Source organism: Battus philenor, unplaced genomic scaffold (assembly GCF_028537555.1).
Source record: "Battus philenor isolate CCGP_79_NKW_IND1 unplaced genomic scaffold, ilBatPhil1.0.hap1 SCAF_8, whole genome shotgun sequence".
NCBI classification, from domain to species: domain Eukaryota; kingdom Metazoa; phylum Arthropoda; class Insecta; order Lepidoptera; family Papilionidae; genus Battus; species Battus philenor.
This window is the reverse complement of record NW_027181748.1, coordinates 8,112,913-8,173,860: the sequence shown is the minus strand read 5'-3', so window position 1 is coordinate 8,173,860 and position 60,948 is coordinate 8,112,913. Positions and strand designations below refer to the sequence as shown.

Below are 60,948 nucleotides of genomic sequence, written 5' to 3'. Positions count from 1 at the left end.
TTAAGATAACGAAAATGTAAATAAAATCAAAGTTTACTAGATTGTTTGATATTAAGTCCAATGGGTGAGGATCCATTGTCCGTACATAATTCTTTTTAATGGCCCCGTTATTGTGGACCTCTCGTAGTCCCTATCTTGTTGTAGGACAGGGTTTGAAATTCTTTAATGATTTTTTCACTTTCTTTTACTTTTATTTCCGTAGTCTTCTATCATTCCTCGTATGATCTGTCTTTCCTCTTTTTTCATTATATAATTTTCAATCATTCTTATACATATTTATTTACGTTCATTCATTGTCTCACTACCTTCGCCTCGTTCCTCAAATATCACATATCCGGGTTATATGACATTTCATTATGTTAATTTATATTTATTTTGTGCTATTTGACATTGTTATTTAATATGTTAATTTATTACGAATTATCACAACTTATTCAGTTTCCAGTTACTTAATTAACCTAACATTATTTTAGGTTTTTATTGTTTCTTCCTACTTTTTTAAATTCTAGTTTTATTTTTCTTTTCTCTACCTTCTGTTTATTTGGTTGCTTGACCGACCTGTATCAGTTTTATTTCTTTTTATTGCGTCCTCCACTATCTTCCTGCAGCATTTGAGGAACGCTGGCCTGTTATTGTCATCTTTCATTAGTGAGGCGATGCTGTCCTCGTTAATCTTTTTGCCCAACCGGTATTCAAAGGCAAACCCGGCTCCTCCGAATGCGGGACAGTCGGCTTTCAGATGCACCACGGACTGCTCCACATCCGTACATTAATTTAACCTTACCTACAAAATGGTGCAGAAACTTTTCGAGGCAAAAAGCGACGCATCTGTGTAGATTATTTTTTAAAAATACCCGAGCTCTAATGAATTAACTAAAGCGGAAGGTTCTAGCAAGAAATTAAAACAGTGGGAAAATCAAATGGCAGTATAATAGTAAAGGTTGAACTAAAAAACGTCATCTGTAATTATGTAAGCTCTCAATAAATAAGCCTATTTAATTATTGGGTAATAGACCTTGATAGAAGGAAGCTGCAACAGTAATGTGCATTATGAAAAGTATGTATTTCAAGATTTAATATTATATTACAATCATTCTGAAAGTTTTTAGAATGAAGTTTAAAATAACATCAATAAATTACATTGAAATCAAAAACAGAACTCCAAAGTAATCCTCACGAACTATCAGAAGAGAAATGTATGTACATTTCTCTTCTCTTCTTTTTTGTCTTTTGTTTTCACAAATCCGCGGCAACTTAAAATTGTGTTTCAATATCATTATGGATTAAACTTATAGAATTCCAGCCTTCTAGCAAAACTACCTTAAATTTTTCTAAGTAACTGAAGATGAGCGTGGTCTCTTGTTTTATCACAATAAAAGATTATACTCCTTCTGTCTAGCTTAGGCCGTTTAGTTCCAAATCCTCATTTTAATGTGGTCACTTGTTGGCAGTAGAGTTCCAAATCAGTGGATTAACTTAGCAGTAAAATCTGATGTTATACAATACTTCTCTAATTCCACCATACATACAGCATCAACCTTACGGCGAATTAATCCGTATTTAGCCACAGTCTGTAAAGCCTGACCTATCTTCAACCACGACCTTTTCGCGGAGCCTTGTCGTACGTCTACTTTTCATTACCTATCACCAATCTCTATAGAAATAGTTCGGTGTCATTACGATTGAATATAGAATCAGAAATTAGAACACGGTTCGTTAGAATTTTTTTTAGTGAGCTCCTGTGTTACCCAAATATCGAGATTTTTGGATACTCAGATTCATTCAAATAGGTCTCATTTTTATTGATATCAATTTTAAATTTTTTAGCTACGTCATAATTACTGATATGCCGGTGTTGATCCACTTTGACATAAAAATTGTCGGATTGAAAATATGTTATTGTTCATTATTGCTACTATGCAGGTATTGACTCCATATACATATAGATACTTAAACATATACATACAAATATTAATATAAGCTACAATATAAATTAAATAATTGTGACACAAAAAAAGATGAGTAATAATAAAACATTCGGATAATCCACAATTTTAATACATTTTAAACATTATCAAGTAAGATGAATATTTTACGCATATAGGGTAATAATTAATTATATTTATGATGTATACAACAAAGTTAAATAAGAAAATAAATGAGATTATCAACACTTGTCGTACGGACGACTGCAATCGCCGATGCTGCACTGGAGGGAATTGCTTGTGCCTTCAGATGTTTTGTACGGTGTTTGTCCTAAGTAGTTTCCACTGAAAATAACAATTTGGGTTTAAATTTAAATATTTTACATGCCCGGCCCATTACAAACAAAATTATGAACAGAACATGAAACAAAACAGCTAAGGAACGATTTGGAAATATACTTATATTTTCCTTACATTTCAGCCATAACTGAACTTTAATTATATTTATCTAATGTGCGTATTTATAAAAGTGTTAAACAAATAATCAATAATGAATTCAAAAATAAAGGGAATAGAAAAATTGATAATGACTATATAGGACTTGCTTGTTTTATATTTTTTTAGGCCTTTGCCTTGCAGTGAGTGTGTATCGGCTGACAAGATGATGATGAAGATGGTTAATAATGCTCCTTGCCCATAACAATATGGTGCTGGCCAAGCAAAAAAAAATCCCGCGCAAAAAAAAATCCCGTTAAAAATTTTTAAAAACAAAATCCCGCGCAGCATTTGTGCTCGTCATCTTAAAACATCATCATTTGTGCGTTTTTGCAAAGTTATTTCTCTCACTATGATGCCTGTAAACTGCCGTAAATTAGTGATATTATTTCCTATCTTCAATTCAGCAATATCTTTCACTATCTGAAAGCGTCGCGTTGGAACCTACCTAAACGGTCCATCCCTAAAAGTAAACCAGTCAGTAAAACCTGTTTACTTATACGCTACGTCTAATTAAATACATTTACATATATAAAAGATCCATGTTAATCATGTAATTTTTCTTCTTTTATCAAACACTTACGGGGGCCCGTAATTGCAGACAACAAGGAAATTTTTCATATTGTCCTTCCAGTACTCTGAAATTCCACAACCAATGTACGTTGTATCAGCCCACGCCATCTAAAACCAATAACATAATATCTAGTAGTTAAAGGCATTAAAGCAAATATAAGTGAAGCAGGTAATTTAAAGTTTTGTAATGAAAATAATTTAATTAAAATATGAATCAAGAAATTTAAATATTGTCTTATTAAATGCTTCGAACTTTTATAATCACCGTTTCGCGTTCTAAATGTTGTAACGAAGATATAATAAAAATAAGATATCACTAATTATTCAGAATACCGTGCTGGTAATAGCTGACTCACCGGCCGATTTTATAATGTTAAAAATAATTGAAGATTCAAAAGTGCATGTAAATACTAACACACTAACTACTACTAACACTAACAATATCTTTGTTAAATAATTTTCTGAATTTATTAAACAAACTAAATACATTAATTGCTACATGTATCTACAACGCTTAACATGAATCTCTATGAATAAACCTCATATAATAAAAAAATACAAGTTTGGGTGAAAAGTGAATTTGTTGCTAGAAATATTCGCCACGATTCTTTATTGTGTATTTGAGATTAGCGTATACTCTATTTTGAAAACATGTGGCCGTTAAGATATGCAAAAAAATTATTTTTTTAAACAAAAACTTTGTTACCTGCGTATAATGTCCAATTTGATGCTTGGAAGACCCGTCGAACTGGCTACTTGTTATAGGACCATAAGTAAAGTGTTTATATTCATCAAACCAGGCGTCAAGACAGCTGTTAATATTTATTTTGCTATTAGAATCGGTCGAAGCAGTCCAACATATGTTCTCGCCAGTGCGGAATCGACCAGAGCCTAAAAATAAAATCACATTCACGTAAACGACGGTACCCATTTGATTAATATTTCCATGTTAATATGAGATGCATATAAACTCATTTTAAAATAGCTACTGCTTTTAATAAATTGGGACAATTTTGTATGTCAATGTGGGAAAAATTTAAAATAAAACGCCTTAAAAATAAACACAAAGTAACATAGTTTTGTCCTTATGATTATTATATGAATGAATTATATTATAATTGTGCATTATTTGTTAAAATTACGTGTCATACTAGTTATCCCCGGACCGCTTCGCATGGCGTGAAATATAAAAGCTAGTTTGAAAACATACGTTTTTTAATTAATATAATCCAACAATTATTGTAATGAAAGAAGCCAAACCCTTTTGCGAGCGAAATTTCGTAAAATCGGTTTGTTGAATTCTACTCGGCGAAAGAAATTTTCTTAACAACTCTCTAGGCCCCATGGTTCTAGAGATAATATATATATTTATATATATATATATGTATATATATATATATGTATGTATGTATGTATATATACATATATATATATATATATATATATTATATCTAGAACAAAAAAGGATAAAGGTTTATTAGTGGAAAAAACGAATTTACGCGATAATACGCTACGGGTCAATTTTGTGCGAGCTCCATACATACATACAGCCATCTACATATACAAACCTGCATGCGTACATATATGGTTAAAAATGATTAATATCTGATATACGAGCTTACTACCATTAAGAGACGTATTTTTAGCATTAAAAAGGTTAACAGCAATAATAGAGCTTTTAATCCATTAAACTTTAATTAAGCTGACCAGTGTACTAACAGTAATTCAAAATTAATAACGAATTAATACTTTTAGTAATCATAATTTAATAAAGTGAGCGATTAGTCAATTACTGCAGGTGATAACGATAATACTTCCATTAGTGGCATGCATAGTAGCTCTATAATTTTTTAAATTTCCCAACTTTAGTGGCAGAAATTAATCAAAGAGTATAGAAAATGATTAATCACCAATAGTTTTATCCGGATTATGAGCCAATTCATTTCTCGTAGCCCATTTTGCCGCCTTTGCAGCCAATTCACTGTCCCAAACCTAATGGAATAAAAAGAACAATATTATGGGCATATCTAAACTGTAAGGAGATTTGGTTTCCATTAATTTAGTAATTATTATAACCAATATGATAATATTTAAACTTAAGAATTTTACTATGGAAGCAACAGTATTCCGTAATCGGTATATTGCATAGAATGAAGCTTATATTCTCTTAATGCTGTTTGAGGCGTACAATTTTCAATGGTTTTCAATAGTGTCAAAAAATAGCCAAATATTTTTACTGCCCAACTGTCAACAATAACTAACGTTTATTATTTGTTTAATATAATAAAAGTTTAATTTCATACTGTTAACACGTTTTTTAAAAGAGGATTTATTTCTTCATGTTAATAATTGTGATATTTAAGGTTTCGATGTTAATTTTGAAGGTATTGAATAGATAACAATCATAGGCAGAAAAATATATAGGTACCATAAATTTCATATTCGAAGCAGCGGGTTGTCCTTCCACCTTTCCTTGTGCTAACTGCAATCTCCGGGAATTATGTCCATCGACAAATGCACGAATTTGATTGCATGATAAATTCACCACTGAAATTTTCATAATTATTCAATTTACAAAAATCTATATGAAATGTGTTTAAACTGTATCAAATATACATACATTTTGATTGAACCAAAGCACATGACGCTAAAATAAGAATAAGTTTAAAATGCATTGTTACGTTATCTAATGAACGCCGGTAAAGCAAAGCGACGACTGACTTTTGTACGCTCGATGCTCATAATTAAGTACTCACCGTTTATATATTAGCTGATAGGCTTTTGAAGAAAAACAAAACGTCTGCGCGTGACCTATGACAAATTCATAAAAGGTCTTTAAAATCTAGAGAGAGTATTCAATGATATTTATTACGACATTCCTTCATTTAAAGCATATGAATATCCGTAGCCATTTAAAGTGTGAACTATTAGTTTTAAAAGGGTAAAATTTAAAATATAAAACTGATTACTATAAATTTTAATTTTTAAACAAAATTCAATGCGTAATGAGAGTTGTCTAATTAAACACCTTGAAATTGGTATTTGAAGGTTCATCAGCTTTTTATTTTTTTATAGGGTACACAAAAGGGTACAAAGCCAAAGTAGTCAGTATCAAATAGTTTTTTTTACGATAAGATATGTTTCTAGAACGCACTCGCAACTATTTATAAACAGCAAAACAAAGGAAAAACTCAAGTTAATAATTTTGTACAACGCACTAATGTTAAAGAATTAAAATCTAATTTAATTTATCTTATAAAGACATCAAGATTATTATTACAAATATCTACAACAATACAGTCCTAATATAGTCTTTATTGTGTAAACTCCATGTCCTTATTACAGGATAGTAAAAAGATCTATCATCTTGTTGCGAATCTAAGAAAGAGTGGATTATTTTAGTGAGATTTTAATAACTATATATATGCATATGCTTTCATTCATTATTCATAATATTATTTTAATACTTGCGGACTTTCATGCAGTTGGCGAAAAACTCATTTATTGATTTTAATTAATTAATAAGGATAATTTGCACTAAATTTCAAGTTCTCTGAAAGTTAATCATCGTTACTTATTTTACTGTATAAATAACACTCGTAACTATCAATGTACATTTTTCTTTTCCTGATTTCTTCCCACAAGCTTTCTCCTGCACCTAAAAAAAGAGTTACATTTATATTACTGATTTAATTTCAATACTGAAAGTTTTTAAAGAATCAAAAATAAAAAAATATTTCCTTATAAACATTTTTTTTAAATAATTGCATTGACAATCTTTGCTTCGTTACATCCCATAAAACCCTATTGAGAAGCATTTGGCCCATTTTCATTTAACGGCATTTTCGAACGTAAATGTTGCGTTAAATGAAAGTTTTTCTTTTGAAAATAAATAAAACTGTAAGGAAGATGCCTCAATATTTCCACATCTGCCACTTAACCGTTCATTTGGCAGAGTGCTGACGTGGTATCCTGATAAAGGAAGACACCACTGCATGGATCAAGTTCTCGAATTTTTTCAGACAAACAAATGCTAGTGTAGCACGTACTAGATAACGTTGTTTTATAATAGCTTGTTCGAATAAAGTACGTGACTATAATCTTTTTCCTCACCCTACTCCCGTCTTAATTGGTACAAGCTATTTTTCTAAAGGAAACATCCACTATGAAGATTGACACTTGGTCGCAGGGTCATAAAAATAGATCCAAGTTTTGTCGTTTATAATGTGAATCGATAGCTGAAAAGCTGTTTCTAATTTGCCGGGAATTTGTTAAAATAAATGTCAGAAATGATGACAAGAGAATTTTAAAATTACTTTTTAATATTTTGTTTAAAGTGGCCAGTCTAAAAACTTTCAGTGTCACCAACTTACAGGTTTCTTTATTTCCCACTCACGCGATGATTAGTGTAGATTTATTAGTATAGAAGTTAATTAGCACCTGTTATGATTTCAAATATTATATATTCTTCAAACGAAATGATTTTATGAAAATTTATATATTTATGTACTGAAAGGAATTAAGAACAAAATGCGGAGCAATAAAATAGAAACATGTCAGCTGATAATTTTCAACAACAAGACATAATGTGTAAAATTTATTAAGTAATAACATAACTAATATTTAATTTAAAAATTTAAAGAAAGTCTTTTATCGCAAGTTTAATGTTAGATGACGCACTGTGCCCACTAACACTTCTGTCATCAATAATGACAGGAGTGTTACTGGAATTCCCACCGTAACTTCCCCTAGCGGGCAGGCTCTCCAACGAGATAGACATTTTACCAGTAAAAATTCTTTCAAATATCTTGTAAAAAGAATACTATCCAACTCAGATTTACGTGTTTCAAGTGCACCCGATACCGTTTTTTTTATCGAGGCCCTTTGTCACACTTTGGCAAACAAAGCAACTAAGGGGTCAGCGGCCTTCCAATCAGGTGGAGATATATATATACACATATATATATATACATACATATATATACATATATTTATACATATGTATATAAATGTGTGTGTGTGTATGTATACGTGTTCATATATATGTATTTATATATATACATAAGTAAGAGAGAACAAAAGTAACTCAATATCTGTACGTTTAATGTCAGATCCTTGAAAACAGAAAAAAGATATGTAAAAAATAAAGCCACAGAAATTAAAATAGCGAGCAAGGAATCTAGAGAGACGAAGAATAGAGAAGTTTAGAGGCCCAGTACGGGTTTCCAATGACTCCTAAGAAAGGCAATTTTAAGACCAAAACGTGTTTTAAGTTATTACAAATAAAAGCTTGTTATTATTCGCGTAAATGGAAGAAGTAAACCCTTAATTTACACGTCATGTATTTAAGAATGAAAAGTTAAATGGGCTTATTGCGTCAAAGTATTATGCACATTTTCCTCCCTAAGTGTAAAAAGCCAATATTCTAAATAACATAAGGACTGTCAGACTGGAGATAGACAGCATAAAGAATCGCTTTAACGTCTCGAACGTGCTCGGAGTAAAATCGTTGTATCTTCAAAGCATGTTTTTCTTGTTTTGTTTTATGAAATCAATGTCATGCTCAATACTATCAATGTTACTTTGAAGCAATCGATGACAAATTGTTCAGTTCAATGATGATTGATCGGCGGGCTACAGAAAATGTGGCATGTGCTTTCCTTTTAATTCATTACTAATATGATAGCACGACACCGTTTTGGTAAATGTACAAATGAATAATATTTACCAGTGTATTATAATACAAATAATAACTGCGAGCTCTTATGCTGTTCAATTTTATCTTTTTTATTTTATTTTTCAGGTTTTAAAAAAATAATTCGTAAAAAATAATTACAAGTTGACATTGCAATTACTTTTAAATACGGTATAAAAAATGTGTGTCGTAAATCTAAATCAGCATGTATTACGTATAAAATAAATAGACAGCAAATATAAATGTTTAAGAACTTAAAAATTTAAAAAAAAATTTAAAAGTACGTATACTCGTATATCCAAATGAAATGAAAACATGAAAGTTTGTCCGTTTCACTAGTCCATTTGCATTTCAAAATTTTTTCGATGATTTCGAAAAGGGCGTTCCGTAATAAACAAACACTAAAACGTTAGGTAAACATGCGTTCGTTAATCCGTTTTCCGATGTTAACAATAACAAGTGTGCAATAATTTATTTATTTTCTCTTTATTATATTTATTTATTTATTGTAATATACATCAACATAGGATATAAAAAGTAATCAGATGGTTTTATCGAACACGGCTGTTTCTTCCAGACAATTGTTGAATCGCCTGGGTTTGCATATATAAATAGAGCAGACGGTTATGAAGTGATGCATGGCATAGGAAATGACTATACATATAATACAGGTCAAATTAATTAAATATGTATAATATATATATATATATATATATATATATATATATATATATATATATATATATATATATATATTTATACGAACGCGCTACCTCCGCGCGGTTTTACGGAGTTTACATATTAAACATTTTTATTAGAATAAATAATCAATATAACTGACGTTTCAATTTCATAATTAAAAAAATACTTAAAAGTAAACAGCAGAAATTCATACTTTTTTAATTTTACATTATTTTAATATTCATCATATAAATAAAGTTTTCTAAATTAATAGGTGTTATTTTAGTGTGGCCCGCCAAAATAATTAAAAATTGAAATTGTCCTTTAATTAAAAAGATTGCTATCCCCTGATCTAAGATATGTTCTGAAACTTTATCATATTTGCGTACACTAAGGTCAATAAAGGATTTGTTCACTTTGTCAAGACGAATTTTAGGCTTTACGATTTTTTTAATTTCTAGTATATGTTTGTCACAATTTTTGTACGTATTCTGTTGTCGATAGCAAATTAATTGTTACTCCAGACTTAGCAATGTTTTAGCCATTTCATCGCGCTTCGACCTTTTTTTCGATTGATATTCTAGTATGTAAACTGCTTTTATACCCAGTCATCATAAGCAAAAATTGATTATGTTAAGCTTTAGAGATCTTAAAATTTTACAATTGAACTGCGTAGTAACAACTTATGACAAACTTACATGACTACAATAAATTTTTATAACTTATATTGGACGTGATTTCCAGGACAAAGGAAATTTACCACACCACAAAATAAACCACAAAACCGTCTTGAATGCAAATATAATGTTGACTAACGTTGGAACGTGGAAGTTACTCCCCAAGTCGGAACGTTCGTGTAGTCACGGTGGCCCACCGACCATTCCCAACGTTCTTGGAATTTCAATACATAGCCACAATTTTTTTGTCACTACTAGAAAGTGTTGATGAGCTTTTTATACTTTATTCTATTTTATTCTGAATGAAACAAATCTTAATATTGCAGTCTTGAGTAGTAATACACTAGGTCTAGGAATCACCATCATTTCATTAATGGGACGTCCACGGCTGGATACAGACAGGCCTACCGTACAGATTTCAATTAGGGCTTTTAGCGACTTCCGACGACTTTAAGATCATCTATCTACCTTGTCCGTCCACCAGACGAACTAAGCTGCGCTCTCCGATCACAAGTTTCCACTCCAGAACCTCGAGGTCCTAACATCCATCTGTTCGGAGCGTAGGTCTAGGAATACACGAAATAAAAAAATACTATTACTTTGACATGATTTAATAATTCTTTTACATTTCCGCTAAATTTATTTTTTCGTTTTTATTTAAATACCGGATGTCTTTCAACGACAATAGTAATGACTGATCAACACAATGTTCGTTTGTGAACAAATGTATTTTTAGGTACCTAAAGAAAATTGTTAAATTTTCCGAATAATTTTGTACGCACAAATTATAACCTATATTTATCTAACACAGAAAACAAATTGTTTTACAATACCGTTCGTCTTAGTCTTTGAGGAAACAGTGAATCGTGACCTGTAATCATCAATGGCCTCAAAGGAGCGTGTTTAATAAGACATTGACATACACCGTGTGGTCGGAGAAGACCGTATGAATTTAACGATAAAAGATCAGGGAATGACCACGCTCTCATATAAGATAGTCTGTGCATAATATATAATTATTCGTTATATGCGTTTTTAAAAAAATACTACAGAAACTAGTTTTTGATATTATAATCAACCTAAAAAATATAATCATACTTTATGTATTCTCCCTAAAATTCACATATAATTAATATTTATTAGTTTGCCGTAAGTCTTTCGAGTAGCACAGAATGCAGTCAATTTAATCACCAAAATTCTTTCAAAAAAATAGTAATTAATTTGTCGAGAATATTTTTAACATAAAATTTTAAAACATGTTAAAAACAAGTGCATTTACGTCAGATAATGCTTTAGTTTTCAATAATTAAAAAAACTAAGTATTTAGGATGAAAAACATGAATATATGATATGTCTACAATACTCGATAAAAATAGTAAATAGGATTGTTGTGTAGGTACAAAGAACAAAATTATAAGCATTTCCAAAGTTTAAATAATTTCGTATAAAATATAGAAATGGAATGATTAATGTCATGTACTAAAATATCATGCCAATGGCAAATTGCTACTTATAATGCCACTATGTAATGCCTGTGCATGTTCGTTATAAAATGAAACTAATATTATAACACAATTATTCATTTGTTCATTATGTATTTTTAATGATGAATATAAAATAACAAGTATCGTTATATATAACACACTTTTTTGGTTTACTATTTCTTTCTGGACACTATTCTTCATCTTATCAGCGGAGAAACGCCCACTGCAAGCCATAGGCCTCTCAGAGATCGCCACAATGACGATTTTGAACTGTCCGAATACAAGGACTTCTCGCATTCTTAATTAGGGAGGGATTTACTCTCGCCCTGGACACTATACCATCTTAACTAAAAGGAAATCACATATGATATGATACACTTACTTCTCCCTATTATTTATTGCGCTAATTACAATGCTTTTAACCAATATGGCTTACAGATTTTTGTTTAACCTGACACTACATTCTAAATCATTGATAACTAAAACATTAAAAAAATCAATTCACCAATTAATGAAATAGTACCACAGTTATCATTGAAAATATAAATAATCGAATAAAAAAATTCTAAGCACAAATACTTATCGTCATTTATGTAAAGTAAAAAACATCAAAATTGTAATAAACATAGTCTCAAAAGGATATCATAATAGATAAAGGATTTGTGATCTACAGTACAAATAATCAACTGTGCCTTTGTAAGATAACGTTTGATATCAAACATCAAATAACCCTTCTGTAAATGTAAAACTGGGGCTTTTTTACTTCACAGTAATTTTTTCTTCCAATTGTTCTAACCTTAATACTTTCTACTTTTTACTACGACTTCTCTTTGACAGTTCCTTCATTTATTATTTCCTTTTGGATCGAAGACCTCCGTTGGCTTTAAATGACAATATATGTAGTCAGGGAATTAGGCTAGGGCCACTTGAACCCGGGCCCAGGGCCGCAAACTTTAAAGGTCATTTAATTTTTGGGGGAAAAATCGACCTTTCCAAAGCGAATACTAACCTAACCTAACGCTAGGCTGTTCCTAGCGATCACCAACTGATGTCTCGTTCTTTCCCACTTCCCCACTGGATGGAAGGAAACGGTGATCGTTGCGGAAGAAGGACAACTACGCACACCTGAAGACCTGAAGGCCTATCGGACTCTTGCCCATTCTGGGCAAAGTCCTTGAAGAGATAATTATCTGTAGGATCCGGTGGTACACTGCGCCTTATACCAATCGCCATTAATACGGCTTTATGCCGCAGAGGTGTACCGAAGCCTCCCTGTATGACCTTTTCCAGCATCTGCGAACTCGGCTGAAGGAGAAGGAGAACGTAGTGCTGATATCAGTGGACATAGAGGGAGCCCTTGATAACACCTGGTGGCCTGCTATAATGTGCAGACTAACATAGACTCGCTGCCTCGCGAATCCGAGGCGTCTTGTCGATAGCTATTTTAGCAATCGCAAGGTGTCCGTACGGTACGCGGGGGCAGTGAGTCAGAGAGAACATCGAGGGGTGTGTGCAGGAATCCGTGGACGGCCCAATGTTTTGGACCCAACGGCTTCGACAACGCGGATATTTTTCCCGAGCGTCACGCAAACCTATTGTGTACTTAGCCAAAAGCAGATGGACACAGTACTGGTCCAAATGTTCACGGGACACGGGGGATTCTCAGAGTACTTTCATCGATTTAAGTTCAAGAAGAGTCCCTCGTGCTTCTATGAACGAGGGGTGGACCAGGCCCTGCTGCACCTGGTCATTGGCTGTCCCGCATTCAGAAGATATAAAATTGAATGTGAGCAGGAAATACAGTGGAAGCATTGCCACTTCCCCTTTTGGGCGACAATGATTGCTGCCCACCATTTCAGAAGTATTCAAGAATAGATAAAAAAGTATTAAAGATAAAGGATAATAAATTAGTAGTCGAATATAATAAAATGTAAGTAAACTGGAGGAACCAGTTAGCCTCTTGAGACTACCATACCCTTCTAGTTAAGTTGGGTAGTTGCTGCACCGTGTACCAGGCAGAGTTGCTGGCCCTAGCGGAAGCGACTGGGGACGTGGCGAAGGAGTCGGCACATTCGTGTACTATTTTAAGCGACTCACGAGAGGGCGGACCGGTTGACCGAGTACGCGGCCACGAAGAGCAAAAGAAGACCGGAATAAGTAAGATGCTGGTTTCTTTGTCAAGCGACAGCTTTAGCTGGACACTCTTGGCGAATGGAATAAGAGGTATACGGAATGAAGGACGGCATCCATAACGAAGCAATTCTTCCCGGACGCCGTATCAGCCTACCGCGTACTACAGAAAGTTTAACTGGTGTCTAGTAATCTAGATGCTTACGGGGCTTGGGGGATTCCCTGAGTACCTCTACAGGTACAGCTCTAAGAGAGTCCCTCGTGCATCTGTGGCCCAGACCGTAGTGCACATTATCCGACTGTCCTGTGTTTGGAGGACTCCGCCTTGATCTCGAGGTGGAAATAGGTAAGGAAATAGAGGAAGAAAGTGTTGCCTCCCTCATGGGTGACGATAAATGTCGCCCTGCATTTATCAGATTTTGTAAGCAAGTAGTGCGCAACGGACAATCAAAAGGAATAAAAATTAATAAAGAAAGAAAACAAAACGAGATAAAAAATCTAAATAACAATCGATGTAATTAAATAAAGAATTAAAAGTAAAGGTACAAATAAATGTTGTAAATTAAAATCGTTAAAAAAGAAAACCAGAAAAATGCGATGTCTAAAAGATCAGAACGAGATGAATGAAAGAAAATGTGAAGGATGTAAGGAATAAATATACAAAACCAACGTACCTACCCCACGCAAAGCAGGGGGAAAGAAAGGATCCCAAAAACGACAGTCATTATCAGGCTAGATTTGTATTCCCTTTTTTGTTTATAAGTTAAGTGGTTTTAAATTGAGTAAAAAATATTCATTTCTGAAGGGGGCGGAGAAATACTCTGGGCTTACGGGAGGCAAATTTGTTAATCCAGCTGTTACACACAGAGTACTAACTTAACCTCTACAAGTTTTTTCTTGTGTTGTTAAGTGAGTGGCGAAAAATTTTGTAAACCAGAATCTTTAATATTAAGAAAATTATTGCTTATCCATTTTAACACTTGACAAATGTACATGGCAATTAATCTTAATATGTAACAACTATTTGCCATTACGTTTACAGTATTAAATCACATTGATCAATAATCCCCTAAAATTACTGTCTACGTTAAATCGTAATTTCTATAGATTTTAAATAGCAGTTGTAGAAAAATGTTGTTAATGTCATGGAAGCTATTTTTATTGCTTTACAAAGCTATGACATAGCCTATATAGCTATTTAGTTCGGGACTTTTAATATTTAGTTTTTCTCCAATAAAATAATGCCTATTTAGCACAGTCACAAACTTTGGAAGTGGCACAGTTAGATTACTCGTATGATACAGTAAACCCGCATCTGTTTCCATATTACTAGTTTTATTCTACTGAATAAATTATTTAGCTTAACTTAACACCAATACTATTAAGACTAAACAAAACTTCGTCAAATTGAAATCTACTTAAGGTTAAATCTATAAAAGTCTACAAATGAAACCATTTGTAGAATAAAAAAATAACAGGAAAATGTTTTCCAATTTGAATATCACTTAAACTTGTTTCTCAAACTATAAGCCTTTGTAGAGCCATGAAAGTAATATAATATATACATAACTTAAGTACTATACCATATGTTAATTAATATTAATACAAAAAAATGTTAATCATATATAAGCTTTGATGTAATTAAATATATTTTCCAAATATTTTGGAATTTAAACTTCAAGGAATTAACAATTTACATGTTTTTGAAATACACCTTTGTCATATCCTAAATATTCACATTTAAAAACTCTGATAGTTTTAATAGCAAACAATGCTTAAGAAAATGTTGCAATTGTTCTGGCTCATCCTTATAACTAAAAAATTTTCATGACAGTATTTATAGAACCAATCTACTAGTGTCTTTCATTAGATCATTTTAATTTATATATATGTAGAATTAAATTAGACGATAAGTATTTATAGAATATTAAGAACCTACAAGCTTCAGTTTGAGAAACATCAAATATAAATTATTGTTAAAATGTCCTAATTAGTGCTTGGACTGTCTGTCCCACTGCCGCTGTTTTCTGCATTGCTCAATACAGACTTTGTATTCTTATTATTTTTTTTTGCAGATTTGCTGAGAGTTGCAACCTCTTTCAACAAATTCTGGATTTTTGTATTCATCAGAGTGAATTTAGTCTCATTCATTCGTTCTTTGTTCTTCATTTCATTCCGAAGATCTGTAGTGTTATTATGATGTTGAGCTTTCAGTTCTGTTATCTAGAATAAACATTGTTACAGAATTAGATTAAGAGAACAAATGGATAAAATTAATATAAAGACAGATAGATTATATACTGATCTCTCTAATTAGATGGATAAACCTTGGATTATATAAGTACTGATAATCATTTTAGAGGGAGAAAAGTCTTAAGAAAAATACAATTTTATGTATCATGAACATCTGGTGAATATTTGTTTATATGAAAAATTTTTGGATACTGACAAATCAGTTCAAGCAAATTGAAGATTAAAGTCGAATTGAAATATATGTGATATCATGCTCGAATTATGGTTATCAAATAATGCCGCGCCGCTTTAATATAAGCGAGGATTAATAACATTGTTTTTTCTTGAATATTGTCAAGTACAAAAAATTTCAAATTTTTCAGTGCCTTACTTCATATTATATGCTATGAAGCAACACTTATTTATTCAATAATATTTTATCAGTTGTTTTTGCATTATCATTCCATAATTATGATTAATCAAAATAATTTGTTCAATTTAACTAAATCATTACATAGAACTATTTTTCTGCTTCAGCAGATCATCAACATGTATGTTTTGCTATTTTTTTGAAATATAATGTAGGTACCAGCAAACTTTACCTTAACAGCAATATAAAAAACATAACATTGATAATAATAAAATATAATTTACCAATTTGTCTTTAGAGAGTAGTTCCATTTCTTTTTGTTGTACTTTTTTCTGTAAACTAGCAATTGTCTCCTTAAGTTGCGTCATTGCAACAACATGGTCGGAACTATTAGGATCCAATTCACCTGACAAGCAACAAATATGTTATTAATAGTTTTTATATTATATATGATATGCAGACACAGTCTACTATTATGTGGATGCCTAGGGGCAACATAATAAGTGAAAGAGGCAGACTCTACAGACAGTAGTCTGATCACTTAAAAAGGGTTGTAGGACCATTGTAGACATGCTTGGCTTGAGACAGGGGCAGATGAAAGCTTTTTGTGGATGTCTATGTGATTGCAAATTACGCTACACAAAAAAAATTAATATGAAACTATGCATTTGTAATAATAATGTATAGCAATATAGTTTAAATAAATAAATAAACCCATTGGCTATCATTTTAATAACAATGCTTTATATTATCTTCTATTTAGTAATAGAAGATAATATACAAATAATTAGATTATATATGAAAAAGGAAAGACATTGATAACAAAGACTTACCTTGCAATGGGTTCAACTTGGATTTCTTCTCCATTGGTTGAGATTCGTTAAGTGATGAGTCACCAGCATTCATAGACTTTATCATATCAGACTTGCGTTTCTCTTTATGACTGCTTTTTAACCTGTTAGTTGAAAGCAAACTTAACTCTTTCCAAAAGTAAACAAAATTAATATATGTTAATGGTTTATAAAAAAACATATTTAAAAAATGCAGGTTGATATTAAATTAGTTTTAATAATAATATCCTTATTAAATACATGTAATTTATAATTACAGCATGTACAATAGTAGTCAACTTTATTCAAACAAACTAATATAAAATTGAAAGAATGATATGGATATCAATGTCTAGGGTCCTAAATGCATTAAATATGAAAGAGAAGCTAAAATAAAAGATTCTATACAATAAACGAACCATACTAGTCATATATATTGAATAATACGTTTTTATATCTCCCATGCATATTGTGATGTTCTGTGTCATTCAAAATTAGTTGACATCACTAAAATAGAAAGTTAAGATAAGTTACCATTTCATAAGAACAACTATGAAGAGTTGTTCATTTAGCATTTCAAACTTTTTAAATTAAACAAATAAGAATAGACACACAATAACGATACGAAACTGATGTGTTTATAATAATCAAAGTTGCTTTTGCAAAATAACATAATGGTTAAGCAACCAAATACAAAGCTTTATAAATGACACAATTAGAAATTTTGTACAGAGGTGATATGTAGTTGGAAAACATAATTGGGTATGTAAATATAACTTAAATAACGTCAACTGACTTGTGAGAGCGATGTTTATGTTTATCAACAGATGATAAATGCTGCTTAGTCCTCGCCAGTGCCCTTTTTAAAGACTGGGTGCAAAGCCAACATAGTAACTTTCCATCTACCTGCAATAAGTACAAAGATTCAATTATAATAGGACTAGTATAAATTATATTGAAGACGAAAATATTGATTATATCCAATCTATATTAATTTGTTAAAACATAATATTACTTTTACAAATTTATAAATAACATTGGAAAAATGGGAATTGAAACTTATAATTGACTTGATGAAAAAATGTTTTTAGCTTTCTTTATTTAATGATAAATAGAAATTAAAGCTTTAAATAGGATCTTTTTGCTTCCTTGTACAGCTTTTCCTATGTGGACTGAGGTTTCACACAAGTGTAGTAATATTATTTTAAATTTTATTTTAATTAAGTTAAGGAGCTTATTATTGAGCTAAAATATTAACATAAAAGGAGTATACAAGTTGAATTCATAGGAGTCAACTTGTATAAGTGTTCATTCTAAAAATATACCTTTTTGCTGTCATCATGTCTATCAAAAGCGCAGCGTTGTTTACATTGTTCACATGTTACAGCAGGTCCATACTTGCGTTCTGAATTGGCACAGCGTTGGCATTTGTTACCTAAAACACCGATAACTAATTTTTAGCTATGAGGTCTTAATATTATTTCACCAATTGAAATACCATCTTACCAATAAATGCAGCAATAATATTACAATATTCACATGCTGTAGGCTTCCCATATGCTTTAACATTAGCTTCACATTTTTTACAGATGGATGAAGTGTTGGATTTACTGTAAAATATTAATAAAATTATTATAACTTGGTACTTAAACCTGTCATTAGTAATGTTAAATTCAAATTTAGTTATTCTGGTTTTAACTACTCAGTATAATTCTATAATTACATGGTGAAACGATTTGAATACATATTTACTTCAAAGTAGATGAAGATATATTCATTAGGATACCAATAGATAATTTCACAAAGGGAACAAGTTTTATAATTACATGTTTGTACATATGCTATAGAGTTATGAATCCCTTGTACCCATTTGTTTACCAAGATATTATCAATACATAAGTACTTTCCATAATAATCCAAAACTTCAACATTAGAAACTATACTTAGGAATATTTGACCTCTAATAAAATAAATGTAATGTTAAAAGCTGGCAATCTATATAGACTATGGCAAAAACATCCTCATCATTTCAGCCGTAATATGTCCACAGCTGGTTATAAGCCTCCTTTATAAATTACTCGGGATAGGACTGGTAGGAAGTAGCATGTATGCAACAAAGACAGATATGCTCAATGTTAATATGATATTTACAATTATATACATTAAACCTAAACATTTATTTAGTACTCTTAGGATTTTGGCATACGTATATCATTTAAGAACACAATGTATTTAATATTTTACATACATACAATTTATTTTTTAAAATATTTATGGCGAAATATAATATTGACAGTACATCAGTAGGTTCTTTTGACAACAATAAACTAACAATATATTTAACTATGTATTCATTTGAATACACAGAAAATTATTTACTTGAATATAAAAGATGATTTTGTAAACCATATTCATAATAAAATTAATACTTTTATTTATACACCAATGTGTATATGACCGTCTTCATAATATGTAAACTTATAGACAATCACATCAATAAGACAATGAAAATTAACTTTCCATCCCATTTCTAATTAATTAATTTAAGTCAGTACTGGGGATAACTACATAGATTATATGTAATGAAAATAAATGTTGCGAAAAAGAAAACTTTAGATAACTGTTTATCACATAACAAGCAACAACTATTTCCTGGCCGTGGCTCAGAATTTATCACTGACCTTGTTTGTTGAAACTCAGAACGGCAATAGGTGCACTTGACAACAGGAAAAGATCCGCGACATTCCTGAAAAATCAAGAGAAGTTTTCGTCCTATGACGTCAAATAACAACATAACACAAACACACAGCAGCTTTTAACAAGAAATATAGATCTTATAGAGAAATCATAATATTTTCATAAACGCGTTTAAAATATACCTTGCAAAGTTGTTCACCAGGTGATAATTCTTCGAACGGATGCCTCGAGAAACAACGAGAACATGCAAAAAGCGGAGTTGAAGCTGAGGTACTCATTTTAACCAAAAACTATACGTTTACACTAATCGATTAAATATAAATAATAATTATAAAGAGATTTAATTTAAATCTTCACAATTCAATTTAACAATAAATTAAAGATTTGACGAGCTTAAACGCCATTAAAAAGTGAATGAATGAATGATAGATACGTCCTCATGTATGAACTAAGCATCCAATGAATTTTGCCATTGCTACAAATTGAATGGTTCCAAATAAAGAGATTTTACAAATTCTTGTCCCAGGATAAAGAAATAATTCCTTTTCATGACATAATTTTTATACGTCAACAAAAATTTGCAAAAATAGCAATGACAATGAGAATAATATATATAATTAATTATTGAATTGAATTTTTTCGTTACCAACGACTATAATTAAAAAAATGTTTTACTGTGATACTGCATACACTTTTGGAATTTATAATCCTAGACAAAGTTATATTTTTAAAGGAAGTATTTACTTTGGGTTAATAAAACATAGTAAAATTAACTTTACAAACGAATAAAAAAGCATTTTCAAAATTCATCATACATCTTTAGAAATTAAGTTGATATAAATGTATGTACGTATAGATTTAATAATCGTGACCAAGTGTTTTGAAAATTGAAATAAAATATTTCAAAGTTCAACTTAGTAATTTAGATAATAGCTTTTAATCCTTTTATATTTCCATTGATAAAGATTCGACAGCAGCTTGACAAGTTAATACTAATGCCAATATATATAATAGATACAAGAATTTTACTAGCACCGTTCATTTGTAAAGATAAGATTAAAATAAGGACGTTATAAGAGTACAAGATATTCGGGGGACTACGGTATCTTTTTCTATTACCAATAACATTATATACATTATAAACATCATATTATGCACGATGACAAATGTAAATTCGAAGCTGCGATAAATTTCACGTCTAAAGTTAGCATATGTTACTTTCATGTTAATTATAGATTTTTAATCATTTGTTGTATAAAAGTTATAAATAAATGAAATAAAATGAGTACTTTAAAGAAAGAAAGAGAGAACTATTTCTAATTTAATAACTATTTTAAGACGTTCCAAGAATTATTTCATTATGTATTCTGTGTACATTTCATAGAGTATTGTTTCTCATATGTCAGTGTTGTTCGTTGTGCGTTCTTTTAGATTGTTTGTATAATGTTTAAAATGATTTAAAATAGAGTGTGTCTGTTATGGATTTCTATTTTATTTCCTTTAAGAGCAAAATAAAAAATGGTAATTCCACCTTTTCCTTCGCAGGATTTGGCGAAGCTTGTTCTAGGTAAGTTTTAATTTGGCGGGAGTAAGTATTGACGCATCTACAACGGATTTTTAATGTCTGAAGTGTAAAATACCATTCCTTCGTTTGTCCAGGGTACCTGGCGGAGGAGCAGCTTATGACTGCTTACGACGAGTTTTTGCAGGCTAGTCCCTATTTAGATGCTCTAAGAAATGAATATGACAGGATATTTATGACATCGCTTAAAAATATTCTGGCCGAATATAGAGCAGTTAAGATCTATGGTGATTTTAATAATTTAATTATTACTATTTTTTAGTGTAAATACATTGTTCACATACAATGACTTAACCAAAACGAGTATTTGTAATCGTGTGTAACGAAAACAATATTTTTGTTTCAGTGGAAACATGTAAACCTTTTGTTTTAAGGAAAAAATTGCTTCAGTGTTCTAATTTACTGGAAATAGTAAAGTTTCTTGTACAAAACACAGATATAAATAAATTGAATGCCCAAGATGTTAATATTGACAAAACAAGGTATTTTGTATAAGTTTTTAATATTTCGTTATTTAAAACATTTTCTACAAATGTACACTGTAAGTACAACTGATTAATTCTTTATATTGGTGTATGTGTAATTACCTGCATTATTATACATATTGCTTGTCTATTTTACAAATTATTTAAACCTCTAAATTTATCAATATTTTACATTTTATCGTTTTAGTGGCTTTTTTATAGAACAATGTTATTTATTATTTACCCCGATGTACTTTTAGGTTATTACTACATCCAATTTTCCATGACATCAATGAAATTAATTACTGTTTATCTAAATTATTGATAGTGAATAAATCAAGTATAATTTCAGTGAATTCAATTTTATGCAACTTTAATTTTTTTTATGTAATTTGCTATGATAATGCTAAATTATTATTCGATTTTACATACAGCTTAGTTTTAATTTTAGTTTTTCTAAGAACACACTTGTGACATCCAGTAATACAATGCAACCAAATCTGTACTCTATGAACCAAATTGAGACTACTGCATTAGAAAGTTCTGTTGAAACTACATCTCTAGAGGATTTACCAGGTAAGAATCTTGTATATAGCATAAGTTCATGGGAAAATCTTAGAAAACTTTAATTTTAACAGTTTAAATGCTTTTTGTGTAATGTCAGCTTTAAACAAAGGTATATTTTTAATGTCAATTATGTTTAAGTTTGTGCATTGAGTTGGTAATGTATTAACATCTAAATGAACATGATTCTATTGCTAATTTTACTTGTTTTATCAATGTAGAAAATAATTTTGGTATTACTTGATTCCTAATAAATTTTAAACAATTACTTGATTGTCAATAACATTTATTCACATTTATCCAGTGTATATTTTGATTAATTTGTTTATAAAAAAACAATGTTTAGTATTGTATATTATAAAATTGAAAAATATTTCGCTTAGTGTATAATATCTTTTGATGGTGTATTTACAGGAAATGTGACCACTACAAAGAAATCTGTGAAAGTACTAGACAGAGAGACTAAAAAATGTTCAAATTTTGAGCTAAATAATGAGGCAGGCTATGGATGTCCTGTTTCCCCTAGTAGTATCAAATCTGTTAACATGACGCCCAGTAATGATAAAGGTTTAGCTCTCCATCAACAAACTTTAAAAACTAATTATTCCCACAGATCGGTATGTTTTCTATAACAATTACATATCTTCATGATATATTAATTATAAAAAACCTATACCAAGCTTTGCAGTCTTTGTGCCTTATGAAATGTCAAAGTCCATGTTGATACTATTACTTTATAAACATATATGTATATATGTATTTTCATCTCATTTTTATCAAAAATAATGTCAAAATAATTAAGCAATGTAAAGTATAACCTTTACAAAAGCAGTAACTGCATTTTATGATATAATTAGGGTATGTCTAAAAATAATATGTGAATATTGTGTGACATGAACAAGAATTGTTACTACAACACAGTTTGGAATTAGATTTTATTAATTTTAAAAAATATATAAAACTTCTACAAAAATTTCTGGCTTGTATTTGTTTGCACATAACATTGATCTTTAATTCTAGCTATCTAAAATAAAAAGTATAGGTAGCTTTAAATAAATAAATAAGGTTTATGCTGTATATGTGTCCATTTTGCTTTTGCAATCTATTTTATATTAATACAATTGTGACATTGATTATGATTAACACTTCATGTGCCGCAACATGGTGTCTGTTAGTGACAAGAATGGATTTTTTAATGATAAATGAAATATTGTTTATAATCCTGTGGTCTGTAGTAATATTATACACAGAAATAATACTATTTGCACCAAACTTTCGACTTAAATGCTATTTGAACCACATCAGCCTAATGGGCAACATCATTTTATTGTATTCTCTAGAATATCACTGCCAGCTTATATTTAGCAAAAACTGGAATTAGCTTGTATTGTCCTGTCACTCATCAATTTGTCTAAGTCATAAATAAGTATGTCAATTAAACATATTTTATAAATTGCATTTAAATAAATAATAATACTTAGTTACATTATATTACATTTGAATTTACGATTTTGTCAATACTGATAAATAGTACATGTTTATTGCTACTAAGCTTTGAGTGAATTCCATACAGAAAAAATGTTTTGAAAGTTTACTTGTATCATTTACCCACTGAAGAAAACATTCTGTGAAAAGTTTCTAGTAGTTTCAAATAAAATCAGTCTGTTGTGTTAATTTTATTAAAATTGCATTTTGTCTTTTCCTGCAACATCTTATATTGCTCAGCTGTTCTACAATTATTTTGTTATTATTTTATATTTGTCATTATAAATCCTAAATTGTATTAGGTTTTTCTTCAGAATTATGTATCAATCAGCGTTTTCATCTAAGTCAATATTAATTTTTAGGTTACTTTTTAGTTATTTAAACATGCATGGTATTAATTACTTTATGTATTAATTGCAACATTGGTATTATATGTGATATAGAAATCCAAGTTGAATCTTTTTTTTTTTGTTTATAAATTGTATGTAGTAGCTTCCGACAAGGATTGTTTTCAATATTTGTCTATAGGAAGTCAGATTTTTATCTTTAATATTTTTTAAATTTTTCATCTTGTCTTCTGCTCTATATTGCCCACTTTATATAGCATTCAAGAAAGATAAACCATGGACATTTTGAGGTTATGTTTTAATTTTAATGACATGCCCAGCCTTCACAATTAAGCAATTAAATTTCATTTCATATTGATTAATTTAAAAGCATGTGGTGTGCAATAACGGAGAAAGTTTTTTTTAATTAATTAACTTTTTCCTTATTATGTTATATACTTATACAAAATTTTGTCTCATTGATATATTACAAATTTCAGCCCAATAGTGAAAAACCTGAATCTGAGAAAAAAATTGAAGAATTCAACAATATTTTAGATTTTGTATGTAAAAATGGAAGCACAATTCAAAATACTTCTTCAGATGTTGACAGTATCACCAATCGGCAAGAAAGTGTAACAGCAATAGAAACATTTCAAGACTTCTCAAGTGGTATTTATAGTATGTATAAACTTTGTCACCTCATTTTTCTGTCCATATGTTAATTAAATTTTGACTATGTTAGAGTAATAAGAAATCAGCAAAATGCATTGTGATCTTACATGACAATGCGTTTTAGCAAGTCTCTATTTTCAGTTGCCAAGTCAAATAACTGTTTTTTAACCCTTTAACCTACGATTTAGATTCGAAGATGTTGGACCGAAATAATATACAAGCTCGCGCAGCGTTTGGGTCTTTCGCAAGACTTGTGTAACACGCTAATCGAGCCAATTATAGGCATGACGGGCATCGCCCGTGGCGGTTTGTAGGTAGCACAGACAAGGCTCGTGATGTATTCATGTTATCTCTTTACATCGTGATCAGTGTCAAGTTGTTCTTGGTCACATTTGCACGTCCAAATTTACGTTCATAAATTCTAGAAAAGTAACTCTAGAAGATGTGCTCAAGAAAGAGATTTCGTGATGAAAGCAGTGAGGATTGTGTTCATAATTCTTCTAATGAAAGTGACAGTAGTGACGAAATATGTAATTTTCGAAGAAAGTGTAGGCGAATAATTATTGAAGATACATCTAATGACGAAGAACTACCAGAGTCTTGGTCTTGGAAGGAAATAAGAAATATTCCAAAAATTGACTCCTGAATGTGACTCCTGGCATTATAGAGGCAGGCTTATGTCAATTAGGAGGAAGTAGAGGAGAATTTGAAATGTTTAATTTAATATTTGATGACATGTTTTGGAACAACATTGTGACTCAAACTAACCAGTATGCAGAACAAATACTAGATAATCCACAACGAACACGCTTGGATTCCTGTAGACTCCACCGAAATGAAAAGGTCTATGACCATTACTAGGTTTTTGCATTTTTCAAAAAACAATCTGGCTGCCAATATCGATAAAATGTGCAAGATTAAACCTGTTATTAATTTTTTGTATCAGAAATTTAAAGAAGTCTATATAATAAAAAAAACCATTTCTATTGATGAATCGCTTATGAAATTCAGAGGGCGTCTATCGTATAAGCAGTTCAATCCATCCAAAAGGGCAAGGTTTGGCGTCAAAATTTATAAATTATGTGAGTCTGAGTCAGGCTATTGTTATAAATTTTAAAAATATACCGGCAACGATAAAATAAACTGTGATGACAGCGCATCGGAATGTGTTGTCAAAGAGCTTGCTAAGTCAGTGTTGCACAGGGGTCACACATTATTCATGGACAATTTGTATTCTTCCCCAAAATTATTTATGATGTTATCACATATATGTAAAACAAATGTAATTGGCACAGTACGTTCGAATAGGAAGAATATGCCAAAAGATTTGTGCAGTGTAAAATTAAAAAGGAGCGAGTACGTAATAAGAAGCTGCAACGGAATACTGGCTATGAAATGGAGAAATAAGAGAGATGTATATATGATGTCGACAAAACATGAAACAGTCGAAATGACTTCACAAGGATCTAATCACACTCTAAAACCGAGTTTTATTGCAGAGTACAACAAGGGGATGAACGGAATTGATCTCCAAGATCAAATATTGGCATGTTTCCCAGTAATGCGGAAATATATGAAAGGATACAAATTTTTTTTTATCTGTTTGATATTGGTCTTTTTAACTCCTTCATTTTATGGAAAAACCTGAATGATGGAAAGAAACAATGCTATGTCGACTATAGGATCAATATAGCCGAATCTCTACTGAAGAATATGCCAAAACCGATTTATAAAGAACGAGGAGTATCATCTTTCGGAGATGCGCCAGACAGACTGTACGCGAAGGAGTGGGCTCATTTTCCAAAGCACATTGATGCAACACCCTCTAAATCAAGACCGTCGAAACGTTGTACAGTTTGTTACAAACCTAAAAAACATAAAGAAACAACATGGGTGTGTGTGCAAAAAAGTGCAAAGTGCAAAGTTCCATTACATGTACCCGAGTGCTTTGAACTATATCATACCGTTATAGATAACTAATTTTGTATTTTGTATTTTTGTATAAATAAACATTTTGTGTTAAACAATTATTGCATCGGGCTATAATTGCATATCAAATATTCCACGTAATATTCATTTCTGACCCGACCATCGTACGCGGGCTATGCCCCTAATATTCACTTCTGGCTCGATCACCGTACGCGGGCTATGCCCGTAATATTTACGTTTGGCCCGATCACCGTACGCGGGCTATGCCCGTAATATTTACGTTTGGCCCGACCATCGTACGCGGGCTCTGCCCGTCATTGTAGGTTAAAGGGTTAAGCTGAGTTAATATGTTCTATCCAATATGCTATATTTGTAAGATTTAATGTTCATTGATATTTTGAGCTGAAAATATTAAAGGTCTTTTGAACTTATCTAATTAGAGGAGGATCTGAAATCCGTATTTTAATTTTTGCAATCTGATCTGATGTCTGCAATGAATCTGATTTAATATGCAAAATTTAATGTGCATGTACTCATGTATTTAGTTGTTCCACGTACATCGTAACATATTACGATATTTTAGCGTTCACGTTAAAATGAAGCTCGTAACTGAAGAAAGGATTTTAAATCTACTAAGTAAGGTAATTAATGTATATGAATATGTATTATCCTTCAAACTCAATATGAGTTTCCTCGGTAACTTATTACTTAAATTTGGCTAATTGATGCAAAGGTAAGATATTTAATCATATAAGATTTTAAATAAAGCAGTGCTTTTAATTTCAGACAGTGAAAAAAATAATGTTCCTGATTGCAATACTTCACTCTCTAATAAAGCGCAGTAAGTATGTGTAAAATAATTTAATTTTTTTGTATGTGATTATCACAGTTAGGACCATTAGGTAGACTGGACAACATAGTCAAAGTTGCCGGAAATCGCTTGATACGAATAGTGCAAGACCCGTTATTGGTAGGGAGGGGGGGTTGGGGGATATCTATGTCTTGCAGTGGGAGTATATCAGCTGATATGATGGTGAGAGTTATCACAATTGAGGACTAGACAGTTTCAGAATGATTTAAAGAAGTAAAAGTGTTATGTGGCCTTTTGTGTATAAAAAAGTAGAGGAAACGAATTTTAAATCCGAATCATTCAATTGGTGATTTATTACATATATGTTTTCATTTTTGAACAAAAGATACACATTTTACTAAACTAATTGACGATTAAATTATATTGTTTTCAGGGCGCCTTTCAAAAAAAGTTTATCTAATAGATTTGTTAATATTGGTGCCATAAATGCAACGGATTTAAAAAATAAAAGCCATATAATACTTACAGTCGATGGGAGTCAAGGTAATCTTGGGATTCCAGCGAAAACGACTGCAACTCCAATATTAAAACAAAATTATATCAATCCAAAATTGGACAAATGTGAAAAACAAAAAATAAAAATTTTATCAGATGTTAAAGTGGATAACTTGTATGAAAATTTACCTGCAAAATCGAAAATGCCTCCAATTTTAAATAACACTACATCTACACCATTTCAAATGCAAACTATATTAATAAATGGAACTCCTGCCTACAAAAACAAAACCCAATGCGCGCCAAACTATAATTTTACTAAAGATGAAATAATGGCAATGCCTACTATTATTTTGGTACCTGCAACTGGTAAGTTTTCAATACACATTAAAATAATAATAAATAATCAGAAATTAAATTTTCATATTCTTACAGAAAATGCCTCAAATCAAACAGACAGTGAAATTGCGATGCCTAAAACTGCCGATACTGTTTGTACAAGCTCAGCGCAAAATTTACTTAAACCACTTTTAATAGACGTCTCCTCAAATACGTGTGATCCAAATTTGAATTATGGCAAAGATCCAACAATAATACAAAATAAACAAACAGTTGTGGGCGAACAAAGTCTTGTTAAAACCATAGAAGTTTCTGAACAAGTATCTCTGCTTAAAGATAATACACTTACAACATTAGCAAAAACAAGCACTCCACAGGGTATACCTCCTAAAAGAAAATCGTCGTCAACTCCTCGTAGAACTTCCCATATTAGATTTTTGAAGTTTACGACACCTAGAAAAATATTACATGAGACCATAAATGAACAATCTTCTAATAATGATTGTCTGGGTAACATCAATCACAGAGAAAGTGTTCAAACGGTAAGCAATGAGTCACAAATTGAAGTAACCAATACCAATGTTGCAACAGAAAAACTTTCATGTATTGTTAGTGTGGATTGTAAAAATATACATAGTGGTCCAACAAAAGAAAACAAAATTGTTCCCATTAAGAAAAGTAACTGGGATGCTGACTTGCGCGCTTTAGCGGTAAGCGTTACTGATGTAGAATCATCAAGGAAACCACCGCAAAAGACTAGAGATAAATCTAAAATCAGCAAAAAAAAGAATGATGTTGGAAATTTATCAAATGAAAAAAGAGAAGAAAGGACCAAAAAGAAAAAAAAGACTCTGTTAAAAGAAAAAACGAAAAATGAAGAAACCAGAGATAATAATGAAGTCGAAGAAACTACACATAAAAGCGATCAAAAAGTACCTGCGGCAGTAAAGCCTAATATTAATATTATTACAGGTAATGATTGGAGTCTTACTCAAGAAAACGATAAAAATCAAAGCAAAGGTAATAAAAGTGATGATCAGATAGATACCCCTGAAAGTGATAGGGTAGCATTACAAAATGTTATTGGCGCGAAACTCAATATATCAGACCTTCTGGAAACTCCATATAAACAAGCCCTTTATGATATACAAATGGAAACTCCGAAATTTTTAGGTGCAGATTTACCTGATGAGCCAATTTCAGATGTAAAGATAATGAACATACCCACTCCGCGATTTCTCTGCAGTCCTAAAGGACCGCAAGCTACACCGTCTTCCTATTCTTCGCGACCAACTGATTACTCCAGTGGTGGATCTTATTATAAACCAGACGACCAAGATTATATTATTTCTACTGAAGTTTTAGAAAATCCTGTAGCTACCGAAGCAGAAAATATTAATGTTAAAAATAATAACGACCAGCCTAAAGAACAGGAGACATTTATAGATAATAAAATAAAAGAAGGGAAGTCCGGCCGACCAATAAGGCAATGTAGAAAAAATGTGTCTTATTTTACGAATCCTAATACTAGTTGTAAAATTAAAGAAAATTCTGAAAATTCTGAACAGAATGATACTGCCAGTCTAACCACTAAACCATGTGATAAAAAAACTGAAAGCCAGGATGATTCCAAACATTCTAAAGATTATACGAAATCAAAAAGAAAGTTAGATTCCAATAAAAAGTCAAGTTCTTTAAAAAAAACTAAATCTCCATTGAAAAGAGAAACTCTAAAATCTTTCCCGAAAATTAAACCAAGAAGAACAACGCCAACTAAGGAATTAATAGGTCGCAAAAATAGAAAAATATCTGAATCTCATAATAAACAACAAAAGAGAACTAATAGTAAAGACAGAAGCACGAATTTGACACCAATAGCAACAGCAATTCCTACAAAATCTCGTAGAAAGTCATCAACACCTCGAAAACTTAATTGTACAAAGACATTTAATTTGGAAAGTTCTTGTCATAAATCACCAGAAATTTCTAAGATAAAGCAGGACTTGTTGCAAGAAAGTCAAGTTAGTTCTCATGAGTCTGACATTGAACAGTTGCCTTTACATTGGTCAGATGATGGTTCTCGAGATGGAAAACCAGTTGAAAATAAAATACAAACAGAAACTGTATCTGTTAATGATAGTGAAGATATAACAAAAATCAAAGAATATATTGAAACATCTGGTACTGAGAAATCAAATCGAACCAAAGACTGTGAAAAAAGTTTTCATATAAATTTAATAAACAGAGGTTTTGATGTTGAAACAGCAAAAATCATTGAAAGAGATTTGCTTGATTCACCTAGTTCTAAGTTCAATACTTATGCATATGTCCCTCCATTGGAACACCCTGGATGTAAAGTTATCGAGACAAAAACCATTACAGAAAATCTGTTATCTAATTCAAATTTAGTAAATAATGGTGATGATGATAGTGAAGAAATAGAATTATCCATATATGAGTGTAATGAAGATACAGTTAATTACATTAGTCATCAACATGATGATTCATATCCTGTACTGCAAAGTGAGCCAGCAAAATTACGGGACAACTTTTCAATGGAAATTTGTGTAGACGATGGAGTTACCATAAGATTAAGAGCAACAATGTTTAATTTATTACTTGACCAAGATCCTCAAGAAAAAGATGCTTATAATTTTTGTAAAGAGACTGAAATAGCGGTTAGTTCTATAACAAATATTGACAAATTGTATACACCAATGAAAGATCCTAAAAGGCAAGTGTATGAAATCTTTGACTCTACTTTAACTAGTCTAGACACGCCTTTGAAGGAAAATTTTTCGAAATCAGTGGAATGTGCACCATCTGTTACTGAAATAGCACTAGAAGAGGAGAATGTAGAAATTAAAGAGAAAACTGATTTTAAAAGGAGGAAGCGAGTACAAAGTGGATGTCTAGACGAGTCTGCAAATTGCAGTAAAAGGGCGAAACCTGACGCCCAATATCTTCTTAAAACTGCAAATATACAAAATTTTGATATTGAGTCTGTTTTAAGTAAATTACATGGTCCTTAGAGCTACAGTCCCAAACGATTTAGTGTTATATGAACATGGTAAGCCTAATAGTACATTATGCTTAACATATATTAATTTATGTAAATAGAATAAGAAAGTCGTAAACTATTTTTAGCAATAAATGTTACAGTTTATATAATTTTTTATAAAGAAAAACATAAGATAAACATTTATTAAGTCATGTGTAAGACACCAGTTATTTTACATACTGTATATGATTGCTCATAGATTTTTTGTTCACGATATATCAATCATGTTACAAAATAATGAGTAAATGTTTATATTTTATTCACTGTTTCATTTTTTCACAACTAGAAATGGATCATTAACAACTTGATGGCCCAATTGAATTATATGAACGTTCTTTTCGCTCTTCTTCCTTCACATAAATTAAAATACTAAAACTATCTAAAAAAATAGAATGTTTAATTTCGATATAGATATGTCGAGATTGAGTGCTAACTTCTTGATTTAATATACATCGTCAAATGGTTATAAACAGGTGATTGGTTATAGGTGCAAAAAAGCTTCAGGGATGAATGTATATATTATTTTCTATTTATTGCTTAATTTATTGCTGATATAATAAAATTCATTCATAAACATACTGTTTCTTTTACTGATATAAGCTTAAAACATTTTGTAGTAAAAACGGCTGATTTGAGGATGGTGTTTCGAGTTTTATATAAATTTTATGTAGCGATCAGACATTTCATAACATTTCCTAAGAGCTTTCGAATACAAATTGTTTTATAACTGGCTGCAAACGAGACCGAAAATAAATATTAGTTTTATTTTTTAATTCCTAGCTTTGATTTGATTTTGCGTTCATAGTATTCCTGCTCTAAAGGAAGGTAAATAGTAAGTATTATTTTTTTTTATTACGTGGTTATAAACATTCGGATACTACCATGGCTGAAGCCATGATATCAGTATGCAGTAGAAAAGGTAAAAATTGACACCAATGGCAGATTCGTTCGGTTCGCTTATCTAATTTAAATTTCTTTACCATCCCTTGGGAGATTATTAGTCATGAAAAAGAAATGAGGTTAGAAAATGAAAAATTGATGTAAAAATGGCAAATTGTACATTATTTAAAATAAAAGAATAACATACTTTCATATATTTGTTAATAAAATCGTTTCAATCAAATTTAATTTAACGTTTTGATAAAATTTGATTGAAATTCATGAATAACACGTGTTATATTTCTTAATTATTATAGGTCTTGTCACATTTTCGTCATGTTTATATTTTAGTTTCAAAGGCTTTTTGCAAAATAATCATATCAATTAACTTAACATATGGCTTAAACCTTTCATAACTAAAGACTTGTGCTAGATATTTGATTTAGTAAATTATTTTTAATTTGTTGATAATTAAGGATAATTATTGAATTCATAATAAACAAAGTACTTAAATAAACTAAACATTTTTTTGTCGTGTTAAAAGAGGTGTAGCGTATTAAAATTTCATTTAAGTACAAATATAGACACCCAAGCTCACCGTAAGCACTAATAAATTGGCACTCGTTTATGATTATTTATTGAGACAACGGAACCGAACCGTTTTTGAAGAGATTGAATACGACATGAACGTGTGAAAACGGTTGTGGTCGAAGGTCGGTCAGGGTTCTCAGACTAATAAAACCCGATTTACTCGCAATAAGGTGATGTGTATGGTGGCATTTGAGGGGCATTGTTTATTGTGCTTTTACCGTCATGCAGAACCATCGATTTAGATCTCTACTGCCCGTAACGTGAGTTTTAAGTTAGAATTTGAGAGACAACGGTCCGAATATTTCAATAGAAGGAGTATGGTCTTCCATCATGGTAACGCTAGACCACACACTACAAAAATTAAGAGAGTCTGGCAGCGGGGTGATATCGCGTCCATCGTATAGCTCTGAATGTGCACCTTCAGATTTGTACAAGTTACTGTCTCTTCATAATTAATTTGGCAGTGACTGGTTAACATTAAAATAGGCCAATTATGTACTTGTGTTTTGATGATCAGAATTCTCATAATTCATACAGTAACTGTTGCTACCCACAAAATGTCAAAAAAGTTATCAATGGAAATCATACCTATATACTACAGTTATAAACAAATAAATTAAAAAAACTGTTGAATTTTCATATGAAATAGTAAGAACTTTTTTCCTAATCTATTATTTGTAAATTTTGTATTTGAAATATTCATCTCAGTCGCATTGTTGTTACAGTCGTGGTTCGGTCGGTTCTGGTGCTCCCGCTGCTGTCTCTGCGTCACCATGTAGCTCGGTGTTTTATGAAGTGAAAGTATTCATTTATTAAGTTTTTAGTGGCAATTTTAATAAGATATGTCTATCTTGTTCTTTGAGGAACGAAAAGTTGGTTCGTTATGACGTCCTCTGGATTCTGGCCATCCGTCTTCAGCACCATAATTCCAGGGCGTCAAATTTCCGATGTTCCATAATTCTGGGAAATAAGTCCAGGTCTCAGCTTCGTATAGAAAGATTGAATAGACGAGTTTTATCATAAGTCGAATATTTGGGTTTTCGATAAAATGGTTTGCAAATAAGTATACCCAATATCATTTTCGAAGGGAATTCATGTTTTTATAATTTATGAGAGTCATTGAAAGCGATATATGAGCAAAATATGAATGACATCAGTCAACTGCTCCTAGCGATAAGATGACCGCAATGTTTTAACTAAAAGAAAATTGTTAGTTATAGGCGTAAACACTTTAAAAGGGTGTATAGTTTATTTGTTGTCAATTAATGATTAGTACAACCTATCCTAAAATCAAAGGTTTCAGAAACAATTACGAAATGAAAGCGGTATCAAAATTAGAATATATAATTATAAATTTTATTCATTGTCTACTGTTCTTGCAAACTTTGTACTGCCAGAGGTTATTGACCTGACGTATTCCAATAGAAAAAAATATCAAAGAAACATGTTACAGAGTTATCACTATATAGGCTGATTAGAACTGTATGTAAAATATTTTTGCTAAGAATTGAGCTACATTCATCTCTTTAAAACTTGTATATTTGTTGCGTCTTGCTGATTAGAATTACCATAATTCCTACTGCAAGGGACTAAAATACCAGCAGATAGTGATATTAATCAATGATAAAAAAGTACTTTTTCTTAATAGGTTGAAAATTAGTTTATGATGGTATATTTTTCGCAATATTTTTACATACAAAACTAATTATACACATTGTTAAACGTCGGAGCAAAATATTTATAGTTTAACGATATCATGAAATTTTAGGTTACTTTGTGGGTTCTATCGGCGGAGCCTGTAGACACGGCGTGGTTAGGCCCCAAACTAAGTGAACTGACGACATAGTCAAGATTGCACATTGTCACTGGATGCGGGCAGGGTAAATCCAAAATATTTTTCCTTGTTGTCTAACTATATTAAATAAACCATCGGTATCAATTGAAAAAAAAAATATTAGTTGAGATTATTGAAGGTGTTATCTTAACAATTAATTACAAATTATGTAATAAACAGTGTAGTTTTGATTCAAGTTTGTAATTTATCTACTGAGCTTTAATCTGCTAGTTGGCTCGTTGCGTCGTGTGTAATTATCTCAGGCTAATTTTATTAGTCTGGGGCGAATATTATGATATTCTGTTTAATTATAAGTGATCGTGGCGTTGGCGGTATAAACCTCTTATTTATGATAATTAAACGCACCTATGAGGGGCTCACTCATTGGTTTATTAACAGGATAATTAAGAGAAAGAAAACGGTGGTTATTCTTTTCTGTAGTCAGTATACTTTGTGGTTACTTATATTTAGATACACAAGATGGCGTTGTTACTGGTTTTTGACGTAAATTTCCATGTCGATGCCTAAAATCGGCCCTGTCGTTTTGTTTTAAAAACAAAATCTTTAGCACTGGTAAATAATATTATGTAAACAAAGAAGCACCCAAATAAATGAAACTTTACCATATAAACGTATTTGATTCAGGTTTTTTTTTTTAATCAAGCGGACCTAACGCAAATTGCTAATAGTTTTTTTGGATAATGTCTTATTTGTATAACAGAAGTACTCCAGAATATTTTGATGGTTCCCTTCACATTCAAATCCTTTAGACATAAAGCCTGTTGAGGAGAGAATCTAATTTTAACCATAATTTTGATAAAAGAAAGTGTGTTCGGTACTTTTTAGAATCTCAAATATAGAATATAGCGTTGTATTGCCTTTGGATTAGTTGTTGTTTTAGTTAGTGTTTGTAAAGGGACTGTAATACTAAAGTGTGTAGTCCGCGTAGGCATTCACCCAGGCGATCTGTTGTAATGGCGACTAACCAATAAATTATTTAGACATAAAAGTAATCGATGTATAAAAAAGATTTTATTAAGCTTAAATCAAATTAACATTCAAGTTATATTGTTACAATCTTTTTTTTACTTTTGTTAAGAAAGCTATCAAAGACCTTGGTCTGATCGTACATTTTTAAAAATATTTATAATATTTTATCTCAGAACGACTGAACGATTTGAGCATATTCGCAATGATATATGAAGTATATTCAGCACTATAAACTCTCCAAATCACAGATTTGCTTCTGTCGTCATTGTTTTCATTAAATCGGTACATATTTTATATTATGGTTAAATTTAAACATACTTTCTACATGTTTTCTAAGAATTCTTCTGCATAGTGCATAATTCATGAAACCCTGAAAATTTAGTAGGAAACGTAAAATGTCAAAAGGATTAGTTAAGTATCTTAGAAGAAGAAGAAGAATTAAAAAACAACAAAAATTTAACAACAATAAAAGTTTAAAAAATTTTGTTCAAACGTAGCTGGTTGAAAATTGGGTTTTCTGAATGGTTTTACCCAAATTATTTTATAGATATCATTTACCTTTTTAATTTTAATAAAAGCAAAGACAATATTTTTAAATGCCTAAAGCTTCAAAAATAAAACTCTATTGGCGATATAACAAGGCTTGACACAACCTAGACCAAAATATACGGCAGTGCCGACGGGCCCCGGAAAGGGGTGTTCGTAAAGTGGGTCACGGATGCAAGCTCCTGACACAAATAGCTACGTCGTAGAATCTCACCACGTGGCCTCGGGTCGCATCTACAATTGAACGACTTTCAGCTGTTTTTCTCTAGTTACAGATTGTGCTTACTTAAATTACTCTAATGTGTTACATTTGTAAAAATTATTTTGTCAGGGTTGTATGTTTCGAAAAACACACAATCGAATGAAAAAAATATAATTTTGTGGTAGTAAGTTCAGAATGTAAATAGATTTAGAAATATGTATATTTCTTGAATTAAAACTTAAATAATAATTTCACAACAAAAATTTTTTTACTATAATATGTTACATCTTTGTGATGCAAAATTTTATAATAAAAGTTGAAACATTTAAATTGTCATATATACATTTATCGACATCAAACTTAACAATAATAAAAGTTCATTGGTAAAAAACCGTTTTAATGTAATTTTTTAATATTTGGACGTTAGTAAAACGGGCGTAAACGTTTTCCTGTAACTGAATTACATTTTAATGTGGCGCGACTGTTAAAGATTACGAACATTTATTTTTTTAGAGGAAATTTAGTGACAAGTAATAATTCTGAAGGTAGTTTGGGTATAAATGATTGCGGGTGATTTTACACCCACCACCTCCCCCGTGTCTAACCCGTACCCCACCTCGAGCTGCACCGACGCGCCGTCGCTCCGGACAATCTGCATGCTCTGCTCATTTTCACCCATAATTTCTTTGCCGGAAATTGCCTTTATAAAAAGAAAGAGGAATTTAGTTCTGGAAAGAAACGCCAACGTAATCAAAAATTAAGCAATAAATTAATTCAAATTAAAATGAGAATCTTTATGATAAATAGCAAGCCCAAAACTGGCATTTTTGGGTATGGTAATCGAAGACATTAACGATACTTACTGTTTGATTAAAAAAAACTTTAACCATTAAAAACCTGCATTAAAATAAAAACAAAAATAAAATTTTATTTACTTATAGAAGTAACTTATCTATTTTTGTTATACATTGTCGTAGAGCACTTTAACCTATCGTTAAGTAAATTGTGTGCCAATAAAAAAAGGACACGGAGAGTGGTTTCAGCTTTTTGCGATTTAAATATAATTATTATTTGATACACTTACATTATGATTAAAACGTAAAAGGCAATTTATTAAGCTCAAGGTTAAATAATGCCACTCACTGCTACATGTGCTGTTACGACCTACAGACGGGCTCAAAGCCAACTGGGTCGAGCTTTCTGTAACTTTCAGCTATTTCTGCCAGCTTTGTACCTGCCATGCAAAAGTTAGTAAATTTAAAACTAGTGATAATTTCTGTTAACAAATAACGTTACAGTAGCAGTTGAGTGTTAAATAAACATTTGTAAATTTGGAAGACTTTCGGCATAATTAGTGTTTTAATTTTTTAAGGCTTATTAATGGCGCGGAATTCTTTATTTTTTGTGCAACATAATCTGTATTGGGCAAGAGCAATGGCGACATCGTAAGTGCAAAGTATTACCTTAAGTGTGTCAATTGGTGGCTTGATGTGCGTGGCCCCCTACTTCCCACCCTTGGGGTGGCAGAGCGTGGGGCAGGTCGGTGGATCGATACCCGACGTCTGGCCCACGACCTCGCCTTTCTTACCACCTTCCTAAATACTAATTACGTGCTTTGACACAGCCTGCACGGCTCGTACCGAATGAAAAGAGCTATGGATGCCAGCGTGAGTGTTATTAACGTTTTCCCCGAAACGTACTTTTTGTTTTTGGAAACATTATAGTACGTATGCATGGTGTTTTTGCGCGCTATTTCTCGTTGTGGTCTCTTTATTCGTTTAAGGAAATTTCGTAATTAATGCATTCGTGTGCACTTTAATGGCTTCACCGACGCTCGCGTATTAGTCACCTCTGTAATTTTCACTTACGTAAAGGCAATGTGTTTGTAAAATTTACCAATTTGTTTCATTGTAAGTACGTCGAACATCGAAGCTTTTCAAAGCGGATAATATAAAGGAAACAAGATTAAAAATGTATTCTTTGCACGTGGACCTTAATGCGATTTATCGGTGCAGGGACATGTCGTGACTGTAACGTATGAGTAGGTGCTTACGTCGAATAAATACATCTCTAGCGCTTGCTTGCCTGTTCCTGTGCATTCAATAATCGGTATCGAATAAGTGTTGCTCAATAAACAACTTTCAATTAAAATTATTGTAGGTTATATATTAGATACAAACGAATCTAATCACTAAAAGCAAGAGATGTATCTATAATAGATTAAACTTTATGTTAAAAAGTTAGAATCACGTAAAATAATAGCAATAATTTCATTATTGACATCCGATTCTGTAATTCTCATTTTGTGTACTATGTTCGTAAATATAAACAAATAAAGGCAAAAACAATCCAAAGTATATTTAGATTTGTCAATGGACAGCTGAGACCTTAAAGACGAAGAAGAAGAATGGAAAAGATAGGAGCTATCTCAATGTACAAAATGATTTTTTTACTATAATATATTTAGTATAATTGTTTAAAAATATAGATGAGATTATAAAGTCATCATTGGTATTGAATTATTTACTTGTTAGTAAAAGGGATTTAAATCAATAAATATCAGTTAAATAAATAAGAGTTCAAACTCATTACCATTTTGTGCAAGCGGCAGTGCGGTTTCGTCCAGAACTGGATGCATCTTTTGGTGTGAGTGGAGGCCGCCACCCCGTACTTTCGGCAGACCCCCTTTTCGGGTGGGGGGTAATGGACGCACGAGGCTCCTAAGCCGCGCACCGTCGCTCTTTATGCCGGCGAGCACGCGTGCACTTGCTAGTTTCTTTGACGTCCCTTTGTTGTGGATTCCAATTTCGGAACGATGCGCCGACGTTATTGGTTTCGGATTAGTTCTCTAATGCGTCGCCCCATGGGTTTTATTTTTGGATACGAACAAATTAAATGTTTTTCTTTTTGATTAAAAAAGTTATTACTTAATCGGAAAAAAAGTTTTAACTAAAAATCTTTATCTTAAATAATTTTGTAATCTCCGTTTGGAAAATTGGTATAAAATTAGTATAAAATGAACATAAGAGAACAATTTACATCATCTTATATAATCCGTGTAAACTTCATAAGATTCGTGTTTCTTATTAGAGATACATAATCAGTAGCATTAAATAATTGTTTTTTATCGTCATTATCATTGCCGCAGGATGTCCACAGGCGCAAATATTTTATTTAGGTAAAATTTGGTAAATTATTTCCAGTATCCAACTAGTAATATATTATAATTGCCATTACTGCTTGTTTTTTTTTCAAATTTAGAGATAATTTCGCGTTATTAATATAGGAGTTATGGAATACGCTTCTTAATAATTCTGTCACCGTAACCAGCCATTATTATTAATCCTTGGTACGTTAAAGTTACCAACAGCAAATAGACCTGGTGCCTGATGATAATATAGTTTCATATTTCTGGTAACATTGACTCGTTTTAACGAAAGTAACTTTAACATTTATTGATGTTAAAGTATTAAAAAAATTGTACTTCAAAATACTTACCCTTCATTTTATGTTATTAGTTTAGCAACTATTTTAAGTTTTACATTTATCAGATAATTTTATAAATATTAAACTATGGTAGTAAAAAGCTTAGTGTAAAATAAATCGCAATAAACATTTCTGTACATATTTTAAGTTAATAATGAAGTAAAACAATATATTTTTTTATTAAGTTGAAAGAATATTCGCGATTATATTCTAAGTTTATTGTATATTTACTTGTTGCAATTAAGAACAAAAAAATCTATCAAAATGTATGCGAAACTTGTTTAAATATAACTACGTTAGCTAGTCGCGTAACCTTCAAAGGTCGTTCTAAAGTTTTCTCGAATAAACTCGCTGCAATATGATGTTTGAATTGAATCAGCAAGCTTGAGATTTAAAATAAATATTTGGATTACATTATAATTGTTTGAAACCATTTGGGTTTATTCGTTAAACATCTCGTTTGAAATAAATAAATTAATATACGTTTAATCAATAGAAAATACAATACGATTTAAATTATTCGAAATTTCATAAATTGGCAAATTTATCTATAAATAATTCTTTCTTTTTTAATATATATTTTCTAATAATGCGTCAACCAAACGAAATCAATTTTGGCTTCCGTGTCGATCGCTAATCAATACAATTAGATATTTCAACCGGTAAGTTTAAAAAGAAGTCGGTGCGCTTCATAAACACGTAATTCATAATTTGTAACATTACTTGTCACGAAAACGTTTTACATAATTTTGGTTTTAAATTGTTTGTAACTGTTGATTTTGAAATTATCTTTTTCGTAATGTTTGACAAGTTTTATAATCATTACATTTAGGCGAAAGTCTTTTATACTTTTGAAAGTACATCAGATTTTTCTTGCATATATACCTTTGATTACGCCTCAGAGACGCTAGGGTCTCGTAAAATGTGCAATTTGACAGGCAAAGCAATTTAATTATCGCTTCATTATAACGTGGGCATAAAAGGGCGCCTCGGCTGGGTGCACTATCGATCTCCGTTGAATTAGTGTGCGGATCGCCCGTCGTCTTTGTGGAGCCGTTCTAGGACCAAACAGACCAAAACAAGTGAGCCCCCACACGGCCCACTCCTACGCCCGCCCCCCTGTCGTTACCTTATTCAAGCCTTCATTTTAGGGTTTCTGTTATCACAAACCTGAGACTGCAGCGACGTTGTCTAACTACGCTTTGAAATTCGACGTGTTATGTGGCGTGCTTTTAGTATATAAGCAATAAATACGATATAAGGCTCAATATTTTAATTAATTTTAATGGAGGTTAGTAGTTATTTCATTACAATTTAGTATTTTAAAGAAACTAATTTAATCAGAAAAATTAAATAAAGAAAGATTACGAGTAAAAATGTACAGCGTTTGCTAATTTTTATATATACTTTTCAAATATTTTTGTAAGGTTATAAAAAATAAACTAAATAGGTTTTTCTATGTGGTAGTAATTGAATTTCTTGGTAAGTATATAAAAATGATAATTATTATGAGTAATCGGAGCTGCATATAATATAAAAATACCAGCAAGTATCAAAATATCTTCGAAGAATTTCCAGAAAATTAATTTTGTCCCATGTACTGTATATAAATTGGACGTAATTAAATATATTCTAACACAAAGGAAATACCCAAGCCACATAGCGTCCATCTATTGAATTAGTAAAGTCTGTCAAAGTGCATCGCTGAGGCACAAAGGTCGTTGCGTGGGAACTAGTGGGTGGCGTGGGCGTACACCCTCTTCCCCCTACCATTGGTCTCCAGGGTTTGCTTGAAGTAAGCTGAGCTCTAGAAATTTGTTATGACGCACTAGGTTTTGTCTACATTTTTGGTGACTATAACGAATGGAGGACGTATATTACAAAAATGATGCTTTCTATTCTTTTACGAAACCAAATTTTTAATATGTTTTAAGTAAATAGAGAAATAGCTTATAAAATTTTAATACAAAAACATGTAAATCATTTTAATTATTTTCGCATTTTTTTTTCAGAAGAAATAAGATATGAAAAATAAGACGAATAACCCTATAAATATAATTGAAATACTTTCACAGTGCAATAAAACTATGTAACTTTTTTATTTTGAGTGTACAGATTGGATCTTTTTTACCCTTGTACGTAATAAATCAAAATAAATTATAAGTTCGGTTTACTAGCAAATCTATTTGCACGGACAAAATCATGTATAAAAAGATAAAACTATAGAACATCACGACGCAGATCTAGACAAAACCATTCTCTAAAATTAAGATTTTAAGTGTAGAGAATCTTAGGAGTAGAGAGAGGATGTCTATTCTAAATGGAATGAAAGACTTCGGAACAATCCAAAATGTTTGTTTTTGTCAAAATTACATGTCCAGTTATACACTTGCGGAAATAGTATCAACTATACCTTTCGTCATTATATTGCTGAGTTAAAGCTCAGTTGTAAACCTGACCCGTCGTAATACCTCGCCGGTATTTTGGCGATCGTTTTGTGTTTAACGATGCACGAATAAAGTAAAAACGAATAAATAATTTAGTTTTAAAAGTTAACGAGATATTCTTTTTTGACAATGAGAATTAACGAGACATTTATTTAAAATCTTTAGACTCTGGGTGATTGGTTACAGATGAAGAAGAAGAGTTGAATATATAGCTCATTTGCTGTCAATATTTCAAAACTAATAAATAACGTGAAGATAACTTTGTAAAAAATTGTTCTCCACATTCAGATTACTATACTTTAAAATTAATTATTATTTACTATCTGTCCATGCAGACTTTGTACTGCCGAAAGTTATACTGCCGGTCGCATTTTAATAGAAAAAATAAATTAATATAACATATTTCAGAGTGATCTCTTTATACGAAAGATTGGAAAGAGGTGTAAAAGATTTAAACCATTTCGAAGATTTCACCCCTATAGCCAATCCGCCGGTATATAAAAAATGTCCGTCTACGTACCGGCTCATCACCATATCCCTGGAATCATAACACTATGATACTTGAAGTTTGTTTAGAATATTTCCTTTGCTGTGTAAATATCGGCTAATAAAATTTTACGAAATTACAGCCCGAACGAGGATTTCTTTAAAAGAAACATGTTTTGAAAATTGTATTTCTTATACGTATAAAACATGGCCAAAAACTATTATTAATTTTAAGATGTAGGAATCCGAACTTCGAAACTCTTTTTCTTACTATATGTCGGCAAGTGATAGCTTATAATCATCCCTTTATATATTTTACACCTATTTCATGCTGTGTATATAGATAAGAAATATTCAGATAACTACTTACTAGTAATGTTAATTCATGTCAATATACACTACCCATCTTATATAAGTTCTCAAGTGGTGTATAAATAAAGTGCGGTTGTTTTCAAAGCAAGTTGCGTGAGAACGCGAGGGTGACGCATGCAGTCTAGACATTATATTATTACGAGTGCCTAGCGCCGCCTCATTGCACCCCACAGCCGTTACGTGTTAACTATATTAACATAAAGCTTTAATTAATTGCTCATCACTAATCGCTTTATTATATAACACTTGAAGAAATACTGTTTTTTCGTATTTAATGTTGTAGCTAATATTCGCTATCATTATTTCATATAACGATCACATTTAAAAAAATTTAATAATACTCTATGATTATAGGTAGTGTAATATATTAATGTATCTTAATTTTAATAATAATGGTTTCTAAGAGCACCTATTTTTGCCAACTTTGTGTGGACAGTTTAGCGGTTTTGTATTGCTTACTTTTGTTATTTCTTTGTGTCAATAAGATATGTGAAATATTAATAAATAAAAAAGACACAGGACGTCCATAAAATTATTCATAATTTTCTTATTTTGTAATTGGTGTATGTATTACACACTGAAGTATCTAGACTTTGATTTTTCACATTATGACACATATTTATTTCTCATAGTTTGGTTAGTTACAGTGTAACGGCAATATAGCGGTAAATGCATACGGTATTTATCAACATTTTTACACCTATTTTCAATTAACTTGTATAAAGTGATCGCTATGAATTATGATACATTAATTTATTTTTCTATAGGCATGCCACAGACCAATAACTTATCACAGTACGAAGTCTGCTAGATGGTAACCAATAATTAATTTCAATTTGTACTAATCCCAATTTTAAAAACGCTTTTAGTTATTACATTATTATTAGGTTTTTTACTATTTATGAAATAATTTATTTTTTTAGAAAGTGTGTACCATACATTATTTAACACTAAATGTGGTATACATTCACATAGATTTAGTTGTGGTTGGTATATGTGGAAATACTGTATAGAATGTGCGAAGTTTAAAATATTCTTAGACCATATAAATTCTAGTTTTTGTTACAAATTCTGGATGTAAAAACATCTTCCAGCCATTTAGGAATAATCTTTCGAATGATTTATTATATATAAATATGCTATACACTACATACGAATTTTCTAAAAACTTGTTTATGTATATATATATATATATATATATATATATATATATATATATATATATAAATTTATGTATATATATACACACACACACATATATATATATATATAGATATAGATATATAAATATAAATATAAAATATTTGTTTACATTATAATAGAGTTTATCATGTTATTAGATATTTTTTTTTGATGACACGTTATAAACCAATATATTTCATGTATAACTAAATATGTAGTAATTGATGTCATCTATGTGCATTAACATTTACCGTAGGATATAATAATTTATAAAATCATATATGCAAATTCTTTAGTTACAATATTTAGATTAACTATTGGATCTCCGGTTAGTGCTTACATATTTTACTACTTTATAAATTCGGCACCTGTCTAGAATGCACACATATTTATTACGTGCAGTTTCTTGTAGTTCACTAACTGTAAAATGTCGATTATATAACCGCAGAGTTCATTTTATTCAAACTTACGATGATAGCTTTTCTTGTCCGTACTTAAAGAAAAACTTGGAGCTTTAAACCAAAATATTAACATTAATTTATTAAAAAAAATGTTATGTGTACCGTATTTTTTTTTCATCAAATTTCACAATTTTGATCAAATTACGATGATAGTTTTTTGTGTTTTTCGAGCTTTAAACAGAATCAACATTTTAATAATAATTTTTTTTATAGTAATGTGCTTTTTTTAGTTTTGTAAGTATACTTTAATTTGGTCATATAAACAGAAGCGTGACTAATTTTCGGGCGTCGAAAGGTTTCTTTATTTGGCACCTATTTCGTATCGGTCGGCAACGTAACGTCGCCTGCTTAGTATTGTTCAGTTGACAGGGCAATGACGTTGGTTCAGTGCAGTGGTTCGTGTCGCTCCCTTCCACCCCTCCCATCTCCCCGCAGTACGGTACACTCCCCTGCTCCCTAGCACCCGACGGTCGACGCTCTCTAAAACGAAAAAGGAAGCTAAAGGATAATCTATCACGCCCGAGGCCCTGCTTGATAAAAATCGACGATTAGACCATACAATCGATGACTTCAGTGCCGTTTGGAAGGTTGTAACCTGTATGTATGGTAAAGTTTTGCTAGTATTTGTGAGCTAAGATTCTTTAGTATATTCGTTTGTAACTTTCTATGACTAACAATATTTGTTTTATAAACTAGTTGTAACAATTTATACAGGATGATTATTGGTAGGTGTAAAAATTTAAAGGGATGAATGTGTATCTCATTGGTCATCAAAAAGCTTTAAAATTTTTACACCGATTTCGAAATACTCTGTACAAAGTGACTATTTCAAAATAAGTTGTATTAATTTATTTTGATTAGAATGTGACAGGCCAATAACTTCTGGTAGTAGAAAGTTTTCAGAGACAGATAGTAACCTATAATTAATTTTAATTTACATATTACTTACATGAACCGAATTTTAAACGCCATTTATTAGTTACTTATTTTTTTTGTAACCGTTGATTTTTAGATAAAGTGTGCTATATATTAATTGCCACTAAATGAAGTATACATTCACCACTTAAAAGATTTTACGCCTATAAATCGTTTTGTATAATTTTATTAACGGTTCCTTAGCGACTACTTGCAAATTAACCGAGTACTCTGCGACTTATCTGGTTTTAGACTTTATCTGGTATTTCATAGCTGAGGTATATTAACATCCAGGAGTTGGATGGGGGTGTTTTAAGTTCAGACGGGTCCATGAATTCGGCGGTGGCAAGTGCAGTTCATTGGCCGGGCGTAGACCTACGCGCTACGCAGCTACGCCGTAGACCATTTATTAGTGTATAACGAATGGCTAAGGCGAGACTGAAAAGAACAAAGGAAAGTTCCAATCCTTTGACTTTCATTTATTTATTACAGATTGTAAATTCGTAGTAAGGCAAATGTAAATATCAACAAAAATGCTTAATTTTATTTAAATGAAATAAAGTGAATTATTCACTTGGTTTAATTTTTCGTAGAATATATTTTTTTAACTATTTGGTAAAGCAAATTTACAATATTTTACAGGTGGTTGTAAAATTGTTAAAATCAGCTATTGGTATATTCGATTGTTACTGGATTTAATACTTACGTTTTATATAGATGTTTATTTTATTTTACTGTGAACTTGTCAGAATCAAATTTGGTATTCAGATCTTTTGTTACTGTCGTTAGTAGTAATAATAAGATATACATAAATAAAGCGGTTTTTTTTAACTTTTTTCTTTTTTTCTGCTCATTAATAGTAATATATACAAAGGATACTCATAAAGTTGGCGGAGTTGAAGAGTGAAGATTACATTAACAATACAATAATTGATTTTTAAGTATGACTCTATTTTAAACACATGAATTGTTTATGGTTACTGAAATATCACGCGATGTTTATTGAATTATTTGTCCAATGCACTCAAACATGGATTTGTACTAGAATATTTTTGAAATTCGTCTTTTATAGCTGTTAAATAAAACTTATAAAAAATTCTGACTGTTACTGTAAAGGCGATAAATTTTCACAAATTTCTTTCCATTTTTGTGCAGATCTTTTTTTCTGTCAATGCAATCAGTAATTAAATTTGCGACGATGATTCTACTAATTTTATTATATATATATTCTACTATTTAACACAACGTAAAGGTCATTCATAAGAAAACGATTTTCTAATTTACTGTAAAGCTAGATGACATACAAACCTCACAACTTCAAATTTGCATAAAAATTATCTACATAGAACGACACCTTACAGTATAATGTTAAGAATTCTGGAAAGGTGATATTAGGGAATAAATATATATTTTGGACGTGACTACAAAAAAGCCCCTTGGCGTGTTTTTTCTTTATAGGAAAGCTCAATCAGATTCCAATTTTTTTCAATTTGGTCTCTTCTTCTTCTCTAGATGTACATAAGTGTCTACTATAAATGATTCAACATTGATTTAAAAATTAAAATATGAACATGTTTCGAAAAAAAGGAACAGTCTATTACTCATATGCAAAACTATTAAAAAGATAAGATTTTACAAGGAGTGTTTGTGTAGTGCTTGCAATAGAAAATTTCTTACAATAATAATTATGTACTGCTATAACTTAAAAATGGATGACAAATTCTCAACAGTCTTGAAAGACTGATAATAGGTTTAACAAGATCTTTATATTGGTGCAGAAATAGAAAGGAGTATGCATTACTGAAATTCAATTTAAAATTGTCGTGATTAATAAAAATATGAATGTAATGTAATATTTTATGTCTCAATTGTCTTTGTGAAGAGTTACAATATATATGGTTGTTTTTTGCACGGAAGGCCTTTTTCGAATAGTAAGTGTAAACTTGTAAGAATTTCTCTCTGGGTTTTTTTATTTGTATTCGGCCGGTTTTGATGATATTAAAAATTGTTTAGTCAATATTTGTTCCGTAAAATTTTTTCTTTGTTAAAATGATTAAATGCAATGAAGAATTTCGGTTTGTATTATATACTGCTCAAAACAAAATAGGGCCCACTATCATTTTGCCCCTTAATTTTTCTGCATATATGATTATTAAATTTTTACAATTAGTCGATGTTGAATTAGGGATTTACACATTAAGTAAACACAAAATAACGTTTGAATTGTTTAATTTTATCTCAATACACTCAAATACACATTTTTAGAGAAAATGAGCACTAAGTAGACTGTCAATAAAAACTTTTATAGTCACTGTTTGTTTTTAATAAACTTGCCGGGAGCTTTTCTTTAGTATCGAATAGGACCTCCTCTTTGCTCCGTATGCACTCTCTGAGCCTATCTGGAACACTCTCAATCAGATGAGAGATGTTTTGGTCGGGTATTCGTTCCCAACAGAGTTTCAGCGCGTTTATGAGGTCCTGTTGGCTGTTAACGTGGCTATGGGTCTCTTTATGACTTCTTTTCAATTGATCCCATAAATGCTCAATCGGGTTGAGATCGGGACACATTGCTGGCCAAGGTAAAACCGAGATATTGGCATCAGAAAGTGCCCTCTGAGTGACCCTAGCTGTATGCGCACGAGCGTTGTCTTGCATAAACACAAAATTATCACCTACTCTTTGTGAATATGGGATGACATAAGGTCGGATTACTTGCTTGACGTAACTGGCTGCAGTGACCGTCCCTTCGTTCAAGATCACCAGCTCTGTTTTGCCTAACAAGCTTATACCGCCCCATATCATCACACTCGGGCCCCCAAAACGATCAGTACCATGCATGCATGGTTCAGTAAAACGTTCTCCTTCTCTTCTCCACACACGTACACGTCTGCCATCGCTAAAAAACTTAACTTTACACTCGTCTGAAAAGAGTACTGTCCTCCAATTGTCCATGGTCCAGTCCAAATGCTCACGCGCAAACCTCAAACGTGTTGCCCGATGAGCCCTTGTTAATTTTAAACGAATAACACGCATCCTAGAATGTTGCCCCTCCTCGTGGAGTCGATTCCGAATGGTTTGACCACTAACGCGTGTGCCAGTAAATTGCCTTAGCCGAGATTGCAAGGTCCGGGCGGTTGTCGTGCGGTCCCGGCGCGCAGTCAATCGAATGTACCGGTCTTCTTGAGCAGTTGTGGCTCGAATCCTTCCTGAACCAGGTCTTCTAGCTAAACTACCTGTCTCCTGGAACCGCTCTCATACGTTTCGAATAGCTCGCCGTGACACACCAAGGCGAGATGCAACCGATCTTTGCAATTCTCCCTCTTGAAGCAAAAGAACTGCCCTTGTCGAAGTTTCCACATCCATGTGACGACGAGAACCTAGCATTGTAATGGGGAATAATGCCGAAACGAAAAAAACACAGCTAAACAAAGTGTGATCAAAGTATTGCGCTTAAAGCAAGACTGAGAACACAAACGATTGAAAATTTAAGAAATGGATAAATTTAAGCACTTTACTTTTTTGTCTACCCACTTGAAATCAACAAAAAAGTTAACATTTAAAACATCATTATGAACTAACAAACATGTGTGCTAGAAGTGGTAGTGCTTCATTTTGTCAATGATTAGTATATGAGTTATTTATAAACACGATTAGAGACAGAGTTGTGGTGGGCCCTATTTTGTTTTGAGTAGTTTAATTTCATTTCAAAGAATAAAACTGCAACACAAGAAGCGAAAAAAAATTGTGACTTTCATAGACCTTACTACTTACCGGGTTAACTTGCATTGAGGTGATGCTATGCGTATGATGGGATTTTTTTTCTTTAAATGGCCCCCGCTATTGGGTGCTTCTCGTTCCCTATTTTATTAATAGGCCAGGGACATTTTTGTCTTTTAATGATTCACTTTCTTTTTTTATTCATTTCCATGCTCTCCTGTCATACTTCACATGATCTATCTTTCTTCAACTTACATTCTACAATTTCTCTCTTTCTTTTCCTAACTTTCTACCGTTAGTTCATCGCCTCAGTTCCTTCATTTGTTCCTTGCTTTCGGTTATCACATTATTTTTACTTTATGTTATCTTTTATTTTACATTTTATCACAGATTCCATAATTTTTGTTTTATTTACTTTATAATTATTTCTTATTGTTTTAGCTGCTACCTGCATTAGTTTTGTTTACATATATTACATGTTTTGCTATTTTCTTTGCAATAATCAAGGTACACTGGCCTGTCGGGTTTTTCTTCTATTAATGAGGCGATGGCGTCTTCACTTATTTTTTTTCTCACCCTGCTTTCGAAATCGTACCGAAGTCCTCCGAACGCGGGACAGTGGTACAAGGGGGACCGCGGTCGGGTCCACGCCCGGTTCACAGAAGCACGTGGGGTCCTCCTCGAGCTTGAACCGGTGAAGGTACTCAGAGAACCCCCGTGCCGAAGACGACGAAGACCGCGTCCACCTCGACACTGCGGAGCACGCGGTAGGCTGAGACGGCGTCCGGGAAGAATTTCCGCGTTCGTATGGTGAGATTAAAAAGGAATTGTTTATTATTAGCGTTTTTATCCAACCAGAGCATGTATATATACACTTGAAATTAAAACAAGGAGTGGATTGAGTGAAGCAAGAGAGATTTCCTTTTTATCATCTTAATAATGATTAAAATGAATCTTAATTTTTTAATTTCTTTCAAACTTTATTTTCGTCTGGAACTGAATGTAACAACATTGAACTAAATTAAAAAGAGAGTATATGTTGATAGTCATAACTGGCTTTGTTTAATACGAAATGACTCACTACTTAGTCTTTGTATATCTTCACAAGTCGCCGGCATAGTTAAGTATTTACGTTTCAATGTATAGTTATTGAGATTACTGGTTGATAAGTTACGTCGGAAAATATGAAATAACATCATTTTAAAAAATCCTAGCTTAAATTGGGTCCAAACATTTGTATGTAAACCTTTATTTTTGATTAGCAATATCAAAGAGTCTTTCATCATATTGTGTTTATGTAAAGTAATTTAGTAAGATAGTAGAAGTAATTTAGTAAGGTAGTAGATGTAAAAAGTTTAAGTGATTTCCGAAAATGATCAACGTACGAGTATTTTGTTTATATATCATACAACCAAATTAAAAATTTAAAAATTAAATTTTTCACTTCTCAAGACTAAAACATGTCAGTTCTGTAACAGGGTCCTTAGTATTATTAGTTATTTGTATAAAAAGTGAATCTTTTATACCGACGGTAACATTTACCGTTTATTTATGGTATCCACGTCATCATTTTAGCCGCAAGACGTATACCGTTGGACATAGATGTTTGTCATTGATTTCCAATAGGACCAGTTGGAAGTCGTCTGTATTACGCACCTTCCAACGAGCTAAACAAGGTCGTCTCTTCAACTAGAGAGTAGATATTCTATGCTACGCTTACCAGTAGTCGTTGTAGTGTCACCTCTAAAGGAACACATAACAGAAATATTTTTTTACTTTTAATCTTCTTTTAATTTATATGTACTGCGTGTGTATCTGAATCAATAAATAAATGATCACTAATTTTTGGATCATAAAAAAAATTATTGTTAGTCACACAAAAGTAGATGTGTAAATGCCTCTTTATATCTTTTTTGCAATTTCTGTCATCTACTGAAGATCGAAATCATATGAAAGTAGATTAAAAGAGAGTTTCATTAATTCTGGGTAAAACATTGCACAATAATTGGCGTTTAAACAATTGACTCAATGTGGGCACGGCCACAAATGTGATTATCGTCATATCGTTGCAAATTGTTCAAATGATTCAATGACCTCTTGATGAAAACATAGTTGTCTAAGATTATTAATAATTGTTTGTCATTGCATAATGTCGAATTTAGTAGTTTCTTAGGAATAATTGGAATATATTTTGGATAAAGATCTATTTTCGAGGTAATTACAGGGTTGTTTTGTTACACAAAGCTCCGCAAACATAGTTGGTTAATATTTGCATTACTAATTGTATGTGTGTACATTCGCCGAGCCATATAATTCAAACAACATAAAGCTTTATGTTCTATGCGTAAATTACCGTGTACAACTTACGTCGTATATTTTAAAATTTATGTCGTTCGGCCTCAAGTTAAGTCTTTAACGTATGAACATCAAACACAACAGTTGCAGCATAAAATAAAATTGTCTTATAAGTAACGCACGTCGTAAAACGGCAGTTGCAATGGCGCTGACAAATTCCTATTGTTCGAAAGATCATTCACGCAAAACGCATATCGCGCTCGTTACTGCCATTATAAATGTTCCTTTCTTACGGGAGTCGACGAACAATAGTCGAGGTTATTCATACGACTATTTGTTTCTCCGTATACTTTATGATTATGGTTGGGGAATCGACGTGGATGTTGGGATCACGATAATTCGAGTACTTTATATGCGGACGCTTTGTTATGCGGTTATAGGAGCGTTGGTTTTGAGAATGGAAAATGGAGTTTATAAATGAAATCAAAGATTCTTTATGGGAATTGTACAATTATATTCTTAAGTAAAACTTCAGTATACTTTATTGCTTCATTAAAAAAATATGAGGTTTTTGTGTGAATTTTATAATATATTGTGCCATTGTAGTAAACAGTCCTATTTTTAGATTATTGAAAATATTAAATTGTGTTTATTCGATTTTTACAAATTTTCTATATTAAATAAGAAAGGTTTTTTTTTTTAAAAAATAAAGTAAACATTGTTTGTTTCAAAAAAAATGTTCCGAATAATGTACCTAAATCTATATTATGTGTATTCGTTTACATCCACACTATTTTTAAAGATTTTACAACTTTTTGAAAATCATTTCCTTGTGAATAAACTTGCTGGTAGTGTAATTGTCAAGTTACTATACTATTTTATAAAAAATAAGTCTGTAATCGCAAATAATAAAATATATACAAAATCAACATGGGCATTATTAAAAAGCTAATATAGAAGTTTAACCGTGCAATGATACGCAAGACGTCACGCCAAATAATAATGGTTCGGTTGAGGCAGGTCAAGTACTAACCTTCTGTATCGGGGACGTCTATCGGTGAACACGCCTATATCATTATTTGTAAGAGAAAGGTCAAGAATTGAACTTGAAATAATGCGGGTACTAGAACAAAGACTCCTGTGTTAATGTAAAATGACCTGCTTAGCTTAACAAGAGACAATTTAGTGTTTTGAATTGAAGTAAGGAAAAATAATGAAAAGATTTATTTAACTGAAAACTTTCAAATCCATCATATCGTTTGCTTTTAATTTTAAATATCTTATTTATCAATATTAAACGATACCTAGAAGTTTGTTGGTTAATAATCGTGTATACAGTTAATATTTATCACAATATTCAATCAGAATAGAGTCAGAAAAAGCGTTTTTAAATTTCGGATTAATACTTTTTAAAACGAGTAATTGTTTACTATTAAAACCTGCAGACACTGAACTGCCAAAAGTTATTGGCCTGTCGCAATCCAATAGAAAAGTAAATTTATGTAACTTATGTCAGAGTATACACTTCATACAGGTATTGGAAATAGGTGTAAAAGCTTTAAAGCTGTTTGTTGACAAATGAGCCACACTTTATCTACTTTAAAGTTTATTATGGGTGCTTTTGCACCTATAACCAACATCCTGTATATGTGATAGCAAACTTATGGAGTATAATGGTTTGGTATAATGGTATTTAATTGGATTATATATTATAATGTTGTATTTTTACTACATTGCAATTGAATAATATTTTTTACACGTTAGTAGAAAGTTGAGAAGTTTCTTTTTTAAACTAAGCAATAAATATAATATAAATAATTTAATTACGTTTTGCTTTATATAAATAAATATAATCCTATATAATTTTTTGGGTTTACGCTGACGGTTGCAAAACAGTTTATTACAAGTACAGCCGCCAACAAAAAATAACATCAGAATTTAATATCCTATAATTTAAATGAATAGGTAATAATTATAAATAAACTATGAAAAACCTACTGCCTAGTACTTTGGACCTACAGGTTATTAAACCATGTAATATACTCAATGTCGCCGCATTAAATATATTACAAATGCTCCATAATACAATAGGTATTTGGATGGAAAACGCCGTGCAAGTGTAATTCCTTGAAGCCGTCGGGAGACTCAGATAAAAAGAAGTGGCGAGCGCCCTCTTGCGGCGCCAGATAAGGTCGGATGCATGCCTTTTACAACACAGACGTTATTTTTCACTGGAGGTAACAACTTCGCGATAATAAACATTTTCCGTAAGATCACATACAGACGTGCATTGATTTAGTTTACAGATATATTACTTGTTTTTATTAGAATATACTTTGATTCGTGAACTTGTCCAAAGTTATTGTTGAGAATATATTTCTATATGCATTTATTTTGGAACAATTTTTTTCAAAATGTTTGTATAATATTTAATTATATACAGAGCGAAAGGTAATAAGTGTGCTTTAAAGGGGTAAATACATAACTCATTTGTTATCAACTAATAAATGGAAGTAGAGATAATAAAAAAAGTAATGCGTAAAAACCGTTTCCAAAATCATATCACTATATTGAAATTATTTACTGTTTAATATTTTCCCTGCAGATTTTGTACTGTTATATTTTATACCCTGTCAAATTTCAAGAGAAAAAATAAATGAATATTACTTATTTCAGTTTATACATGGTGATTAGAAATAGGTGTAAAATCTTTAAAGCTTTTAGCGGAAATATTAATAAGCTATTTATTAACCTATTTAAAACTTGTAAATATATATCTATAACCAATCAATGTAAAGGTTGTACATAAAAGCCATTGTATTGTACATTTTATTTATTTTTATGACAAGTTCGAACGTACTTTTATACATAGTTCTTGTATTATTGAAGCCACCTTGCCATTTTATCTGGCTGGTTTCATAACTATTCATGAACGCTCTACCGAGTAATAACATTACATCAAATTGTCTTAAGGGTTGTTTTTTTTTAAAGATATGAAGATTTTTTTGACATTAATGAGGATTACCTGACCTAGAAGACCTGTTTTTAATTGGCTATAATTCTGTTTTCGTTGATAAAAGACATTCACTTAGTATTAACTTATTTCCTCTTCTCTTGAAACTGTCATCAATATTAAAAAATATTAATATAAATCATCAATATTAAAAAATATTAATAATTTAATGTTGAAGACAAAACCTATTTAAAAGTACAGCCATATAACGAGCTATGTGATATCATGTCATCATTACATCTCCTTGTTTCTATTCGAAGTCGACGCTGCCAGCCTTGTGGGGTAGTTACAGCTTCATGGGTCACAGGGCTTGCGGATCCGAGACTCGCGAACTTAAAGCGCATCACATAAAGATCTCCAGGTATTATCGTGATGGTGTTCCTACACTCCTGTTTGATGGAATAAATTTTTGAGCTGAAGGCACCTCGGTGGTCTACCTTAACTGCTTCAAGCGACCGTAACCTGTTAATATTATTAAATGTTTTAAGCAGTAAAATTACACGCTAAATTGGAAAATAAAAGATTTATCAATAAATATAAACATAGGCACACCACCATAATATTATTTTATTTTTTATAATTAGTTTTTAAATTTTATTACTTTTAATGTTAGAGGTTGTGTGTACACGAACCCTATGGACGCTAGAACCGCAACAAAGAAATTACATGAACTATTATGTCTAGTTATGGGTTTTTGCCTTGAGCTTAACTTCTAAGAAAATTTTAAGCTGCTTTCTTTTTTCAAAAATGTCTTTGATGAGTAGAGAGTGTTTTTTAAAAGACTGTCAACTTATTATAGTACTTAGCAGTCAAAAGAAAAATGTAATTAAAAATCCGGCGCATTATTGTTTAAAATCATAGAGAAATCAGAACCTAAGAAACAAAGTTAGATATACATATAAATAAGTTTTTTAAGACTTTTTTAATAATTAGTTTTTTAAGCTGTATTTTAACTAAATTTATTTAACTTTAAACAAGGTTTATTGACTTTTTAAAAATATTTGACATGTTCACATTTAATTGTTTTTATAATGATTGTCTGTTTTTCATTATACGTGTATAAATAGAACAGATAAAAAGTGAAGGTAAAAGCGATAGGTAATATAATTTATGTAAAAATGTAATTACGTATCACTTAATATTTATATTTTTAATCTATATTAACTTGCATCTTAAATTTACAAATTACGAAATATTATTATAAATCGTTAAAGACGAAACAAATTAATATAAACTAAATAAATGTTAAAAGAATATTAAAAAATGTTTTATATGCACATACATTTAATATTCAAATGTTTATTATTGTAATAAACCGTTTGATGTAAATGTATTGAAATGTATAGAGTAGAAGAACAATTTGTATCTCCGTCATTTTTTAAGTATAATTTTGTACGAGTTTCACTAAGATTTTTGTACAATAAATTCCGGTGATATTTTTTCTCAAAAACCTTCGAATTAAATACTAATTGTCAGAATAACCTCTTGAACTGTATGAAACTTGTCTTAGAGGATTACGTAAATACACAAAATTTGGCCTCTTAACTTTCCATGAGGTTTAGTTATTTTTGTGTTATTGGAAGTATAATTTTTATCTCAATATAGAATAAAAACGGAGGACATCCATATTAAATATTTCAATATGGACAAGTTAGTTTAACGTTATTTTTGTATATCAGAGATTTTCAACTATTTTTTTAAATTTTCCTTTGTCGATTTTCGAAAACTTACTGCTGTAATAAGTAACAGTCAAAGAATATAAGTATAACAAGGTCATTTTAGTTTTCAAGAAACATAATGCTTAGAAATTTAAAATATGGTACAAATTTTTCTAATGCTTAGTAAAAGTTCATTAAAAATATATTTTTACGAAATTAAGCTCTTATAAGTATAGAACCTAGTCAGAATATTTTTTTGGCACATTAAAATTTTTATAAAATTATACCAGAAGCAGAGCGGGCCACGTGTAACGTTTGGGGGTCAACTGGTAATTAATGTAAAACGAAAATTAAGTTTATGTTTCCCTCAAATGGGTTTAATGAAGGTCGTATATTATTGATGGTTGTTGTAAGCTGATGAAATAGCCCGCAGAAAAGATGACCGCTGGGGTCTTAATATTCTGGAGTGGAGACTACCGACTGGCAAGTGCAGCGAATGCCTTTCGTTTACAAGGTACACAGATGATTTTCGTAAAATCGCCTAAAGACACTGGATGCAGATAGCTTCTAACCGGACTATGGGGGAAGCTCGTTCGAAGCCATAGTCCACTAGTGGACTATGGCTAAAACCAACGGACACTATCAGATTTGTCGCAGTCTTCCGGTTCAGGTGTTGCTTGTATATGTGGCAATTCATATATAATTTTCATATATATTTGAAATCAACCTAAATAAAAGCTCAAATTATTTTTGTAACTAATGCTTAAACTCTATTTTTATTGTTGTCACTGGTGATGATTGATTGAAGTTGTTTTGAATATGACGTCACAGATTTTTTAAAAAAAAAATACGATATTTCGGCACATTGTTAAGACGGCTATTTATCTGCCAGTGTTAGGTTAGCGAAAATGACATTACCAGCGACATTCTCACAGCTGACAAGCTCGAAGTTCAAGAATGTTGCCAGTACGGGAATCCTTTTTCAAATAATTAATGCGATAAAATAGTGCGGGCGCGTGACGAGCGCGCACGAGCGGTCACGACGCATGCGCGCGCAAAACGAGCAGAGAGCCCACGCGCGACCTCTACCTGCCTCTAACTGACGAAGTCGTTTCACACGCATCGCTTGTAAATATTACATTTCTTCTTCATTTATTTGTCTTCTCTAAACTCACAAATATCTCTGTAATTTTTACACGTTTCTAAAATCTCTGTATATACCTTTAAAAACTGTTTTCCATCATTTTTTTGCCGTCATTAAATACCGAAATAATTGTTTTCATCTGTTTCTTTTTTATAATATATGGCGCTTACGTTAATATATCATCTTGTTGTAAGTAAATAATTTATAAAAAAAATAACGTATACTAACGCAGCAATGTAAAGCTAAGTGTAAAAGAAAATCAACAAAACAGATAAAGCATAGTAAGGCAGTAGGCCCTACGTCTATGCGCTTCTATTTTATTAAATCAGGACACTGCCCCGGCCAGCTATCGTATACTAGCGAAGATATTTTGTGAATCGTGCTTACAAAGGTATCCTAGACTACGAAATGAATAAAGGTTGAAAACTTTGCTTATGACGCGGAATTTTTTTTTTTCAATTTCTTTATCTATGCTTGACAATGTTTATAAATTTTATTAAACAACTGTAAAAATAATATTAAATATTTATTTAACTAATATTAAATTTAATAATTTTGAATATACATGTATGTATATATACATATACATATACATATATTTATACAAACATATAAGTATTTTATTTTATCTTATCAGCAGATATACGTCCACTGCAAGGCATAGACCTCCCCCAAAAGTTGTATAAGTATATACATTTGTTACTCTATAATGTGTTTTGATTTGCATAATCAATAATGTTTTATGTCATTGCTTTTATTGATACCATTTTTACTTTTTTTTATTTAAAAAAAAGTTAGTTTTTCCTGCTATAAATTATGCAACCAGTATTTAAAATAACAATTTTTTTTTTAAACGGTTATGACAAGAAGACAGACAATAAAATTCTTAAATGACAGATAAATCCTGTCAACATCGGAGGCACATGGAGTCTACCGAGGTCGGGATGAAGCGCGCTATAACTGACAATGCAATTCAATTCGCATGTCAGGTTGCGGCTGGCGCCGAGATGGGCTTTCCATTTGGACCATTCGATTTATATTCTTTATTTCTAAATTTGCAAGCACGCAATTACACGGATTTTCCTTTAAATAACGTGGTTCCCAAATAACAATTAATACATTTCACATCTTTTGTTCTGGCAAGAGTTCTCAAAACTCTTTTTCATTTTAATTTTGACATTGCTTATAAAAACTTATCTATAAAAGTATACAAAGTACAATTGGGGGTAAATTTAGTGACTGAGTCCTCTTCATTGCATGTTTACTTTCCGAGGAATACCCGATTCTTATTGTGGTTTTTTTTTTATTCTTTATCGCGTTGTACTTCAACTAGAACACAGCATTTTGCTAATCAGTATTGTGTTAAAGTGTGTAACATAATAAATTTTTTTAACATGATTATAAAAGTTAAAGTGTAAAGTTTTTTTATTTTAAATAAGGTATTGAAAATTTCAGTTTAATTTGTATTGATGAGTCATTATTACTTCTTTTGTACGTTTCTTTTGTAAAGTTTTTTTTTCATTTTACACAATATTTTTAGGTTGTGCGACATGTTCCCGAAAATTACGGTTACAGCACGCTGTTTTAAGGAATTAATCTAGCGTGAAAAAAAAGTTGGATGTATTTACCAGACGTTCCTTTGTGCATATTTCGTGTGCGTTCTTAAAGTATAAAATTAGTTTCACTCAATTATATTAACGTTCACTTGATTATCTCTCCGCTATCGGTGTACTTCCGAGCAGTAATATCTGTAAACATGGCTTTCTACATGCGAATTGAAAAGCTTTACTCACGCCCCGTCACACCGGCTCGCATTAATTACGAAACAAATTATACGTTCTTTATCACGGTTCTTTTTTTAATAACAGGCATTGTTGTCCATTCGTGCTATGGAACGATTCTTTTCAGCCAGTGACTGATATAATTCGATTTGCTCACGACTGACGTCTAATATATCGTGGAATGTCTTCATCGTTCATCGATAAATATTATTTTTCAATTAATAATTGTTAATGAGGTTTATAATGTACTGAAATAAATGATACGTATACGTAACAGTTCTTTATTTTCGTAAAATGTATTTTTAAAACAAAAAGATTGTACTTTAAAAAATTGTGTATTTATCATTTGACGTAAGAGGCTATTAAGTTTTTTTTTTTGTAAAAAAGTAATAAAATGTAAGTAATAAGTGTAATCTTAATTACTTTTATGTTTTCCTAATATGTAATACGTGGTAAAACAAGTAGTATTACTCATTACAATACAAACCGCTCTCACCACAGACATTTACATCTTGTAATACTATGACTTTATTTTTTATTGAATGAAAATGTCACGGAACTTTCGTCTTGGTCGAATTATATTAGGAGATACATTTGATATTGCACAATGCAGATAATAAAGGAATGTTTAAGCTCGCAAATAATTAAAAAAAAACCTCCAAAATTTTTAACTTAGAATGAATCTGTCGAACTGTCATAATTTTTCTTTATTTCTGTTGTGGTCTGAAATAGCACTATCGGGCTGTCGCATGTCAATAGAAAATAAATAAAGGTAACGTATTACTTGTTGATCACTTCATTAGGGTAATAAGATATAGAATAAAAAATTCAATATTTTTTTTCATTTCCGTTTAAAGCTTTAACACCTATAACCAATCATCCTTTACAATGTTACAAATATTGACTTATTTCAACTCATAATAAATAAATTGTACAGTATGGTAGATTTTTTTTAATTCATTAAACAACATATTTTGGATAACATGTTTGTGCAGCACATAGAGACAATTAAAGGTCTCAAGTTCTCAGTAAATAGGCGAATATTGTAATAGCAGGGAGTATTACGGGTGCAGGTGGCTCGCACCTGCATCTTGATTAGTGATTGCATTTAACTCCTTGCTCCTGACGCGGGATTAATAACAGGACATCGGTAATTGTGAGTTTTAATTAATTTGACTGCGCAATGACGCTACAGGGGCGGGCAAACTGATGCTTATAGATGGAGATAACGTCATCATGTCTCTACGTTACTTCTTAATTAAGCACTGGAATTAAAAATGTTTATTTTAAATTACATTAATTATTATTACATTTTGTTTTTGTTAGTTCTTTATTTGGTTCTAAAAATGCTATAATTCCTGTATTTTCTTTTTCGCGGACGAACACTTTTTTCCTTTTAAAATTTACTGTGTAGACCTCCTTGAAGAAA

At 31.2% G+C, this 60,948-nt stretch overlaps 3 protein-coding genes across 7 annotated transcripts; 1 reads left to right on the top strand and 2 right to left on the bottom strand.

Moving 5' to 3' along the window:
* Nucleotides 1–2,053: 2,053 nt before the first annotated feature.
* Nucleotides 2,054–5,713, bottom strand: LOC137931720 (venom allergen 5-like). Its single transcript, XM_068775212.1, has 6 exons — nt 5,614–5,713; nt 5,422–5,540; nt 4,904–4,985; nt 3,700–3,884; nt 3,004–3,101; nt 2,054–2,270 (listed from the first exon to the last, which is right to left on the bottom strand). The coding sequence occupies exons 1-6, from the start codon at nt 5,666–5,668 to the stop codon at nt 2,168–2,170; spliced, it is 642 nt and encodes a 213-aa protein (XP_068631313.1). The 5' UTR covers nt 5,669–5,713; the 3' UTR covers nt 2,054–2,167.
* A 4,932-nt stretch (nt 5,714–10,645) lies between these two features.
* Nucleotides 10,646–20,192, bottom strand: LOC137931554 (protein FAM76A-like). 3 transcript variants are annotated; one of them, XM_068774982.1, is made up of 8 exons: nt 19,972–20,192; nt 19,774–19,838; nt 18,599–18,702; nt 18,418–18,527; nt 17,889–17,998; nt 17,096–17,217; nt 16,547–16,668; nt 10,646–15,883 (listed from the first exon to the last, which is right to left on the bottom strand). In XM_068774982.1, exons 1-8 carry the CDS (start codon nt 20,065–20,067, stop codon nt 15,647–15,649), a joined length of 966 nt encoding a protein of 321 aa, XP_068631083.1. In that variant the 5' UTR covers nt 20,068–20,192; the 3' UTR covers nt 10,646–15,646. The 3 variants fall into 3 exon arrangements, with proteins under 3 accessions (XP_068631083.1, XP_068631084.1, XP_068631085.1); XM_068774983.1 differs by having other exon boundaries at nt 17,096–17,208; XM_068774984.1 differs by having other exon boundaries at nt 17,096–17,205.
* Nucleotides 20,193–21,220: 1,028 nt separating this feature from the next.
* On the top strand, nt 21,221–31,727 carry LOC137931634 (inner centromere protein A-like). 3 transcript variants are annotated; one of them, XM_068775097.1, is made up of 9 exons: nt 21,221–21,356; nt 21,449–21,598; nt 21,718–21,853; nt 22,287–22,411; nt 22,814–23,016; nt 24,711–24,891; nt 27,601–27,655; nt 28,059–28,489; nt 28,556–31,727. In XM_068775097.1, the coding sequence occupies exons 1-9, from the start codon at nt 21,308–21,310 to the stop codon at nt 31,489–31,491; spliced, it is 4,266 nt and encodes a 1,421-aa protein (XP_068631198.1). In that variant the 5' UTR covers nt 21,221–21,307; the 3' UTR covers nt 31,492–31,727. The 3 variants fall into 3 exon arrangements, with proteins under 3 accessions (XP_068631198.1, XP_068631197.1, XP_068631196.1); XM_068775096.1 differs by having other exon boundaries at nt 22,275–22,411; nt 24,711–24,882; XM_068775095.1 differs by having other exon boundaries at nt 22,275–22,411.
* Nucleotides 31,728–60,948: the final 29,221 nt, after the last annotated feature.

What these genes read in the sequence shown, in the direction of transcription:
- LOC137931720 (XM_068775212.1), bottom strand. Translation starts at nt 5,668, where the DNA reads ATGCATTTTAAACTTATTCTTATTTTAGCGTCATGTGCTTTGGTTCAA. An exon ending in CTTCGAATATGAAATTTATG is followed by an intron (nt 4,986 to 5,421) that starts GTACCTATATAT and finishes TTATTCCATTAG; the next exon opens with GTTTGGGACAGTGAATTGGC. An exon ending in AAATTGGACATTATACGCAG is followed by an intron (nt 3,102 to 3,699) that starts GTAACAAAGTTT and finishes TATTGGTTTTAG; the next exon opens with ATGGCGTGGGCTGATACAAC.
- LOC137931554 (XM_068774982.1), bottom strand. Translation starts at nt 20,067, where the DNA reads ATGAGTACCTCAGCTTCAACTCCGCTTTTTGCATGTTCTCGTTGTTTC. An exon ending in TCTGAGTTTCAACAAACAAG is followed by an intron (nt 18,703 to 19,773) that starts GTCAGTGATAAA and finishes AATATTTTACAG; the next exon opens with TAAATCCAACACTTCATCCA. An exon ending in CAAGTTGAACCCATTGCAAG is followed by an intron (nt 16,669 to 17,095) that starts GTAAGTCTTTGT and finishes GTTGCTTGTCAG; the next exon opens with GTGAATTGGATCCTAATAGT.
- LOC137931634 (XM_068775095.1), top strand. Translation starts at nt 21,308, where the DNA reads ATGGTAATTCCACCTTTTCCTTCGCAGGATTTGGCGAAGCTTGTTCTA. An exon ending in TTTGGCGAAGCTTGTTCTAG is followed by an intron (nt 21,357 to 21,448) that starts GTAAGTTTTAAT and finishes TCGTTTGTCCAG; the next exon opens with GGTACCTGGCGGAGGAGCAG. An exon ending in CTAATTATTCCCACAGATCG is followed by an intron (nt 23,017 to 24,710) that starts GTATGTTTTCTA and finishes TACAAATTTCAG; the next exon opens with CCCAATAGTGAAAAACCTGA.